Consider the following 72,089-nt stretch of genomic DNA (forward strand, 5'->3'; position numbering starts at 1 on the left):
GTTAATATCCAAAATATATAAGGAATTCATACAACTCAATAACAAAACAAAACAAAAACCCTAATAATCCTATTTTTTTAGTGGGCAAAGGAGCTGAAGGGATATTTCTCAAAAAGACATCCAAATGGCAACAGGGACAAGAAGATGTTCAATATCGCTAACCATCAGAGAAATGAACATCAAAACCACAATGAGATATCACCTCAGACCTGATAGAATGGCTATTATCGAAGAGACAAGAGATAAGTGTTAGCAAGAAAGTGGAGAAGAGAGAGCCCTTTTACACTGTTGGTGGTTACGTGAACTGGAATGGCCACTGTGGGAAACAGTATGGAGATTCCTGTAGAAATTAAAAATAGAACTATCACGATCCAGTAATCCCACTTCTGGGAATATATAGAAAAGAAACAAAACTCACGATCTCGAAGAGATTATCTACACTCTCATGTTCATCACAGCATCATTTACAATAGCCAAGATGTGGAAACAACCTAAGTGTCTATCAGCAGAGGAATGGATAAAGGAGATATGAGATATACACATACACACACCTACACACACATCTAGCGATAGATAATGTACATAGAGATGTATAGGTTTATAGATGGACATAGATACGCATACAACTGTAGATGTATGTATGTAGAGAGATAGATGTGTATATGACACATGTGGACGTGTGTATGCACGCATATCTATGCAGTATGTATATATGTGGTATATATGTGGTATCTATGTGTCAGGATACATATGCACATATAATGGAATGCTATTCATTCATTAATAAAAAAGGAAATCCTACCATTTGTGACAATGTGGATGTTACTTGAGGGCATTATGCTAAGTGAGATAAGTCAGACATAGAAAGACAAATACTGTATGACCTCACTTATATATAGAATCAGAAAGTAGAATTGTAAACACCAGGGGCTGGGGGATGTGGGAAATGACAAGTAAGTTCTGAGGACCTAATATACACCATGGTGACTAGAGGTAACAACACTGTATGGCATACTTGAAATTTACTGCGTATTAAGTTTGGTGAGTATTAGTTCTCACCACACACACCACACACACACACGCACACACACACACACACAAATCGTAACTACCCAAGATGATGGACGCATTAACTAACTTTACCATGGTAATCATTTTACAACATATACACATATCAAATTTTTTAAAAGCATGACACATTTACTATTCAGCTGATATTTCACTTTAAGGAAAACCACTGAATTTGTTGGTGAAAGGAAAGTACAGGGAAAAAAGTGAAATGCCAAACCTGCATTGTAAGTATTGGAGATAAATATGAAGTCATTAATATTTTAAAAAATAAACATGTGTGTATCTGCATATATCACTCATTCTGCCTAAAAAATGTTTCATCAGTTCATGCCTTTCCCTTCAGAAATTGTGCCTTCACATAATATATAATCCAGTTTCCCAACCTGCTTTAAGAGATGCCAAATATTTAATGACACCCCACCTAGAAACAATAAATACATTTGAGTCAGTCTTAGACTCCTGGGGAAAGAATGCTGAAAATTTGATGAAAGGGATTAATAAATTATAACCAGGCTATTAAGATGTGAATCACTAAAGACTCCTGACACTCTTTTCCTTTCTCTAATTAGAATTAGAAAAACAAACAGACTCACCTCCCTGTGCTCAGAATTCCACTCCCTCCATTCTGAGGTCACTCGGTTGATCTAGTTCACAGACTTTCATTTAGACATTAAGATGGCTTTAACCCATGGGCAGTAAGCTTCTGACTGTTGGGAGTCAGTGCGCTGGTTCTCCAAACCAGATGCTGCTACCACACTGGTAAGACGCCAGTCACACAGCTGGGAAGGGGGAAGACCCAATTTGTGGGCTGTGGGGTATCTTCCCAATCAAAGTGCTCCTGCTGATGGATTTCAGAACCTGCTTCAAGCTGTCATAGATCCAAGCTTTCTGAAAGGAACCTTAGAGATTATCTCATCCCACTCTTTTTTGTGTATAAGCAGAAACTCAACAAAAGTTTGGAAGCTCTCTCTCAAAGGAGAGGGAGCAAGTTGCCCGAGGTCATGCAACCTTTGATGGCGAACTTCACACAAGAACCTGGTCTCTTGCTTCCTGGACGGCTCCTGCTCTGTCTACATCTATTTCTACACCGACTGTGGGGGCCCCAAATCCAATAGCGCAAGCTTCCTTATCGGACCACTAGACCAGCTGTTTATAATACCAGCATCAGAGGACAGCTACAGGTAGGTGTCAGGTATGAGAAGACAATCCCAGCACCCCACAGTCCCCATGAAACATCCGCGTCTTCACCCTCTGAACACCTGATGTAGAGATCTGACAGCAGATCCAGTTGGTGTGGGGGCTGAAACTGACTCTCTTCCTCACCTTTGTATCCCAGAGCCTGGAACAATGCCAGATAGAGGAGTCCTCAAGGGAAAAAAATGTTTAAATTAATGAATCATGAGGGTTTATCTAATTTTAGAACTTCTCTCTCTCTCTCATATGCAATAACTCAATGCCAAGTGGTTAAAAAATGCTTTTTCCTCCAATATTTTATGGATGCTACTTCAAGCAATCTTTCAACAAACATTTAGTCAGGATTACTATGTAACTAGGGGCTAGGTAATGAGAAATAAAACAACTCCTGTCTGCAAGGGCTCATAGTCTGTCAAGGAAGACAGATGTCCAGATGGTTGTAATCTGGGTTGAAGGTACACCAGGAGAGAGGGGTGTCATAGGAGGGACACGCAGACCAGAGGCAGGGGCAGAGGTGACAACCGAGCTGAGTGTTGAAGAATAAGTCAGTTGGAGAAATAACAAGAAAGAATGTTTCAGACTGAAGGAACGTGTGCAAAACCTTGGAATGAGATGGCATGAGAAAGAATGAAATTGGCGAATTTCAAGATGTTCTACAAGTGAAGTGTAAATCTGTGTCCTTCTCTGCTTGTTTGCTTTTCCACAAGAGACCATTGTTGACTAGGGGAAGAAGTGTTGGATTTGGAACAGAAATCAGTCTGAAAAATAATGACTGCCTTTAAACTTGCAAAGCGTATACTGTATGTGGCAGACTCGGTTACACAGACAAGAATGATGGAGGGATTATTACATGTCTCTGGATACGGGTGGTGAAACTGAGGCTCAGTGAGTATCAGTACTAGTGTGACTTCTGCTTCTCAGGCCTGTTTGTGGAGACCAGGGAAGTCCTATCATCAATGTGCTACCTTGGATACAAGCACAAAGCCATGCCATGCCTCTCTCAGTAAGGAGTTTCTTCCACCATTAAGAGCAGCAATCTTCCTCTTCTCTGAACCACCTCCATGGAGATCCCTGCCAGAGCACACAGGAAAACTGTAGAACCTTCCAAAGTCCTGCCCACTCTCCTGCTCAGGCACCTCAGGAACCTCTCAGCAAACTTTCCTACAGACCTGGAAGTGTGCCCCCTAGAGGTGTGTGGGACTGTAGGTCTTTTGCCCAGTCTCTTCCATTCTCCCAGGATTTCCTCTCACTGCTCCATGAGCTCTTCTCCTCCTCATATACTTCCCTTCATTCAGAACTGCCTTTCCCTTCGATTAACAATGACTTCATCAGCCCTAAAGTCTAGGTCAATGTCACCTTTCCCAAGGAGGCCCCTTCCTGGGTCACACACAGACTTCCCCCCTTCTCTGCCTGTAGGAACTCTCCTGCCATTTGTCACAGCTCAGTTTACTCTGCATCCCACAAAAGATTGTGACTCGTGGAAGATAGGGACCTACTGAATTCATCTCACTGTCCTGAGCACCCATTGGGCAAACAGCGTTCCAAGTTGTCAATGCACTGAATCCCAAAGAAGATTCAAGCTTTCACTCTGCCACTTCCTGGGGCCAGAAGCTGGTGAAAAATAGGATCCTCCCCTTGCCAGGTCACCACAGAGTTCGAGCGAGACAGGGTAGCCTTCTTACTCGTAACAGGCACTCTATACCCACTGCCCTCCTGCGTATAGGAAAAACGTACTATAGTCTCTGCGTATACCTTTCCTTCTGTGCTTACCTTTCTAACTCTCTGGAAAAGAAAAGGATGGTCGAAACCCTGCATACCCCAGAAATAAGTCAAGTAAACTAATATTTAAAAGTGTCTATTGGATTGGAAACTGGGCCTCTTCTTTTTTTTTTTTTTAACCTTAGTAAGACATACTTCACTCCAAAGATTGGACAAGTAGCAACACGTTGAGATGTGAACTTGGCACAGCTCATACTTCTTCTCTATCTTCTCTGCTACCATGTCCACATCAAATCTCCAAACTCAAGTATCAATCAGTGGTTTCCAGGCAAAGATGCCAGGCAGAACTCCTATCTCCCGAGTCCCAACCACCACCAGGCCAGAAATGAGAATCACTTAAGAATGTTAATTGAATGCTATAATTATAGTCTATGCATAAATAGGCATTTTGCACTGATGTTGTACACTGCCAAGAAAATATTTACTTGGCTAACTCAAGTCCACGACCAAGTCTATTTTTTTCACAACAGAAATAATACTTTAATTTGGCATCACCAGACACACCAGAGTGAATAATCTTGGATATTTCCAACAGAAGATGTCTCTTATGCTTTTGCCTTTCTTATTAGTCATATGTCTTCTTTCTTTGCAGGATCTATATGTAAGTTATCTGCGATTCTTTTGCGTTCCTTTCTGAATTTTATTGAGATTGGCTGTTTACTGGAATTTCCTTCCGGGAAGGGCCAGAGAAGTGAGCAGGGGAGGTCTGAAACCTGGTTTGGTTTCTTGTCTTAAAAGCCCCCCTTCAACAAATCTATGATTCTCTTTACACTTGGAATCTTCTTTCCCTTCGGATTTTTGGTCCATGCTGTTCCCAGCAAAGCCCTTTAAGTCCTAGGCTCTCCGGCAAATAGCAAACACGGTCTCCTCAACCTCTTCCCCACCCCGGCACATCGGCGAGTTGCCCCAGACCCGCACTGGATCTCAGACCATGGATATAATGGAGCCTGTGATTTCTGCCTTCGGCCCCTATTTCGCTGTTGTTCTCAGGGAGGCAGATGGTCCTTGACAGAGACGTTCCTATTAATCTGGTGACCCACCCAGCCTAGGCCATGCCGTTCTAATCAAAGCCTCCTTTCAGGATGGGAATCCTCCCATTTAGGAAGTCTCTTTCTTGGTCAAGCCCTGAAGTGGTCTCTAATCCTTTCTCGTTTTTCCTCCAGATTTCACAGTATTTGGTAGTTAGACTTCACAATTTGTGGCTCTTTCTTTGTTTTTTGTATAAGATGATGGGTTTTTTTCCTCCCCTCCTTTAAAAAAAACAAAAACAAAACTTATTTTCTGTAGGTGTCTAGTCAGGGAGGGGAACTAAAAATGCTAAAGGGGCTTCTACCTTTAACTAGAATTTCAAAAGGTCTTTTTAAGCCCAAAGCCCTTCATTGAGTCCTTATCCTTCTGTATTGTGTGTATTGCAAATGGCTTCAAGCCTGCTGTGGGGTAAGGGGAGGAATACATACGTCAATTTTAAAATGCCACCTTCTACCACTTGCCTCCCTCTCACCTTTGATGTCTGGTCCTCTCTTTGGAAGTATCTTCATTTTTTACTTTCTTTTCTGTCATTTTTCTCAGACAACCTGGAAACTCTTCGGTTCTCTAAAAGAGGTCAAAGAAATATTCTTTGAGGCCTCTCCGCTTTCCCTCTAGCCGGGCGAGCAAATGGCGCTCATCAGAGACATAATTAGTTCTCTTCCTTCACGGCCAAGCCTTGTGCCCCAAATCTCTAAACAAACCTCCAGAGTGATGTGGTTCCCCCTCAAAACTCTGGCAACCACTGCCATGGAAACCACCTCTTCCTGGTCTTGAGGGAAAGGGCTTCTGGGAGAACCACTCTGGGGCACCCCACACCAGGCCCCTTCTGTGCAGATCCGCTATGTATTACAGAGGCGAACCCCTCATCAGCCGAAGAGCCTGGTCACTCCTTCCACCCACATCCCCGTGGGGCTGCTGAGTAGCGTAAGCATGGCAGAAGCAGCCTGCTCACCAGAGTTCCCACCTGCTTCCTGCACCTGTTCTCCCGGAGTCCTGATCCAAGGCTAAAGAAAAGAGGATTCAAGCTTGCCTGGGTGTTTATCCTGCTGGTGGAATGTCATTCAATATGGAAAATCCGGCAAGTTGCGTTCCAAAGAAATGGATCACTAGGTTGACAATTTCCCTGGATTCACTGTGTTCACAGCTGGGAAATCGGGTTCCCCAAAATTATGCTTTCAAGATCCTTGCAGAGCAATAGGAGCGAGAATGGAGTCCTGACCTCTCACTGGTGTAAACAAAACAAAAGCAGTTGTAGGGTCCCAGAGAGAAGACCAATAGCTTCTATTAAGACCACCACTGACTGTATTCAAGAACCTCTATTCACAGCAAGGGCGAGGGGCACCATTTACACCTTGTCTTGATTAATCACACAAGCAAATACCTGTATTTGATGCAGAAAGACACTGAGGATCCCAGTAGAAAATGGAAGGGACCAAAGGAGTATTTTAGAGTGATTACGTTGTTGATAATTACTTCTTAAGTCAAAATGTTTTAATGTTTGGCTTTGAATAAATCTTCCAAGAAGGGGCAAATTGAGAGGTAAGGGGTAACCTTGAACTTATGTCTTAAAGCACTTTGAGGTTAGAAACCAACCTCTCCAGAGGTGCTTCTGAGTATGAGAGTGGAGCCTGTGTCTCTCCCAGGCTAACACGCCCTCTTCCCCACAGTCAGTGTTGACGTGGGAATGGCAGACATGCAAATGGAAAAACCCCGATATATCACAGCTGTTCTGTTTTTGTCACTGTGACCGTGAATATGACCAAAGAGAACTCCCCAACTCAAAGAATTCAGGACTTTTGAACGAGAAAGAATCTTACAGCTTCTGACCCCAGCATTTCAAAAAGACAGCAGGCAAAGTGCTTTACTCAGTATACTTTTTTAAACGATGTAAGGATAAACGGTTGGTATTATAACCAAAACATTTCCTACCTGATGCTTTCCTAACCCTCTCTAATATTGAGAACACAGCGGGGAAAATAGTGCACAAATGTAGCCCCAAGGTCGACGCCTGCAGTCGTGTTCTGAGAGACCCCAGCCTGAGTGGAGAAGGCATGGAGGACGTGGGAAAGTGCCAGGGAGAAGCAGGGATGATCCACTCACTAGGGACGCAAGGAAGGGCACATTTATTTATTCTGCCGATTAAATTAGATCTGTTTCATGGCCCATTCCACCAAAAGCAGAAGAAGGTCCAGGATCTTACCTTCATGGATACCTCCCTCCCCTAGATTGTATGAAATCTCCAGGGCTTATACATTTAGATACTCTTTTTGAACCGATAAGACCCACTCTAGGCTCTCTTGCTTGGACACTGGAACTAATCCCCCACCATCCACCCAGTGTCCCCCACCACCCACCCAGGGTCCCCCACCATCCACCCAGTGTCCCCCACCATCCACCCAGTGTCATCCACCCAGTGTCCCCCACCCTCTGTCTAGTGCAGCTATTTCCTGCAGAAAATCTTACTTGCTCAGTGCCCTGCAGGCCAGAATGGTCCTTCAAAAGGAGGTCATGATGCTTCAGACATCCACCCAGGGTGTGAAATCGGTGAAATCTGCAAGCTCCTTTTGAGAACTCCACTAGGGGCCAAACTCCTTACCTCTTCAGCCCCCACTAACCTTTGGGAATCATCCACTCATTTCTCCCACAGGTGCTTGTGAGTTCATCAAAAAAGGCCCAGATCTCGGAAAAAGCCCCGCCCAGGGGACACGATGTTGTTTATGCAGCTGTTTAGGGGGTTGGGGCTTTTTTTGTTTTTTTAAGACTTTATTTATTTGAGAGAGGTAGAGAGAGGGCACAAGTAGGCAGAGCAGCAGGCAGAGGGAGAGGGAGAAGCAGGCTCCCTGCTGAGCAAAGAGCCCGATGCGAGGCTCGATCCCAGGACCCTGAGCTCATGACCAGAGCTGAAGGCAGGCCGTTAACAGACTGAGCCACCCAGGTGCCTCTGGGCTTTTTTTTTTTTTTAACTGGGCATTTTACAGAGTGCCTGGTATATGCCAAGCATTATTCATACACTGTTCATCTCGCCATGCTTTGCAGTCAACAGAGATTCTAAGCAGCTTACTGCTGCTTACTTACTTACCAGGGTCCCTTAGCTCGAGTTAAGATTCCGATTCAGGTAGGATTCCGCAATGTACAGATCTGAAATAGCACATTCTGGCTTCATTATTACTAACTTTTGTGAATCCCAGAATCATGGAGTCGATAAGACGACATTCATCAAGACGTCCTGCTAACATTTCATACTAGTGCAGAGAAGTTTTCATCATTGGAAGGTCTTTAACAGCAAAGATAAAAATCTACCTTCCCCCAGCTTCTCACAAGTCTCCTGGCTGTGGCCTCCAGGGCCACACGCAGCCAACCTAATCCCTTCTTCCTCTTGATTGCATTTTAGAGCTTGGACAGAATCTCCCTTGTCTTCTGTCTTTTGCAACCTAGTCACCCCCAGATTCTTCAACTCTTTCCTCAATGACTGATTTCAATTCTTCTGCCTTTTATTTCTGGTGAGCAGCTGGGTCATGAGGAAGTTATGAAAGAAAAATCAACTATTGTCTGTGACATTACTGGGCATTTGTGTTGATCCTCATCCTACCTCTTTGGTAGACTCTACCAGGTGCCAGAAACATTCGAACACAACTCCTAGGTGATTTAGGAAATCCTTGAAAAACCCACCTACTGGGTAACAAGATGTTTACCTGTAATTACCTCAGAGCAAAGGTTAAGCACTTTGGAATATTGAAGACATTTTAAAAGATTATTTTCAAAATTTGCAAGAGGGGAAAATACGAGAACATCTGTTCTTTAAAATCACTATAAAATATTCATGTACAAATGACTTAAAAATACGGAGTAGCAAATCTATTTGGAGTTATTTGGGTATGTGAGTTCAGAAAGTCTCTGCTGGAAAGAGAGAATTTTCCCTAAGAGTTCCTTCCTAAATCTTTTTATCTTATAATTTTCTTTATAATACTACACCTTTCCTCAGGGATTATTGCCATGATATTTAAATAGGGGGTTTTTTATAATAAGGGTTTTTAAAAATAGATCTTTCTTGGCAAGTGAGAGAAGTTCTTTTGGAACTGTTCTAGTCTCTGAGATAAACATTATGTAAAGGAGTGTTTATGCCGTGAACCCAGTGATTCACCTGGAGCACTATCATGCCCTCCATAGAGCAGCATCACGTCTCTGAATTTCATTCTGGCATCGCGTGTAGGAAGGCCCTCGGAAGACCCCTGGTTCTTGGACGTTTTGCTTCATCTCTAATGCTTGTGCTACTCTCCATTTAAGGACTCTTGTTAGAGTTTGCTAATCTTGACATAATCTTGGTGACTTTTTGGTAAGGTCAGAACAGAATTCTCTTAGATACTAAAGGATCTCCAACCCTTTCTTTCTTTTTTTTTTTAAAGATTTTATTTATTTATTTGACAGAGAGATGACAAGTAGGCAGAGAGGCAGGCAGAGAGAGAGGAGGAAGCAGGCTCCCCGCTGGGCAGAGAGCCCGATGCGGGGCTCGATCCCGGAACCCCCGGATCATGACCTGAGCCGAAGGCAGAGGCTTTAACCCACTGAGCCACCCAGGCGCCCCTCTCCAACCCTTTCTTAAGTGCAATTCTACTTGACCGTGTTTGGACTGGATTATACTGAAAGTCGAACTATGGAGCTGACTCGCTTTATTAAAATTATGATGCCCAAATAAGATAGCCAGATTTAGAGAAAAAAAACTTCCCAGTTAAATGTAAATTTCAAATAAGCAACACATTTTTAATAAACATGTCCCAGGGGCACCTGGGTGGCTCAGTGGGTTAAAGCCTCTGCCCTCGGCTCAGGTCATCCCAGGGTCCTGGGATGGAGCCCCACGTCGGGCTCCCTGCTCAGCGGGGAGCCTGCTTCCCTCCTCCCCACCCCTGCCTGCCTCTCTGCCTACTTGTGATCTCTGTCTGTCAGATAAATGAATAAAATTTGTGGAACATAACAAATGACATGGAGGACATTGAGAGATGGAGAGGAGAAGGGAGTTGAGGGAAATTGGAAGGGGAGGTGAACCATGAGAGACTATGGACTCTGAAAAACAACCTGAGGGTTTTGAAGGGGCGGGGGGTGGGAGGTTGAGGAACCAGGTGGTGGGTAATAGGGAGGGCACGTATTGCATGGAGCACTGGGTGTGGTGCAAAAACAATGAATACTGTTACACTGAAAAGTAATAAAAAAAAGTGAAAAAAATGAATAAAATCTTTAAATAAATAAATAAATAGGTAAAATAAACATGTCCCAAATACTATATTTCATCTGACGTCCCTATGCCCGTACTCAGTGTCAAATGGCCTATGTTAATTTTCCCTAATGAACTGTAGAAGTATTTCCATTGTGTGATAGAATAAAAACTGCATCTATTTTTTAAATCTTTATTAAAGACATAACAAATCCTTTCTTGAAAAAAGAAAAAAGAGGGGTAGCATGTGCCAATTGAGGCATATGGCTAGTCTCACCCAATGTATGTGCTTTGCACAGAGTTGGAATCTGGGCCACTACTCATTTGTTAAGAGCTGATAATTGGGGGAAACTACAAATGAGCTGAAAACAAAACAAAACACAAAAGGATGAAAGGGAAGGAAATGTTCTCAGCACCTGAAGGATGGTGAAGAGGTCAGAGGTCTTATGTCCTACCACCGTTTCCCCCACATCTAGCACTATGTCTGATACACAATAAATACTTATATATTTTATATATATATATAAGTATTTATATATATATAATAAATACTTGTATATTTTATATTATATATATAATATCAATATATTATATATTGACGTATAGATGAATGAAGGAAAGAACATCATGCTCAAGGCCTCTTTCTCAAGCCACTGCTATAAGATACCAGAGACGTCTCAGATCTCAGAATTGTATGTTTCTAAAATAAAAGACTAACCTTTAAAATGTGTGGCTGTGAGAGTGAATGAGTTTTGACAAGAAAAAAATGCGTCTTCCCTAAATGAGACTCTCCTTCTTACCTGAGATGAAATAGATAAAATAGACCGAAGTCTGAATGAAAAGCCATATAACTGTTTCCAGTAGAAGGAACACCACTTATGATGAAATAGCGTCAGAAACATTGGCTGCCACCACAGCCACCACCCTGACTATAACTCCCTATCAAAAAAGGACATTCCGGGGGTGCCTGGGTGGCTCAGTGGGTTAAGTCTCTGCCTTTGGCTCGGGTCATGATCTCAGGTCCTGGGATTGAGCCCCACATCCTGCTCTCTGCTCGGTGGGGAGCCTGCTTCCTCCTCTCTCTCTGCCTGCTTGTGATCTCTCTCTCTCATTCTGATAAATAAATAAATAAAATCTTTAAAAAAAAAAAAAAAAAGGACACTCCGTGCTGAAATGTTGACATTCGAGGTAGAAGGCCGGGGATCATTAATGCAACAAACCGAACAAAGTGGAGGGGGCTGGGATGGGATGAGATGGAATGGGACAGACAGGGTGGAACCGGGACATCTGTATTGAATAATGATAAAAATGTCAAATGCCAAAATTTTATTTATGTTCAGATGACGTCTTAAAGGCATTGTGTGTCTTCCTTCTCTCCAACGTAAGAATTTTCTAAATAAGGGTTATGGGTATTTTAGAGTGATCTACTAAAGTACTGATCAGAAATTCTGCCTCAAATAATTGGGCATCAGGGTGGATGATATTTAAGTAGCTAAATGGAGACCCATGTAACGTTCTCGTGCAAAGCCTGTGAAGCAAACAACGTTTTAAGCTTTAATCACTTCAACTGAGCATGCGTCAAAGTTGGTACCACTCCTAGTATTCTTGGATCCTTGAATATGTGCTCACTCGGAGAATTTGATCTATACCCAATCAATTTCATGAGCGAAAACAGTAGCCAGAAACATGCAAGTAGCCAATATACATCTCTTTCTGTAAAAGGAAGATTATTTCCATACAAAAGAACCATAATCGTTTTTCCACGATTCAGATAGATAAAGGTTTTATTTTTATTATATAAATGCACATTTTCATGGGCTTTTATTGTTATTTTGTTTATCCCAATGCACTCTGCAACTTCATCCAAAAAAAAAAAAAAATTCAGTGTCGGTATTTTATTTTCCAAAGTTGATTGAAGCAAATACAAACAGTAAATGGTCTCCAGGTCTATATATTAAATTTTAAGGATGTGTTTTCTATGCTGTGCTGGGCAGAAGACAGATATTATGGAAAGTCATTTAAAGAAGCAAACAAGCTTTTGTAATCTGTTCTTCGGCAATACACGTATAGTCACCTTCATAAAATGAGCGTCTGCTTTTATTTGATTTGAAATTTTATTTGAAAATGAAAAATACATATTTTTAACTTAAAGGAGTATGTTGAACAGGTCAATCTAATCAACATTAAGAACTGAATTGTATTTGCTCAGAAATGTATTACCATCCAACCTTACACAAAAATGAGATAATATAACCTAAAACACATGTGCAAGTGTAATTAAAAATATTGAGACGGGGAAACCTTTTAGATACTTGAAGTCAACGGATATGTTCTCCTGAGGTTTTGGATTGTGTTGGGTTTGGGTTGTTTGTTTGTTTGTTTATTTTGCTAAAATACACAGCTTTTTCAACCATACCCCCCACATTGTGGTGTCAACACCTGTCATCGACTGAAAGTTTGTGTCCCACAAAAATTCATAGGTTGAAATCATAACTTCCAATGTGATGGTATTTGGAAGTGTGGTCTAGGAGGTGATTAGGTCATGAGAATGGGGGCTCATGAGTGGGATTGCTGTCACAATTAAAGAGACCCCAGAGAGCTCCCTGCCCCTTCCACCGTATGAGAAGATGGCCATGTACAAAGCAGGAAACTGGTCCTCACCAGACGCCAAATCTGCGAGGATCTTCATCTTGGACTTCCCAGCTTCCAGAACTATGGGAAATAAATATTTGTTGTTTAAGTCTCCCAGGCAATGGTATTTTTGTTATAGCAGCCTGAACAGACTATCATAGTAACCATCTATTCTGTGTCTGTACCTGAACGTGCTCAGGATTACAAATGACTCATTTAAAGTGTGAGCCCAAAATCTGTCCACAGAGCAACAGCAAACTAGAGGATAATCCTCCTTGTTCTGGACTCCATACTCCTCAATGTCACCATTGATGTTCCTTGTTGGCATTCCAATCTAACTCTTTAAAAGATTTCTTTTTTATTTTATTTTATCATTGCTTATTATTGAATGAAAATGAAAGTGAATGCGCCAGCACACACTTTTATTTTATTTTATTTTACTTATTTGACAGAGGGAGAGATATCACAAGTAGGCAGAGAGAGAGGAGGAACCAGGCTCTCCACCAAGCAGAGAGCCCAATGCAGGGCTCAATCCCAGGACCCTGAAACCATAACCTGATCCGAAGGCAGAGGCTTAACCCACTGAGCCACCCAGGTGCCCCCCAACACAATATTTTAAAGCATCTTAATGTGCTTTGATTTCCCCCACATCCTTGTCCATCAGATTTGTCCTTTTCAACCAGAGGGTCATTACCCTGAGAAGAATAAGGATTGTTGGAACTGGAGTACGAACAGAGAAGGTGTTGGTTTAAATGTTAACTTCCAAGTTAGGGTCTTGAAACTGTGAGAATCAGAAATATCATTTTCAAAAGCAAAGTTTTGGGTGAAGATGAAAAATGTATGGGTTCAAAAGCATCAAAACCTAAGAGTATTCAATTTTGTTGTTGCTGTTGTTGCTGTCGTTTTTAGAGTTCTCAGTTTTTAGTGTCTGCCATGAGCAGGTAGAACGCATGACATGAGTAAGATTAGGAAATAACATAGCCCTTCAGGGAGCTCTGAGTCCCCCACTGGAACCCGGAAACATGGTCCTTCCCTCCAAAGGAAATACAGGTATTGGGAGCTGGAATGGGCAGTGAACTGCTTCCTCCAGTCCTCTCTGCCTAAACACGCCACACCTTCACATCGACTCTACTGCAGTGGACCTGTGGGGCTCAGGATACATACAGGACCGTTTTCTCCCAGAGTCCCTGACAACGACTGCAGCATCCCTCCCCACCCCACTGTTCTGGGGTTACAGACTTATCAAGGCTCTCTGCAGCCCTGATTTGTAATTAAATAATAGTACTTAACTAATTTAAACATGTACACATTTTTTAAATGCCACAAAGCATAAGTGTGTATACAGTTGGATGAATTTTCACAACTACATAGGTCAGGAAGTGGACCATGACCAGCATCTCAGAACCCCTCCCTGTTCCCCCACCCAGTCATTAATGCCCCTGTCCCAAAGGTAACCACTATTCTGTCTTCCATCACCATAGATTAGTTTTGCCTGTTTTTGAACTTTATACAATATGCATTCGTTTGTGTCTGGTTTCTTTCACTCACTATTATGTATGTTTTCTTCATCTCTGTTGTCACCCATACCTACACTTTATTCATTTTCATTGTTGAAGAGTGGTCCAGTGAATCAACATCACAATTCCTCTGTTTTGTTGCTGCTGTTGTTGTTGTTGTTGTTATTCAACTGACAATGGATATTAGAGTGGTTTACAGATTTTGGCTACTACAGACAATGCTGCTGTGAGCATTCCTGATTGTGTTTTCTGATACCTGCATATACACATTTCCACTGGATTTACACCTAAGAGGGAAACTGCCACGGAGTCACAAGCTGTGTGTATACTCGGTTTTAGTAATTGCTGATAAGCAGTTTTCTGAAATGGTTATCTTTGCTTGAACTGTCAGAAATTATGGTTTTTGCAGGTCAGAGCTGAATGTTAGTAATTTCAATGGCTCAGCCTCTAATTTACACCTCTACCAGCCGTGTGTGAGTTCCAGTTCCTCCACATCCTCTCCAACATGTGATATTATCAGCCTTTTAGATTTAGCCATTCTACCGAGTGTGTAGCGTTAGCTCTCTTCAATTTTAATTTCCGCTTTCATGATGACTAACAATGCTGAGCCCTTCTTCATATTCTTTTTGGGCCATTTGCCTATCTTTGTTTTTGAAGTTCTGTTCAAGGTTCTGTTCAAATGCAAGGTTTCTTGCATTTTTAAAACATTGGGTTGTCTGTTTTTCTGACCGCCTGTGCGTGTTGCTTTTTATGTCATGGACACGAGTTTCTTGTCGATACATGGATTGCAAATGTCTTCTCCCATTGGGTGGTTTGCTTTGCACTTTCTTAATAGTATATTTGATGAACAGAAGTTCTTATTTTTCATATAGTCCAGTTTTCTAATGTTTCCCTTTTTTGTTTATTGCTGCTTCCACCCTAATGTCTAAGAACTCTGGGTGGCTCAGTTGGTTAAGAGGATGCCTTTGGCTCAGGTCATGATCCCAGGGTCCTGGGATGGAGTCCCACTTCCACATCAGGCTCCCTACTCAGCAGGGAGTCTGCTCCTGCCTTTGCCCCTCCCCCCACTCTGTTGTTCTCTGATGCTCTCTCTCAAATAAATAAAAATCTTTTTTTTTAAAAGAACTCTTTGTCTACTCCAAAGTCATTAATATAATCTTCTATGTCATACTTCTAGAACCTTTATAATTTTAACTATCACATTTGTAGCTATAATCCACTTGGAGGTGATTTTTGCATAAGGTGTGAAGTGGTGACAAGATTCAAATTTTTTCTGTGTGAATATCCTGTTGACCCAGAGCCATTTATTGAAGATAATTTTTTTTATTGTACCCAGTGTCCCCTTTGTCACCAATCAGGTGACAAAGTGTTCATCTGTATCTGGACTTCCTACTCTATACCCCTGGTTTGTTTATAGATCTTTTACCAATATTACACTCTTGTAATTGCTGTAGCTTTAGCTGGAAATGTAAATCTTTCCATTTCATTTTTCAAGATTGCCTTAGGTATTCTTAGGTATTTTCTGTGCTCTGTATCACCATATAAATTTTGGAAGCAGCTTGTTAATTTCCATACACACACACACACACACACACATCTGCTGACATTTTGATTAGGCTTATAATAATCTATAAACTAATTTGGGGGAGAAGTGATAATACTGAGTCTTCTAATCCATGAATGTGGACTAGGCATCCGCTAGCCTACTTCCTCTGATGAAACAGCAAATGCTTCAAGAGAAAAAGCACTGCAGAATAGCAGGCTCGTCTCAATGAGTCTTCCTGCTTTCAAGGATCTTGACACTTTAAATCCTGGTTTCTTGGTAGTTCATCGACAACTTTAAACAAATATTTTCCCCTAGCTTTTCTTGGATGGGGATTGTTCTGATACAATCCTGTTCACCAAAGTGGAATGAGCATCAGATGGGAAGTAAACGTGGCATAAAGCAGGAGTCAGCTATTCAACAAAGATGAGTTCAAGTCCAGGTTTTGATGCTTAACTGTATTTGGGATCCTAATAAGCCTGAGTTTCCTTTAAAAACATCAGATTAAAGACAAGGGCAGGAGATGATGGGGTGTATTCAGGAAACGGCTCTTCTTCCAGAAGAAGGATACAGGAAGAGGGGCACCTGGGTGGCTAAGTCAGTTGAGTGTCTGACTCTTGATTTTGGCTCAGATCATGATCTCACGGTTGTGGGATTGAGCCCCGTGTCTGGCTCTGTGCTCAGCGTGGAGTCTCCTTGAGATTCTCACCCTCCCCCTGCCCCCCATTCTCTCAAATAAATAAATAAAACCTTTAAAAAAAATAAAAGAAGGGCGCAAGAGGAGAAGACTGAACATGGAGGGAGAGGACCGGGTGATAAATGCGGTTGGTCTCTGCACTCGCCATGCACCAGGCACTGTGCGATCGCACAAGATGGTCCTCATGTCAGAGATGAAATCAACTAAGGATTAAAGAGTAGCTTTTTCCAGTTCTCACAGCTAGCACCCATCAGTGGTAGAGCCTAATTTCAATCCAGCAAGCCTGATTCAGGGCATCTGCTCTTAACCAGAGAAGAGCAGTGAACTTCGGACTTTAAAATTTTCTCCGCATTCACTGGACAACTTTCATATTTCAGATGGAAAGGTGAATAAATCTCTCAACATAGATTTTAGGGGAATCTCTCAACATAGATTTTATATTGAGATTTCCACATCATTGTCTTATAGTCTTCAAAACAAAACAACCAAAAAACAAAATGTTTGCAATATATTAAGTCATGTATCTAAAGAGACCATCACCCAACTTCGTGCAAATGTTATGCATTTTCTTGGTTTCATATTTCTGTCTTGAATTCCTGGATTCATAATTCGTACAAAACCAAAGTACCTCTTAGGAAATGGCCACATGTAAAAAAACAAAATAGAAAAAGAAATGGGTATGTGTGCTGTACTATATCTGCTCTCTGTATATCTGTGTTCCTTTCTGACCTATTTCCATATGTTCAAGATTGCTGTTTTCATTGGCTATATTGTTTTCGTGTTTATGACTACTACTTTTTAATTGCTTTAAAACAAATCTTTCCATAGTAAAATCTAGTAAATCTAGTAAAGACTTCCGCGCATGTCTTCTACCGGCATGGGGGATTTTTAGATGCTATCAATATTTTTAATAAATTATTTTAATTTCTCTGGTTGTGAAAATAGTGTGCATTTTTAAACTTATTTTTATGTGAACATCATCTTTTTTGAGATTAATTCTTAATCTATTATTAGCTTTTTCTTTTTCCTTGTTGTCATCTTATCCCACTTGTTCTTTTCATTAAAACCTCATCGTTGCCTGCCTTTTGGCAGAGACATTCTAGCTTTGCATATTCTAAGTAGGTGATATTATCTAGTGCTGTTTCTTACATACTTAAATACTGCATAAATTTATCACCTCTAAGCAACTGGGCCAGTATTGTTGTCTTCTTATTTTTTTAGACTCCTCCTGTGTTAGTGTCTTAGTCAGTTCAGGCTACTATAAGAAATTACCACAGCCCTGGTGGCTTCAACAGCATTTACTTCTCACAGTTCTGGAGGCTGGGAAGTCCAAGATCAGGGTGCCGGCAGATCTGGCGTCTGGTGAGGACCCGCTTCCTGGTAGATGGCTGTCTTCTCATTGTAGCCTCACCTGGCACGGAGCAGAGAGAGAGGCAAGCTGTGCCCCATCTCTTCTTGTTAGGGCACTATTCCCATTCATGAGGGAGGAACTTCTCCCAATACTATCACATTGAGGGTTAAGATTTCAACATAAGCACGGGGCGGGGGGGTGGACAAAAACTTTCAGTCCGTAACACTTTGGCTTCATGTTGACATCGTTTCTCGGCTTACAAAGGTGATTTGACTAGATGAGACTTCATTGGCTGGCTTCTGGAGATATTTACCAGGCCTGTAAATTTAATGGCCTGGTTGCCTGTTGGGTCTATTATTTTTTTTTTTTTTAAGATTTTGTTTATTTTGGGGCGCCTGGGTGGCTCAGTGGTTAAAGCCACTGCCTTCGGCTCAGGTCATGATCTCAGGGTCCTGGGATCGAGTCCCGCATCAGGCTCTCTGCTCAGCAGCAAGCCTGCTTCCCTCTCTCTCTGCCTGCCTCTCTGCCTACTTGTGATCTCTCTCTGTCAAATAAGTAAATAAAAAATCTTTAAAAAAAAAATATTAAAAAAAAAAAGATTTTGTTTATTTTATTTATTTGACAGAGAGAAATCACAAGAGAGGCAGGCAGAGAGAGAGGAAGGGAAGCAGGCTCTCCGCTGAGCAGAGAGCCCGATGCGGGACTCGATCCCAGGACCCTGAGATCATGACCTGAGCTGAAGGCAGCGGCTTAACCCACTGAGCCACCCAGGCGCCCTGTTGTGTCTATTATTAAAGTGATTTTTTTAATCAGTTGATAGTGAGGATTCTCAACATGATTTCATGCATCCTAAAATTATAGCAATAATAATAATAAATTTGAGTATTTGTTATATGCTTGACCTTATGCTAAATGTTTTGCTTTCATCATCTCATTTAATCCTCCTCAAATAACTATCGGCAACCCCTTTATCATATGACAACCCCAGCCCAGACACTAAGGGACAGCATGTGATTCAAACTCAGGTCTTTCTAACTCCAAAGACTGTGTGGTCTGCTCTATTTCGTGTTAGCACCATGTGACCCGCACTGCTTTTCAATAATGCTGACAATTTGCCTGAACTCACCCTCTCTGATCTTTGACTTCATTAGTGGCTTTCTGTTTACTCTGTCTTGCCATATAAAACTTTTCGGCGTTTCTTCCAAGCGTGTGAAACAAAAAACCCAGTGGGAATTTTATGGCAAGGGCTGGGATAAAAATTCAGAGCTTCAGGTCACATCACCATTGAAAGTCCAAACCATGTGTTAACTTCGTCGGGCTTAAAATCATTTCTAAATTTTTCTGTTAGGAACTCGCATTTCCTTTCAATGTTTCCCTGTGCTGCTTGGCATGCACGCGCCCAAAGATTCGGTTGATCATAGGAAGAAAGCTTCTCATCATTGTTCTATGGAACCTTGTAGGCACCTTCTACAAGCAAAAGGGAACAGTACAGGCCCCCCGCACAGCGCATGCGCCGCCGCCCTGGACCTGAACTAGCAGGGAGCGTTCTCCCGAGCCCCGCGGAGAGGGACGGTTGCTGGAGGACTGCGCGGAGGAAGTCTCCCAGGCTGAGGCCAGGCCGCCCTCTGCGCCCATCCCTAGGTGCCCCTCTAGACCAGGGCCGCCCCCACCCGCCAGCCCCAGCCTGGACTCTTGCACAGGGAAGCTTTTTCGGGCCCCTCTTCCGTCGCGCTGGCTTCTCCTATCATCGCTGAATCCCATCCTTCTGGTAGGTCATCCTCCCAGCCTGTCAGTGTGATCATGAATTTCTGGAATCCAGGATTTCAGACAGGACGCCCATTTTTGTTTCATCTTCAAAACTGTAAAACACATTTCAATATTTTCACAGGGATTTTACTTAGAACCTTCAATAGGTCCAAAGATGGAGTTTAGAAGCATAGAAAAATCCTCCTTACAGGTTTATCCTGAGCAATTAACAGGTTAGAGATTCATTTATGCTTTAAAAAAAAAATTGTCAAAGAATAAACTGCTTTCCTCTGTCACAGTCCCTCAGGTGTCTCTCCTTTGGGGGCCTCTTAAGGTGACCGTGAAGCAATATTAGGTATTTCTGGGTCTTCTTGGCATGAGACCATCTGCTAGCCAAAATGTTGCTCATATTTTAAGACCCCCCTTCTTCTGGCGCTTAGCATAGCTAAAAACGACCTTTGTATTTTTTTTTCTCCTCGTTTTTTGCAAATCTCAGATTAAGTAGGGTTTTATCCTCCACGACTCATCCTCCTAAGTCTCTGTCATTCCTTATTTTCAGCTCTGTTTCAGAGCTTCTTGCATCTGTGTCCCAAAGCTTTTTATACTGTGTGTTCATCAGAGAGACCCCGGGGCAGTTATATTGATTTCTTTAGATGTAATAAGAAAGAGTTCGGGCAAAAAGAGTCACTATCTACTGATCTTTAGCCTTTGTTTCTTGGATCTCTCCCCCTAACTCTTCTCTCTGTCTCTGTTTCTGTCTCTCTCTCTCTCTCACCAACTCTGCTAGACCACTCTGACCACCATCACTCCAGGTACTCCTGGCTCTTCCAGTTGAAGGGTAAAGCATTTCTCTCTTCTCTTAATGGAAGAGAGACATTAGCCTTCTCTCAAGTCCTTCAACCCACCAGGCTCTTTCCTGCCTCAGGACCTTTGCACATTCTGCCTCTGCCTGGAACATCCTGTCCTCCATCTCCACACACTCATTCCCCCCGCCCCCTGCACCTCCTTTGGTTCCTCCCTTCTCCCATCCTGCATGTCTGTGCTTTCAGACCATTTCCTCAGACAGGCTTTTCTGATTTGAACTCCCCTCCTTTGGTGGAAATGACATGTTCTATGGCATTCTCAAGCATATCACCCTGTTGGTCTCCTTCAGACCACCTATCACATTTCCAATTATATACACAGTTGTGTTTGTTTCTCTCATACCCTGCCCTCCACTCTGCCTCTGAGCCCCATGAAGGCAGGGGCGTGTTTGTCATTGTAACTACACACCCATCCCAAGGCATGAAAAAGCACACAGTCAGTATTTAACCAGATGAATGAATGAACCACCAAATGCTGAATATTTTAGGAACATTTTCCTAGAAGGCAGGAGAAAACAACAAATTTGTAACTGCAGTACTAGAAGAGCTTAGAGAATTCTCTGTGTTAGTTTTACTGACCATGTGAACCCAACCAGCTTCCCTGTGTGGTCACGTGGAAGAAACTAGTTCTGGGGTAACCCACCGTCCCGGTTTGCTCCTGGCCACCTGCCTGGAGGACACCAAGTCCCACATCTCAAGAAACTTTCCCATCCCAGCCAACCCAGGATGGTTGATGACCCTACCTAGCACAGTCCTCGTCTTAACCCCACCTGGAATAAGAGAATAACGAGTTTTTCTGAGCTCTGAAAATTTTCTTTCAGCACCAAGACTGATTATTTTTTGTGGACTTTCTGGCTGTGTGAAAATCTCTAAATGCGACAATGTATTTTGGCTGGAAACCTGCCCTGGGGCTGGGTTCTTATTTGGGTTGGTGTATTACCAGTGTGTACCTACTCAGGAACCATACGTTTTGCTTTCTCCAGGAGTGGCTTTTGCTAACTATGGCGTATTTTGTCTCTATTGAGCTGTACAGGATGGCATTTTTCTTCTTCCGTATGTTGTTAAGATCTTTTCTCTCCACGCGGACTTCAGGAATTTTCAGCCGCTAATTATCTAGGGTTACTTTTTGTGGATGTTCTTGAGTTGTTTCTATGGTAGTTCTTTGGGAACCGCATTACAAGAATTTTTCTTTGTGTTCTTCCTATTTCCTCGTTCACTTCCTTCAAGTTTACCTGTAGCCTGGGGAACATCCCTCCTCTGCCAGTCCTCAGGGCTCTCTCTTGTGTTAAAGCCCAGCTTATGGAATTCCTTGGCTCTAGCTGCCTTTTCCCTCTTTTCTGTGAACCTAATTTTTCTTCCTGTTGGCTGGTAATAATTTCCAGTTTGCTGGTTATTGTTTCTAATGTCCTTTTTATAATTCCTTGAAGTTTGTGATTATAAAAAGGGGTTGATCCAAAATCTTCCTGTTTCTAAATTTCTGAGACACTCTTTGGAAACCATTTCTTTTCTCTAGCCTTCCTGTCCGCTTCTTATTTTATTCCATCTTATCACAGTGATTACTAATAATACCATCTGGAGGTGTCTTCTCTCATTTAGTTACCTTTTTTTTAATTTCCTGAATTAATTTATTAACTAGTCTACTATTTTCTTTCCTAAGGGGTTTGCTTGCCTTGTAACTCAGCGACCCTCATGACTTCTCCTCAGCTTTGAATTTTAATAGCGTTCTATTTTTGGAAAGGGGAAAAAAAAAAAACGACAAATGTGAACGCAGAGGCTTGTAATTCATTCTAACCATTTCTTTCCATTTTTACCATAGAGAGCTGATAACTGAGGCTGAGGCCATGGCAATGCCACCATCCAGGAGGTCCTATGTTCTCTGGATTTTAGATCAGGGCTTTCAGGACTATCCTCACCCCGTGAATCAAGACCAGTAAAGTGACATGACATGATATGATATGATGATATGATACAGAGTATCCAGGACTTGGAAGAAAAAAATTCTATGGGTGATTCTCTGAAAGTCAGTAAATTAGAGCTACCTGTGATAAGGGATAAAAGAGAAGCACTTGGCTCCCCAAAGGACTGTCTTTAATTCACAAATAATCAAATCAATTTGGAAATCATAATAACCAAAATAACCTGCAGGCACAACAGGCTCAGTGGTTTGGTGAGGCCGCAGGTTTCCTCCCTGAAACAGGCCAAACACTATATTCATTGACCTCAAGACACAGATACATGCTCAGGAAATCTTCAATAACGGAAGCATATTGGAAGGACACAGCAAGAGCAGCTCTCAGCCTCCCTCCCTCCCCTACCCCCTACCTCTCTCCCCTACAGTGTCTGCTTTCTTTGGGTCTCTCCTGTTTGACTTTCCAAAGCAGGCGCCATCCAATGGGGCTGGCAATCAGGATCCAAGGAGGAGTTTCTCTGCTAGGCAGCCTTCAGCTCCAGCTGGTCCAATCAAAACAGCAGAACTTGTTCTGCTCAAAGCATAAAGCTTTGCAAGCCATAAAAAAAATTGCGAAGAGGTTACTTTTCTCGGAAGGGAACTACATAACTGACGCCTTGGAAACTGTGTAAAGAAAAATAAGAGTGTGAACAGCTGATAAAACAAACAAGCAAACTGGAAATTTCTGACCAAGGTAGTGAGAAAGGAGGTAGGAGAGGCCTTCCAAGTTTTTCCTATGACACTTACTGCCACCTTTTGCCTCTGTGCCTTTTGTTTTGATGCATGAGGTTGAATTAGAAAGTCAATACTTGGGGTGCCTAGGTGGCTCAGTGGGTTAAAGCCTCTGCCTTCAGCTCAGGTGTGATCCCAGGATCCTGGGACCGAGCCCCACATCAAGCCCCACATCGGGCTCTCTGCTCAGCAGGGAGCCTGCTTCCCTCTCTCTCTCTACCTGCCTTCCTACCTACTTGTGATCTCTGTCTGTCAAATAAATAAATAATATCTTTAAAAAAAAAAAAAGAAAGAAAGAAAGTCAATACTTGACTGTTTCCCCTACGAAAATGGCTATTTCATTGGTTTTGATTTAATATCTATTACTCGAAATAACACTGGCTTTTTTTGCCGCCTTTTTGTACCCAAATCTTACTTATCCTCCAAAGCCCAGTCCCAAGCCTAATGCCAGTCCATCACGAGCCTCCCTCGGGACCCCAGCTGACCATGCTGCCCTCCCAACTGTCTGCGTTCTAGTTTACCAATGACCCTCATCTCTGCCCGCGCCGGATTGTGGGTCTTCCCCTACACGGCTCCTCTCAACTCCTAACCATGAACCTCATTTTCAGACCCTTTCCTCGCTTCCCCAGTATCCACTAGCGCCTCCTCTAGAACTAAGGAGGACCTTATAGCAGGCAGAAAAACAATTCATAGGTTACCTCACTTGGCAAAAGAGAATTGAGGTTTCAGAGACAATTTGGGTTCTAATCAGCTGGCCTGGAGACAGGGGGATTATCGTGGTGGGCCCAGACTAACCACATGAGTGCTTCAAAGTAAAAGAAGCAGCAGAGGAGAGGGTGGGCGTAATGGAATGTGACTCAGCCGGCCATCGGCCATCGCAGGCTTTGAAAATGGAGGAAGGGCCTACGAGCCGAGAAATGCAGGCAGCCCCTCGACACTGGAAAAGGCAAGAAAACAGATTCTCCCCTGGAGAGTCCGGAAGGAACACAGCTCTGCCAACACCTCGATCTTAGCCCAGTGAGACCTGTGTCTGACTCTTGAATTCCAGCACCATAAAACAATACACAGGTGTTGTTTTAAACCACCCAGTTTGTAGTGATTTCTTACCGAGGCCATAGAAAGCAAATATAAAGCCCAAGAAATATTTGTGTAATTAACCAATTATAGTCATTGTTTAATCATTTTTTAATTTCTAAAGCAGAATTACATCAACTCAAATTGCACAGGATCTCACACTTAGAAGACTTCTCTTTATTTATGGAGACAAGCAGAAATATAAATCTTCTTTCTTTTCATTAAAACACGCATTCAGGGGCACCTGACTGACCCAGTCAGTTAAGCGGCTGCCTTTGGCTCAGGTCATGATCCCAGGGTCCTGGGATGGAGCCCCACATCAGGCTCCCCACTTGGTGGAGAGCCTGCTTCTTCCTCTCACTCTGCCTGCCACTCCCCCTGCTCATGCATGCTCGCTCGCGCTCTCTCTCTCTCTCTGTCAAATAAACAAATAAAATCTTTAACAAAAAATGAATAAAATAAAAATAAAACACACATTCAAAACAATATATATTTTTTATATGTTTAAGCAAAGATGAAGGTCATATGTGACCTCACCAAGATGCAGCTGCTTTCATTCTCTCTTCTCTTCCATCCCCGATCGTAGGCACGTGTGATTTTACACTGAAATCACAGCAGTCATAGCAGAAATAGGGTGGCATATTCTCTTACATTTGGTATTTTATAATAAATCTATCTCATAATTCGATGTGGTCCTCATAATTGTGAGTATAATCATTACCTTGTGTTCCCTTAAGTTGGAATGCCAGAGTTTCCTTCCTTTCCTTTTTCATTGACCATTGGGTTTTCTTCAGGTCTTTTTTCCTTACACTCAGAGAAAATACTGGAATTAGTTTTTGTCTTCCTTTAGCCTTTGATTCTGTTGAGTTATCTGCACAGCCCACTTCCCCAGTGGAGACAACCAAAAGAAAGGGTCTTCTTTGTAGGATTTCTCTTGAGGGCTCTCTCTAGGGAGATTCCAGGAAGGCCGTCAGAGGTTGACCATCTTCACAACTGTTCTTGTCAGCATTTGGGGCATCTCATAGCTGTGTGTGTTGTAACTGCTTCGCGCGCCAGTCAGGGTTAGTCTCCATTTGTTATTTCATTCCTTATATTTTTATTGAGCAAAAGACACTTCTGGCCTTTGTTCATTTACCTGTAGTAAGAACTTGATTGTTTTTTTATAAATAACACTTTAGAAAACGTAATTCTTAACTTTCTGTCAAAAGCATCTGCCTGTGTTTGGTCATCTGGTTTGCTCCTTAATTTTTTCTGTGGAGGGTTGGCTTTGTTTGTTTGTACAATTTCTTAAGAAAACCCAACCAAATCAAAACCCCAACAATGACAACATGAAACTGCTTCTATGTTATCTGAACTCTACAAAGCAAGCTAGGTGATTCCAAATAAATGGGAACATTTGAAGTGGGGTATTATATGAAAAACCTGTTATGCTGGCTTTCAGTTTTAATCTGATAACTTATTACATAATTTATACCATTAACAGCAATTTATTATTTTGACAAAATTTCTGTGGCTTATTTGATTTTCTTTTATTTCCCAACAAAGCTATAATTTGAAAATGAGCAAAAAGCTCAAAATTAAATCAATTCAGGAAAAACCAACCTCTACTTCTGTCTCACAGCATTTTTTTTTCCTGACTGTAAAAACAGTGAATGTTTACTTTACAAAAATTAAAAATGACAGAAAGGAATTTAAAAATAAATTTATCTCAACTTTGATCTCTCATCATCCAGAAATAACTCGTGCTACACTGAGGTGCCTTCTTTTTCGATCTTTTTTGCCAAGTCTGTGTGCGGCTGTATCAAATTTTAATAAATTCTTGATTAGACCATTCTGCATCATATTATTTCGTGACCTGATTTTTTTTTTTTTCCTGGCGAGCATTTTCCTGTATGATTAAATACTTCTGAACCAGCCATATAACTGACTAACAGTATTTCCCGGCTAATTAGGCTCTACCTTAGAAGTCGTCCGAACTCCTGAAGGAAGTCTTCACATTCCTGAGTGGAAGGATGAGTCCAGCTCTTCTGCCCCCGGTCCTGAGATCCAGTTCATGGAGGCTCCTGGGAGCAGCAGCCAACAGAAACAGTCACCTTGTGTGTGAGAACCAGAACTCTCCTTGTGGCCGCCCCATCCACCTCCTACAAGGCCTGGCACACTGTGTTCTAAGGCGCTACTTATTTTTAGAAGATGTTTTCCTCTTGTTTCTGCAGCTGTTTCTAATCACAAGCTTTGGGCGCTCCATCCCAAAGAAACGCTGGCAGAGACAAAGGTGTAAAGAAGGAAAGGACAAGGCACTCATCGGAACCATCTTACACACCATATTTGCCGAAAGGGAACTTTTCCCCCGGAGAACAGCACGTTTAATACCTCTTTGTGACAAAAGAGGAGAGGATGCCCGGCCGGAAAGATGAGGCTGGAGTCCCCACACTGCCCCTGAGCTATCAGGAAAACCCCTTAACTGGACTTCGATCTCCTCCTGGTTTAATAACAAATACACCGCTAACTGGGTTAGAGAATGAGGTAAAACTGCTTTGTAAATTGTAAGGACTATTTCCCGACCCTCAGTAGACAGTGAGAAGGAACTTCTGGGGCGTCCTTCTTCGGCCTCCACTTTTTATTATTTATGCTTTCACAGGTTATCAACAACAAGACAAACTCACCTGTAAAAACTCTCTGAGGAGATTCGATCATTCAGAAGGAATCAGAGGTTTGAGTAAAATTATGTTCAGAGCTGTACTACATGCCCAAATTTCAGTGGTTTAACACAATAAATGTCATATGGCTCATGGGAACATCCAACGCGGGTGTTGCTGGTTGGCAAGGAGGCTTCCGACGACCTGGGCCCCTTCTACATTGTGGCTCTGTCCTCGCCCTTTGGGGCTTCCGGATGTCCCACCTGCAATCAGCAGATGAGGAAAATGGAAGGAAGGAGAAGGTACATGCCTGCCTCTCAATCGCCACAGCCAGAAAGTGTTACCCGTCATTCCAGTCCTATCCCATTGGCAAGAATCCTTGTCATCGCACACTTCGATGGGAAAGAATTTGGGAAACATAGCCTTGGTTTGCTGAGCAGCTAGCCAGCCGACCACATGGGTTAGTAGAATTAATAGGAGGAAACCTATGCCAAGAAGAGATGCTAAGAGTGATCATTCCCTAGAGTTCCAGGCTGAAAGTGAATGGCATGGTTCTCTTGGGGGTCCCTTGTAGTCTTGTTCATGGCACACTCCTACACTTCTACAAGTGTATGGTCTCACAGCATACTCGTATGGTCTTGTTTATGGGGATCTTCCGAGGAGGACTACCTTTGTTTATGCATTTATTCATTGATTCTTCATTCATTCAAAAAAGCATTCGTCAAGCCTATCTCGTGAGCAAGTAACCTATACCCATGAAAAGCAGCACACTGGAGGCTTAGTTTTCTTCCATTGTCGTAGAAAATTCTGAAGTCAGGCTGCTGACTCAATTCTGGCTTCTAACTCTGAAGGTATGTGGCCTTGGGCAAGTTACCTAGCCTCTCTGGGCTTCTGCTTTCTTATCTGTAAGCTGAGGCTGAATGAGGGCAGGCCTGGAACGCAGCGAGTGCCGCACCCAAGCTCTCTGACCACCATCAATCACCCTTTCTTCCATTCACCCCATGCTGCCCACCTCCACTAACCTCTGCTCCAATGCGCAGGTTGGGGAATGGGCAAAGAATTTGTTACTCAAATAAATAACTTTTCCTGAATGCACTAGCTGTGAAATCTGCCAGTGAGGATGTGAGAAGTGTGATTATTTCGATGATGGAAAATTGGAAAGAGAATGTTCTAAATCATGGCTTGCCAATCTTTTTCATACAAATATAATATTAATAGGTATCATTTATTAAATACCCACTTCTGTGAAAAATGCTAAACTGGGTCTTTATGTGTTCCTTTTCATTTAATCTCCACGGTAACCCTGTGAAACCGGTGTTATTATCACTTTGCAGAAGGAACAGTAATAACAACGAAGATGGGGATCAGAGGGGTTTGTGATCTGCCGAAAGTCACACAGCTGGTAAACACCATGAGCCAAGGGTGGTCCAGCTCCAAGTCTATTCTCTGCCCACAGGACACACTGCTTTCCAGCTTCTTTTCACTGAAGGGGCTCTTTCTTGGGCATGGCTGAAATAACCACAATATTCTCATGACATGTCACTGTTTTCAAATTCCATGCTATCTTTTGATCCCACATCACCCCGTGATTCCGCAGGACAGGGATGCCTGTCTGCCTCAGACACTGAGGAGAAACTGAGACTCAGGGAGGCCCCTCCACGTTTCATGAGGGACTAACAAGACAGTAAGCATTTCCTGGACATGGGCTACCTACACGTATCCCACGGTGAGAAATACTTGGTATACATTTTTCATTTCGTGCACTTAAAAACACCACGACCTGAGCACTTTCATTGTCTTCACTTTGCACACGCAGGGGCTGGCACTTCAATATTAGAATCCTGAGCCAACCCACTCGCATGCAATGAAGACAACAAAATTCAACATGTTCCCAAGCTAAAGAGACGGAGAGATACTGTCTCCCACGCCCCTTGTCTGGAAAAAACAAAATGAAAACCAAAACGCGTCTCTGTTCCCTAAGTATGCCATGAGCATCTATTCTGTGACATAAGGCAGTGTCCAGGCAGAGAGGGACCTGTTCTTCCAGGGTGACAGCTTAGTGGGAAAAAAAAAAATAGGTAATAAATGAGGAAAACACACTGGGAGATAATACGCTTTCTGATACCCACCTAAAAAAAATTCCAAGGGTACCAACAGAAAACTACCAGAACTAATAAGAAAAAAAGTTCAAAACTATGGAGAGACACATCTATATGCTTAATCAAATAGCATCTCAATATACTGGTATTAGTGGAATAATAATTTTTTTAAAAACTCAATTTATACAAAAACCATAAAATTCCTGGAAAACAAATATAATTTTTAAGTGTGCAATATCTATTTGGAGATAAAAATTACACAAGAACCTAGACGAATGAAGTTGTAAACCTATTTGGGGAGACTTGGTATTAAAATACCCTGATTTCCCCTACATTTATCTCTCGATGCCATTCCAGTCTAAATTCAACAACATTTCTTATTTGGGTCTTATCCTACCAGATGTCAAAATGCATGGTAAGCTATAGTAGTTAAAACGGTCTAGCATTGGTGCAGATATTAACAAATAGATCAGTGGATCAGAATACCAATGCCAGCAACAAACTCAAGTATACATGAAAATTTAGTATACCATTGAGGTAGTAGTTCAAGTTAATAGAGAAACGATGGACTAATCCACAAGTGAGCATGGACTGATTAGCTGTTCATGTGGGGAAAAAATTAAATTACACACTCAGATAAAGGATTACTATCCAGAACATATAGAGTTTCTAACAAAGCAAAAAAAGAAAAAGACAACTCAATTATCAAAATTGGCAAAGGAAATAAACGGGCAATTCACAGAAAATTAATAATTCACTCACAATTAATAATCATATAGAGCTGCATTAGTCAGGGAAAAAAGAATTTTTTTAACCCAAAGTAGAAAGATAGATTAGTTGGCAAAAATGTGGAGAAACAGACATTCTCATACACACTATGCATGTAAACGAAGACCTTTGGAGAACATCCACCAAAATTTCAAATGCACATATCAATTGATGTGGCCAATCCCCACCTAGAGCTCTTTCCAAAAAAACGTAGTCGCTCCTGGGCCCCACACAACTCATTGTTCAAATTCAATGTACATGGGTCCAAGAATGCCCACCATGGGATTGTGTGCAGTAGCAAAAAACTAAAAACCTGATTTACTCTGAATAAGGGAGGGGCATAGGTGAGTAAATTATGGTAGAAAACCCATTGGTCAGAAAGCAGAATGCGTTAGAAATATGGCAACAGGAAGGTCTCCAAAATATATTACTTAGTGGAAAAAGCAAGCAGCAAAATGATATGTGATTAACATGCATACGAGTGTAAATGCATCAAGAGGGGAGAAGAGTGTACATCACACTTCCTCCGGGGCTGGGGAGAAGTAGGGAAAGGAGAGCTCCACTCTTCTTATATATCACATCTGTCATCTGGTTCTTCTACCAAAAAAAAAAAAAAATTGAATTATTATATCGTTTGAGTAACGTCTGGAAACGTGCATTAGGCATCATCACTATTACTGTGGGGTGGGAGGACGGGACAAAAAGGAAGAGGGGCAATGAATTGCTGATTCTCATCTCTCAGGGTTTAGGGTCCCTGACCTTGAAATTCAGACCTGGGGAGGGGAAGAATGGGAGGAAGTACAAATACTGTGGAGAGGGCTCAGATGGAAGGTGCCCACCTTCTTGGGTCACTGTGTGTCCCCCCCCGCCCTGGTGCTGGGGGGTTCTGCTTCCATGTCACTGGTCAACGGGGAACCCTTTGCATGGTCAGTTCCCCATCTGAGCAACTTGGACACCTCTGTTATCCATCACTCTCACAAGGGACTTCAAGATGCCTTCCTATCATTATGACATTGGCCTGTTTATCCTCTTTATAGATAACTCAAGGATTTTGAATAAGTGAAGACTAAGGATAAGCAAAGGCTACGGTGTCTAGTCTGGCTTTCTCGGGGCAGGCTCCTTCCTCAGATATTTTGACCGCCTGGTTTACCACCCTCTCCTGCAGCCCCAGCCGCACGAGCACAGAAGGAAAAGAAATTTAATTTCTACCATAACCTCAGTACATGGCAGCTCATAAATCAGCCCTTAAATCATCACGAGCCTGTGGGGATCGATACTCAAGACCCCAAAGTAAAATTCAGAATTGCGATGTCACAGTAGCCGTTTTACTTATTAAAATAATTAGCAGGCATAATATTTTACAGTTACCAAGTATTTCCAATTTATTATGTAAAGGATCTTTACACTAACTCTATGAGTTGTACAAGGCAGAGATTATTTTTCCATTTCATGAGTTAGGAAACTGAGGCCCAGAAAGGCAATGTGATTGCTCAAGATCTCATTGCTAAGAAAAGACAGCAAAGACTGGATACAGGCTTTTCTGACTCCAAAATGTGTGCTCTTTCTACGTCAGTCCAGCTCATTCCAAAATAACCAGTACTACCCCATTTATTCAGGATCAAACCTGGTCAATTTAATCCTCAGGGGCAGGGTTCCTACCATGGAAATAGAGTGAACCCAAGGCCCCTGGACCAGCCCCCAGAACTGCTCTCCTGCGCTCCTGGCCCTGGGGTTCATCTTTTATTGCAGAGGCCCTCACCTCAGTAAGTTGTTCCCCATTGGACTTGTTGGGCTTCTGGGCCCCTAGCAGACTAGAACTAGAGAATGTGAGCTGTGGGAGTGGGGAGGGGGCAGGAGGAACCTTTGAGACACAGGCTGTGCTAGTCTCCTTGTTTTTACTCAAACATGAATCTTGGTTCTCCGATGCAAATTTTGAGACGTTGGTGCCAATCTGTTCTGAACAAAAGAATTTTGCTCTGAAAAAAACAAAATTTGAGATGGGAAGTCTGGCTTTCCTAGTTGCTCTTTTGAGCATCTGCCTCTCCCCACACCCCCCCCCCAATGTTGGATCTCTCCCAAAGGTAGACTCGAACTTTGAGGAAAACTTCTTGGGCGGCTTACCAGTTGCTGAAGTCAAGGAGGATACAGAACGTCATTTGTCAAGGTTACTAAAATAACCATCCTTACAAAGGTTGGCAAGTTGAACCAGCAGACCCCAAAGGCCCTTCCCCAACACCTCAAAGACGGTAGAGTCCTTGGTTTCAATGGCTATTTATCAAGGTCTTACCCTCTTCTTCTTCTAAATGGAGTTGTCCGTTGGCTTTATTATCACAATATTATATTTATGACACCATCTTTTTTTTAAAGATTTATTTATTTATTTTAGAGAGAGTGAGAGAGACAGCAGGGGGAAGGGACAGAGGTAGAGGGAGAGAGAGTCCCAAGCAGACTCTGTGCTAGGTGCGGAGCCCAACACGGGACCAGATCTCACAACTCTGAGATCGTGACCCAAGCTGAAACCAAGAGTCAGTGGCTTAACTGACTGGGTCACCCAGGCATCCCAATGACACTAGTTTAAATATAAATTTATTTAGCAAATAATTATTTAACTGAAGTGTTTTTCCCATGTCCTCTTCTAATACTCGGCCATAGACCAAAAAAAGTATAAGTGGACTAAATTCTCATTCTGCTAACCTACATTGAATGTCATAAGCATACAGATGCATGATGATATACAGATTTTCTAATCGCTTCAATAGCTGTATAACATTTCTTTCATGGTTATATCTCAATTTGCTTAATACTCTGTTGTTGGACATTGAATTTGTTCCTAATTTTATCAGAATTATAAATAACACTTCAATGAGCACCTTGGTCCATAAGGCTCCTTTATCTTCTATTGAATGATTTTCTTTAAAATTCTAGGAAGGAAAGTGCTGCATTGCAGTACATGGGCATTTTGTAGTACTTTTTAGGTCTGACAAAAAAAGTGAATCAACTAACCTGAATATTGGACATTGACTTCAATTTTGCGATTACTAACCACAACTACAATAGTGGGTTATTTTTATATTTTAGTATTTTCTTTGTCAATCCTTTGTTCAGTTTTATCTGCCTTCTAACAGCGTCATGTATCTCTCTCACAATCACAGAGAAAGAGGAATTTTAAAACATTTAGAAGAAATATATATATATATGTATACACATATATATCTATGTATATATACATACATATACATATGTATATATACATAGATATATATGTATCTCATATTTAAGTTCAGATGAAAACAACGTATCACCTACCAGCTCATATGATAACTATCAAATAAAGAAATCAGCCTATATGTGCCACTTTCAGTAGTGGATTTTTCTCCTCGCATCAAAGGAATGAGTTTTTGTACCCAAATGCCTCCCTCATTGATTTCATATGCCTAAAGGAAGGGAAGTATGGCTATGGAAACAAAAAAATTTCCCAGCCCCATCAAATCAGAATCCCCAGGAAGGGCCTGGGAATCTGTTTTGTGTGGGTTGGAGTGGGGTTGAATTTTAAATAAGCTTCCCAAGTGATATTTGTCATCGGGGTGTTTGAAAACACCTGCATTAGACCTTGGGTCAAAGGGTGAAGGCCACAGAGAGTCAGCTTTCTGCTCACCTGAGAGAATTCATGAACAATCAGACCCACCTAGTGGTGAAAAGCCTGCCTGGAGTCATCCCCTGTCCCTGGAGGTGTCTTCAGTCCAGACAACCAGGGCCAGCTCCCCCTGGAGCTCCGGAGAGTATCACAGAAGCTCTGGTCCCCTTGGAACCTGGGAGCCCCTTCCCGCCAGAGCCCCAGGGCTCCTACAGAGCACCTCAGGGCAGCAATGGGACTACGGGTCTTTAAGCAACCTTCCCAACCTAGCACTGCTTGATTCTGCAATTTTGAATAATAAAACAAATAGTTCACATACGTAGCTTCAATATTTTCTTATCCATCTTCCCAAGAAGACGTAATACAGACTTTACTTGAAATGGAACTGGAAAGTGAAAGCCGGGTGAGACTCGCTGCAGTCAGGAAAGTCCAGGTCTCTCTACCGCCCTCCCCTCTATGACACTCTTTATGACACCCCAGTAAGTGGCCCTCAAGCCTCTGGTGAGGACTCAGTGACTGAGCATTCCCTAACTTCATGACACCCCTTTTACAGGATCATGCAAATTATTCTTTACCAACACTTCATACTGAACTGGGGGAAACTGAGTCCCTGGCACAGCTGGGGCTGAAGTCCTGGCCTCTCGATTTTTATCTAGGTCCCTTTCTATGAGCTCACCATGCTGTATCTGCTTGGCGAGCAAGAGAGCTCAAATCTGAGAACCTGACCTCTAAAGGACTAACCTCCAAAGTGTAGATCCCAACTTTCTTGGAAACTTCTTACCGGACCATCATTCATTAATGTGAAGACCTGTAAAACATGCGGGGCGGGGGGCAATGAAAAGCAAGGAGATGGGTCACAGCTCTGTCACTCTGTTCTTCAGAGTGAGGTGTGGATCAGCAGCACCCCCTAGAGATGCAACATCCCCCCACCCCCTCCCAACCCCACCGCACCCCTAATGAATCACAACGTGCATGAACAATCTCCCAGGTGATTTCTAGGCAAAGCACGTTAGCATCTGAGAAACACCACTCTGGAGCACTCACAGAGATAAAGAACATTGTTTAATCATTTTTACAATAAAAGTAATAAAAACCCATTGTAGAAAATTTGGAAAGCCCCCCCCCCCACCCTACTCCCATTGTTTTAGGGAGGAAGATGGGGGCAGAAGGCAGCTCGAATGGGAATGGAATCAGGCTCTCGCACGTGATGATGGTAAAGTCTCTCCCAGCTCCTTGTGTAATCAAGGGGGTAGCCATCCTAAATCCAAAACTGGCCTGAGGTAGGGCAGGCAGCCTAGTGGTGAGAGAGGTGGAGAATGTTGCTAATAACACACGGCACTCATAACTTCATGGGCAGGAGTAGTGTTATAAACACTGGGCAGGGAGGAAAACGTGTCCCTTGTTCCCCATGCCTTGCATCTGGACTCAGTCTGAGTGTCCTCTGGGAGCTACCCAGACCAGATGGCTCACAGGGTTCGAGCCCCGCTGGGGAAGGGAAGTGACCCTGGGCGGGAGGACAGGCCCGCTGCCCGGAAGTTCCCAAGACTGTGGAGATTCTGGGGAGCTGCTGAGAGATGAGGGGGCTTTGCAAGACGAGAAAAAGGAAGAGCAAGGTGAGGAAATGAGATCTGTTCACCTGCCCTCGAATATGGGGTGAGCAGATGCTGAGCAGAAGGGGATTCACCCCACACTCGGCCTCTCCCACTCCCCTCTGTCCTCCAGAGCTGAGAAGCTTTCCAGTCATAACCCAGACTCCAATTCTGCCCCCAGGGATCATAGCACTCCACTCCATTAACAGCGTAACTTCAGAATTCCCCCACAGGGTTAAAAATTCTTTGAAAACACCATTTTTTTATTTTATTTATTTGAGAGACAGAGATCACAAGTAGGCAGAGAAGCAGGCAGAGAGAGAGGAGGAAGCAGGCTCCCCACAGAGCAGAGAGCCTGATGCAGGACTCGATCCCAGGACCCTGGGATCATGACCTGAGCTGAAGGCAGAGGCTTTAACCCACTGAGCCACCCAGGTGCCCAGAAAACACCATTTTAAAGACAGTATCATTACCATGTTGTTTAAGAAGAATTCCCCATTTGGACTGCTATATTATTTCTGTTCTCACCATTAGATGTGGTGCTGCAAGCAAACTCTTTATTCACACATCTTTACGCACCCAATTATTTCCTTTTTTAATTACCTAAACTTTTTCCTCATTAAAGTGAACCATACATGTGGAAAAATGCGTAAATCAAAAGTGTACAGTTTAATGACGTTTCTCAAAGTGAGTACCCCATAGAACCAGCACCTACATCAAGACAGGGAAGATTACCAGAACCCCCACTACTCTTGTACCCCACATCCCACCACGACACCCCCCTCGGGTAATGTTATTCTAACCTGCAACACCAAGAGATTGAATTTACAAAAATACAAATACTTATATAATACTGTATTTATATATTGCATTTCTTTAGTATAGAAAACATGGTATATTTATGTATAATTGTAAGTGTATATTATATTTGTATGTTTACTTATATTTTTGTACTCATACGTCTGATGTGTATTTATAACTTAGACATAGCTTTATATAGCATCTCTACATAAATTTATATTTGAATTACATATTTCATATATAATACATATAATTTTATATATATATTTTACATATAAAGTAAATTTTCTATAAAATTCAAATATAAAATTGTACAGACCTTGCATCCCGTTCCTTTTGCCTAGCATTATGTCTGTGAGATTCATGCGTCTCTGCTCCTTGCAGTCCCTCATTCATTTCCATTGCTACATATTATTCCATTCAGTGAGTGAATATCCACAACTTTGCTTCTGTATCCCATTCAGCGTTTCTAGTCCTGAACAGGAGCAGAAGGCTGCTTCCTGCTCGGCATCAGAGCCAGAAGCCGAAGTCGAAGCCTACTTCGTTCTTTTTGTATAACTTCTAAGAAGTAGAATTCCTGGACAAAAAGAAACAGGCATTTTCTTTTTTTTAGGCCAGTGCATACTGCATACTGCTAATTACTTTCCCTAAGAGCTGTGATAACTTACACTCAAGGGAAAATATCCAATTTGTTTGAGGGGTGGGTGTCGGAGGCCTTCTAGGGAGAAAAGCCATTTGTAAAACCCAGTACTATTTCATAGTATAAGTATAACTAATACGTAAATCATAAATGTTAAAAGGCTGATATCACATTTTATAAATCCTATGTGCTATGTGTTTCATTCTTGAAGTCCTCTGAGAGGTAAATGTCATTACTGTTCCATTTTAAAGACGAGGGAACTGTGGCTCAGAAAGATTAAAGCCAAGGGCCGAGTCACATGGTTAATGAATAGGAAAGCATGGGTTTGGGCCTAGTTTCTCTGCCTCCACCGACAGTGCTCCTGATCTAAACCAGGCTGTATCTTGCCTAAGTTGCTGGAGAAGCATATTCCAGACTCACAGGATAGAACTGGAAGCCATGAGGAAGGGCATGTCACCCCCTGGTTTGGAAATGAGTGTCTTTGAAAGACCAGTTCAAATGCCACCCCCTTCCAACTGGGACCCTCCCCGAGTCACACAAGTGGAGCCACACCCCGTACCAGGAAGAAGCTTTTTTTCTTTTTTTAAAAGATTTTATTTATTTATTTGACAGACAGAGATCACAAGTAGGCAGAGAGGCAGGCAGAGAGAGGAGGAAGCAGGCTCCCCCCGGAGCAGAGAGCCCGATGTGGGGCTTGATCCCAAGACCCTGGGACCATGACCTGGGCCAAAGACAGAGGCTTTTACCCACTGAGCCACCCAGGTGCCCCAGGAAGAAGCTTTTGCTAGCAGATTCCTGAAATATCATTGCTGGGATCATTTAGACCACGGATTGCAAGCAGGGAGCACACATTAGCAACACTCTCCCCTCCCACGCAGAAATAACTAATCAATCACCATCCAGCTACTGTCTCCGGCTCTGAGCCCACCTCCATCTCACCAGCCACCCTGGCCCTGTCTCTGTTTCTTGAACTTGACCCGTCCCATCTTGCCTGTGCCCTGAGCATTTGCTGCAACCAGATCTCCCCTTGACTGGACCTCTTTTGTCATTCAAGTCTCCGCTCAAAGATTACTTTCTCACAGAGGTTCCCGCTGACCCCTCCCACCCTCAACCTAAAGTAGCATCACTTTCTCTGATTTATCTCCTATAATATCATCATTCTTAAAATTTAATTTATTTAGTTGTTTGTTTTTATGGTTGTTACTATTGCTGTTTCCTAAAAAACGGAAGCCTCCTCTGGTGTGTTCACCTATCCCTAGCAACTAGAAGAGTCCCTGGTACTTAGTAGTTGCTCAATTAATAGTTGCTGAGTGAGTCAGTTAATCAAATGCATTTTTCAGCTGAGTCCAGGTATGACATTAAAACCCTTCCCATCACAGCATTATGGCCACTCACTACCAGTAGTCAGAATTGAGACAAGGGATAAAAAATTTTTCTAAGCCGAACTCCCTAAATTCCCCCATTGTATAGATGGGGAAACTGAGACCCAAAGCAAGAGATATGCCTTTCCCAAAGCCACAGCATGAACAAGGGGCAGAGCTGGGACTGATACCAGCTCCTCTCGCCCCTCCATCCTACCCACCCAGCGCCACCCCTGCCCCACTCCCACACAGCCATGCCAGAAAGACTTGTCATAAACCGTCAGCCACAAAGCAGAAGAGCAGACCCATTGTGCTCCAGGAGCTTGACTATGAGTTACGCACCTAATTACCAGCTGCCTTTTTTTTTTTCCTCATTCTACGGGTAAAAGTCTGATCACATATAAGATTCTCCCTGTGTTTCCGTGGATACAAAGTGATCCTAATTTCAAACTCCTTTGCAAATGGCAAATGAGTGAACTTAATTTTAATAAAAACAAGGAAAATCATACGTGTGAGCTTAATAAAATCTAATTTGGGCAATTTGGAGCTCATAAAATAAAACCTTTATGTAAAAACTAGCAATTAGCTTCATAAAACAATACAATAAAACCTTGGCCTTGGGAGGAGTTGGGGGCCAGAGGACTCCAGGGATAAGGAAATATGGCAATAATGCAGGAAGGCGAAAGAGGCAGGGGTGCATGGTTCTTGGTGTCAGAGGATTTGGGTTCAAGTCCCCAAGCTCCCACTTAGTTCTACGACCTTGAGCAAGTCACTTTCCCTCTCTAGACCCCAGTGTCCTCATTTTTAAAATGAGGTTAATAAAACCTACTTTACCTCATAGGCCGGCTGTACAGACACATAGGAAATGAATAGGCAAAAGCTTTATAAAAACATCCAACAGTTATCATTCTACCATCTCACTCGTCTTCATTCTTCCCAGCAAGGAGGCACAGGCACTGCATAAGCCAGGTCACAGGCTGTGGACTGGAGTGGAGCTGGAGGCCAAGTGTGTGAAGATCCACGGTCACCTCGCACTGAGCCGTCAAGGACCGGTAGCAGCCGGCCAGAGACAACACCCAGAGGCGGTTCCCAGGAACCAGAAGCAAATCTGCAAGTCAGATTGAGCCTGAGGACGTCTGGGGTCTCTCAGCAAGCCACCACTTCGGTCTTGCCACTCTGCTCCACGGATAGACAGCCTTTCCTCACAGACCTTTGCAGGTAGGCTGTGTCATTCCCATTTTACAGGTGAGAAAAATGAACCTCTGGGAGGTGCTGGGAGTAAACTCATGTTCCAAAGCCAGGTGACGAGTCAAGACTCAAGCCAGGTGATCTGATCCGATTCACTGCACCCCTTACGCCTCCACCACCCCACCCCACTACCCCACCACCCCACCCCCGCCAATCAGCTCATCACTACCTCCCACAGCTACAAAAGCCCCTGACCCTGAGACTGAGAATGTGGTCTCTGCCTTGTCTCTTCCTCCCCAAGGGCACTGGCAGCTTCTATCAGAACCACTGGGACCCACATGCCCAAAGAGCATGGTCTTCATCACAGAAGTTCTGTCAAGCAGGGGCTTTTCCCAGCCTCTCTCCCAAGCAACCACTACTCCAGGCAGAAAGCAATTCTTCCTAGTGCCTTCCCAGAAGCAAAGTGGGTAATTAATTGCACTGAATAACACATTAAATGTACTAATAATTGGGTAGTCACAGCAAAATGATTACTTTGAAGAAATATTACCAATTCCCTGTTGTACTTAACATTTCTCCTTATTTATCATTACCATTTTCATCAATAATAGTCACAATACTAATAAATCCATCTTAATTTTAATTGTGTTCAATTGGATCTCCCAGCACTTGAGTATTCTGAGCATACTTCATTATTTATATTAATTTAAGATCACTTAAAGGCAAATTACGTAGTTTGTACTTTCAAGGAGGGAGGTAATTATGACAAAGTTTCTCCAGATTCAGCATTTTCAGGCACAGAGGCCCGTGAGGTGTCAGGCACCTGCCCTTTTCTGCTAGGCAAAGGGGTCACGGATGGAGAAGAGGAAGGAAGACTCTCAAAGACCCCACTCGAATTAGCATAGCTTGGCCTTTTTTAGAAGGCCCCAGCCTTCTTACTTCTGAAAGTATGATTAATAGCTCAGTGGCTTTGTCGTTACGTAGTCTGCCCCACCATGAACGCAGCGTCCATCCGTTCATGCAGCAGCACCAAGGGCCAGACGCCATGCTTGGGACCAGGAGTCATGGAGACAAAGGGGTGAGATGAGGTAGAAAGCATCCAGAGGCCCCGAAAGAGGTTCGGGTAAAGAGTGTCAATGGTCAATAGGCAGCGGAGGTCAGAGGTGTGGGACTGAAGGACACGGAGATACTCCTAGAGGCAGAGATATTTTCCATGGCCTTGAGGGTTGGGGGAAAGTTGGCAGGGAGCCAGCCAGGAGGATTCCCAAGAGATTTGGGAGGATCCCAAGAGACTGAGGGTTTCCCAGGGCGATGGCAGAAGTGGTAGTGGCCAAGGACTGGAAGGAAGAACACGGCAAGGGTGAAGTTGACCCTCAGGTATGGCCTTGATGGAATGACTGGGGATCAGTGATGCCTCAATGAGGGAGGAGGGAAACTAAGAAGAAAAGGAAGTAAGCTTAGGAAGTAAGAAAACGGGTTTTCTTTGGGACACACTGAGTTTGAGGGGCCATGGAGCAGCAAATCAAGTGGAGAAGCTGGCTGAAGCCCAGAGCAGTGGTCAGCACTGGAGACAGAGGTCTGGGAACCTTAGGAAGTTAGTTCCATGGGAGCAATGGATGACAGAGTCCTTGCCTCTGTGGGCTTCAGCATCACAGGTATGGACACGGCCATGTCCGTGAGTCCCTCAGAGGGCCCAGCCTAGGAAGCTCGTTCTCTCCTTCTCTGCCCAGGGCCTGGCATACAAGGCATATCTTTTAAATCAAGTCATGTCGAATGGAAAGTACACAACAGCTATGTTGTCCCTGGCTGCCTTTTGTCAGGGCGTCCATGTGCCTGAGGGCGTAGGTACAGGAGTGAACTGCCCAGAGCAGTGGTTCCGGGAGCCCAGGCGGGGCTCTGTCTCCAAGCCGCTCTGCCTGGCTGGCGTGTTGAGTTCCTGTAACTGCAGTGATTTGCTGGGGTGACTGCAACGATGCTAATGATTTCTAGAAACCTACGAGTTGTAGGAGGAGAGGAATTTAATGTGAAAGAGGCTCCACCTCCTGGTAATATTCAAAACCAACATTTCTTGAGCACTTTACAGTTTATAAGCTTCTGGCAGCTTTTAATGTCTCAGTTATCTCAATATCTTGATCTGGGGGTGCTTACCAGAGTCCATACAAATGTAAAGACAATGTTCAAGCTTATAGTTAAGTGTCGGGCACCTCACTGTATGGCAGTAAAAACCTCTGAATAACCTCTCGTTTCATTCCCCAAAACCATCCTAAGAAGCTGGCATCCTTGTTAGCCACAAGTGAGGGGACTGAGGCTGGGGACACACCCTAGATGCAGGGCTGGGGAGTGGGAGTACAGCTCGGCACAAGTCCCCCGGGTCCGATCTAGATACCACGGATGATAATGACATTTGTAGGGCTTGGAAGGATGAAGGAGGGGGCTGTTGTGGTGTCCAAAGGCCCATGGAGATCTTTGGGGCTGAGATCTACTGTCTCCAATCAGTCTTCTCCTTCCCTGGGACCCAGGTTTGGCCAGGGAAGACATTTTGGGTGGGAGGTAGCCATTTCTGCTTGGTTAGAAGCTCAGGATAGTCAAAATCCCAGGAGCCTCTGCCTCTCAGGAGTCCCCCAGGTCGCTCCCCACTCATCTCTCAAAGCTCTCTAGGGAATTTGTACAAAATAAATAGTACAAAAGAGATTATCAACAGGTTAGCTGTCGTGGCTTACTGTTCATTCAAAAAGGAACAGCAAGCAAATTTCAGAATCTACCAGGTCCTTGGGCCTCTTGGGAGGGAATAGGGCTGGCTACTCCTTTCTCTGTTCAGTGTCGAAAGCAGACCCTTAAGAAAAAAGAAAAGAAGAAAAAAAGCAATAGAATGTGAGCAGTAGAAGAATACGGAAAGCACTGTGGCAAGCTTGAGCAGAAATTAACCAGCTCTGCCAGGAGAAGTCCAAAACACGGGGCTTGGGGCTTGAGCTGGGCTTCTAAGTATGAGTAAAAAGCTTAGTGAATGGAAAAGAATGTGCACCCCAGGCATGGTCTATGCAAATACCCAGAGGTGAAAGGGTATCAGAAGAGGTTGAGGAGAGAGGATGTGGGAGGAGGCTGGAGAGGTAGGAGAGGCTGGAGAGGTAGGTCAACCAAAAAGCGCTCAGGAACCTGGTTCCTCTTTATGGGTCTAATGGGTCTATGAGCAAGGACCCATTGAGGGTACCCCCATGTCTCTCAGGTGGAGAAGAAGTACCTGTGGTCTCAGTGGACCTTTGAAAATGTTTGCAATGCCGGTGTGGCAGGCCTCCATTCCTGTCCTCACTCTAGCAGCCAAGCCATGAGTTGGCACACCCTGGCGGCGAGCTAGGTAGTGGTGCCATTTGTGTGGTTTACGAGGCTGCCTTTGATACCTGGGAACTGTTCCCTCTGGAGTTTGAGAAAATTAGTCCCCTCCATTTATCTCCAAGTTTCCAGCCTCGAGATGAGATTGAATCTCTGTCAGGTATCAGCTTTCACTGTGATGAATGGGCTCTTGGTCTCTGTCTCCATGTCTGCAAGGGCCGGATTCCCAGCCAGGATGACTGATCCACCTGGGGAAACAGCATTTGATAGACACAAGGAACACGGCTCCCCGGGGATCAGGCTGCAGACAGGACTCTGACAACAAGAAAAAAAATTCCATCTTTTTGCTCAAGCGAGATGCTCTTGCAACAACATCCTCCCAGCTCTCCAGACCAGGGATTTATTAAGATATCAGCAACTGACTCAGAAGTAAACCGCCCTCATGGTGTTATAGTCTCACTCGTCCTTCCACCTGCCCCCCAACCCCGCCAGCCTGCCCCTCACCCTACTTAATCTGAGGCACTTCCGGTAAGTCACAGACAGGTCGAGCGAGTCCTGTGGTTTGCAAACCAGAGCTCCAGTCTCTACTCTGGCAAGTTCTTAAGGCAAGACTCTCTAAGGACCCTGCTTTCCTACCTGCAAAATGGGTATCTAAGTAGACCTCCTAAGGGTCGACCGTATTTGTGTATTATTCATCTAATCCACTTTATGCCTCCAGGCCCAAGGCTGTGCCAAGGACCAGAAGCTGCCACTCCCAGCTGCCCCTTCACCCTGGACCACCAAGGAGAGAACCAACTCCTGCGGCTGTCAAGGGCACCCCCCAGCGTCTGCATTAACATTCGTCCCATGGTCTGACGCTCAATGCTCCCGGCAGGAAACCACCTCACCGTTTAAGAGGACAGGATTTTGAATTCGACTGGGCCACTTACTCGCTGTGCTTCAGCGCGGTATCCCTACGTTCCCCAGCCTCAGTGTTCTCATCTATAAAACGGGACCAAGAGCTCTCTCCGCAGAGGGCTCTGAAGGAGTAACTGGATTAACCCCTGAGAGTCATTCAGGACCAGCCCGCGCGTAGGAAGTGCTCAACAATGTCATGATGAGGGTCCTCATCAGGATCTGGATCCTGCTTGAGAGTGTAAGAGCCCAGCAGCCCAACCGCTTTCCTGGCGGGGAAGGGGAAGGAGAAGAGTCAGCGAGCCCCGCGCCGCGGGCCCCACGGAGAGCCACGGATTTCTCTGTTTATCCCTCGAGGCTTCCTTTCAGCGTCTTCTTCCCCGGCAGCTGCTCTGTCAACAGTCCATATGCCACCTCCGCTACGGAGCAGCTTTCGAGAAGGGGCTGCCAACCCTGCAGGGGAACTTTGACGAGGAGTTCAGGGGCGCGCACACATCCATCTCTCCGCCCCCCGCGAGCCTCTGGTTCCTTCCTGCTCCTCCAGCCTCCCCCGAACCCCTCCGGGGAGCGCAAGTGGGCCCCGGAGCTGGAGCTGGAGCCGGAGCCGCAGGCAGCCGGGGCTCAGTTCCCAGCAGAGTGTGCACGTGGCAAGGAGGCCAGCTGGAGGAACAGGAGGGGACAGATGCCACGGGGGCCCAGATTTGTTCCTGCAGGAAGAATGCAAGGAGCTAATTGTCTCATTACCGGGGATCCGTCTCTCCGTGGCCCGGCCACGCCTCATGGAAAGAACTCCCGGGTTTGTGCGTGTCAAAGAGCAGGTGGGCAGCTCTGGCTCTGAAGAGGGAGGCGATCCCTCTCCGCCCGCGCTGCGGCCTGGGTTCTTACCCTGAGCCCCCAGACCTCAGAAACACCGCTTCAGAAACTCCCCCGAGGCCCCACATCCTTTCAGCTTGGTGGACTCGGAGAAATTTCCACCTAGGTGCCCCTCTTTTCCCTGTCTTTCTCTCTTCCTCTCTTGCAACAGGAGCACTTGTGTGCACACTCGCGTGGACACACACACACACACATTCCTTATATCCTGTGACTGGTCATTTACACTGGTTTCCAATTCATTCTTTAACACATGGAAGGATGTGGGTCCTGGCCTGGCTCTTTTCTGCTCTGGTTCTGGGCCCTTCCTGCTGCCTTGTCTTGGCCATGCTGCCGCCCAACCCCCAGCTGCCTGTCCTGTGTCTGACCCAGGATGGTCAGCACCATCCCTCTAGGGCCAATTCAAGATCCTTCTCTTCCTTAGGCTTTTACTCCATGTATTTCCTGCGTTGCTAGATTTAATTACAGACTGCCTGGTATTAGAAGAAAGGTAACAGACCTTGGTGTGTCTCCTTAGCTTTTACAGGATTCCACTCACAGTCTCCCATCACCTCTTCATAGGCGAGGCCCTGTGAGGTAGGCACGATGGCACCGCACCATGGAAGGGAAGATGGGAGGAATAGTGACAGCCCACTCCTGCATGCTGCCTCCCCCGGGAGCCCTTGAAACACGAAACCCTACTTGCCTGGCCAGCCCTTGCAGACATAATTCTGGAGCCCTGGAGTGGGTGGACCATTGCTGGGTGGACCATCACCCTTTCCAGGCTCCTAGCTCCCATTTGGAGAATTCTGGCCTCACAATCTCACATGGAAGATAAGGGTGAGCTTATCAGTAGGGACTGTATTTACGAGAAAGTCAGTTACTGTGTGTTGAACCAAAGAAAAGTGGCTTACTTCTTCTCACTTAACAATGCTTCCTGGTCACGCGGGAGCTGCAAGATGGCAGCTCACTCCCAGCCGCACATTCGCATCCCAAAGGGAAAGGAAAAGGAAAGGGAGCCCCAAGATGGAAGGAACAGGACCCACATCAGGAAAGCAAAACCTTTCTGCGATACCCAACGGCCTTCTACTTGGGTTCCAGTAGCCAGAATGTGTCACGTGGCCACCCTCGGTGGCAAGGAAGACCGGGAGGTGAAGTTGTTCAGCTGGGCGTATTGCCATCCCAAACAATATCAGGATTCTATTACTAAGAAAGGAAAGGGAAAGGACACTCATGTGTGACAGTGACTTAAGATGTGTCTCCCTCACTAGAGAATAGGCTCCGTGAGGTCAAGGAACACGTGTGTTTCTGCACACAATTGTGTCCCCAGAATCAAGCCAAGTGTCTGGTCCACCTTGGTTGCTCCATCAATGGGCAGAATGAATGAATGAATGAATGAATGAATGAAATGACTGCTAAAGTCATCGTTTTTTTTTTGTTGTTGTTTTTTTTTTTAATTTTATTTATTTGACAGAGAGAGATCACAAGTAGGCAGAGAGGCAGGCAGAGAGAGAGAGAGAGAGGAGGAAGCAGGCTCCCTGCCAAGCAGAGAGCCTGATGCGGGACTCGATCCCAGGACCCTGAGATCATGACCTGAGCTGAAGGCAGAGGCTTAACCCACTGAGCCACCCAGGCGCCCCTAAAGTCATCGTTTTAAAGCCTTTTTAAGATCTACATGGGTTCAAATGTCAGGCACTAGACACTGTCAATCTTTCCACACAGGTGCTATTTGCCAGAGTTCAAAGTCTTCCTCCTCCAGAGGCTGGTGGCACCCCCCTGTGTCCCCGGTGTGCTACTGGGCTGACCTCTATCGCACGTTCTCAGATCCCAATCAATCAAATCTGCAGCAGCCCATCCTGGGTTACCTGGGATAGAGACCTCCATATTTCAGTTCATAAATTACTAGCTGATTATGGAGCACAGGATAAAAGATATCCAACATTCCTACAGATCGTCTGTAATTACAAAGCCAGGATCGGGTGTGTCTATGCATAACAATTGACTAGAATTCAGGTTTTTAATGCAAATATTTATTGCGAGATACATATCACCTTGAGGAAAAACATCTGCATAGATTTTTTAAAAAAGAAGAAACCATCTTCATAAAATGCTGCAAATTTGATAAATGAACAGAAGCATAAAATTTACTCAGAAGTACTTTCAAATGAACATGTTTTAAAATAGCTTAAATGGGGTTTATTAATGACAAAAAAAAAATAATGGGGCACCAAATCAGAGGCAGAAATCCTTTTTAAAATATCACGTCTTGGATGAACTGTCTTTAGAAAAAAATGACATTAGTTGAATTAACCAGAACCTCCAGGAATGGGATGTGTGGGCTCTGGGAAGGCTAGGACAGCCCCCGCCCCAAAGACGTCAGGGGTTTTATGGCCTCTTCTCTTCCCAGTAGACTGCAATGTCTCAGGTCAGGGTCACAGCGGGGGCTGTTCTACGGACTCTTCATGACGCCAGCAATGTTTGCTGCCTGTACACACCAACAGCACTTCATTTCAATGCATTTGGGATTTCGCTGATTCCTTGCACTCTTGCTCCTTTGAGAAAATAAAAGCGCAGCCTTATTAGCCTAACTTAGGAGTCTCAGCTTCTTCATCTGTACAGTGACTAAAAGCAACCATCCTATCGCCCTCCTCAGTGTGGTTGAAACCATGGTGGAGCTGGTCACATGCTATGCAGTGGGGGGTTGGGGGAGGTGGTTTCAGGGTCAGTAATGATTCATGGGGAGCATCTTAATGGGATTCTTTGGGGATGACCTCCCCAGCACTGAACATGGAACATCTACTTATTAGTTATCTGTGGTGTTGGGGGTTTGCAATGATTCAGGCTCACAGAAGGAAGGACTGTTGTCACACTAACAGAAGCTAGCTACATCATGGTCAGGAGTCTGGAAATCTGAGCTCTCGTTCTGCATCAGACACTCTTGCCTCATGACTTTGAGCTGGTTATTTCCATCCTGTAAACCTTAGTCTTCTCGTCTGAAATGTGGAACTAACTGATCTCTGGGCACACTTCTGGCTCTAACCTAGTAATTCTGATGGGGCAGAATCCAGAATCCCAGCATGGGACAGGGATGGAATTGGGAATGGTTCAGAGGTACACCCACTGTGCAACCCTCCAGTACCCTTTCTGGCTGCCCCTGCGTGGCAGGTGTCGGTATCTCACAGATGATTCTCTCCAGCCTCGCAACAGTACTCCTCTGACCCAGAACCTTCCAGGGCCCCCGGGAGCACCTAAGTTAAGTGTCTCAGGAGAGGACAGAAATGCCACCTCTGCTTCACGTTTTGTGGGAAGGGGGCTGCCCACCAAGGGTGTGACTGAGGGATATGAAGGCAACATTCTGAGGCTTCATCAAAGTAGTTCCAAGAGTCTGCAAACAGGTGCTAGCTTGTTAAGAGAAATAATTTCTGTGGCTCCCCATTCTGACCACATTAGTCATTCAAGTGCTGAGGAACAATATAAATTCCTGTCATCCCAGTTTATGTGGCCACTAAGATTTATTCCAAGCGACAGGTCATTAAGGTTTCTTCTCTTTTTTTTTCCCTCAGATTCACTGAGAACTCATATTTCTGGTCCATGTTATGGACTGCTAACAGCTATGCTTTTGGTCAGGAAGTCAGCAATAAATCTGAATTTAATAAACTGACAAAAGATCACTATCCCAGAGACGATCTGAGCCCCTATTCTTCATCTCCTTGTATAAAAATGCTTTTGTATTGAGACATTTTCCACATAAAAGTCACATTTGCCATCTAACCATTTGCCTCTCCCAGGAGATGACTTGCTGTACCGAGGCTGACCGAATAATTGTGGGTTGTTCGAGTCGGAAAATCTGGTCGCAACAGTGGTGGGCAGAGAAAGATCAGAACTCCAGGATCTGCCCATTCCTGAGGATGAGACCTTGGCATGTTATCCAGTCTGAGCCTCAGTTTCTCCATCCATAGAATGGAAAGTGTAATCTTCGTCCGGTCTACTTCCCAGGGGTGCTGGGAAGGTTCAAGTTAAGTAAAGGCGGATGAAGCTCTATGCGGTTGGAGAGGATTGTGACCGCTTTGTTTGTTTTAAATTTTCAGCATGTTAGAGTTCACTTTCTGTGGAAAAACTGAGCCAGCAGCAAACAGACATCAACCCCTAGAGCACCACTTCCCCTCTCTGGTGTCCCTTCGGTGAAACCACGTCACTCCCCCAAGGCTCACCTGCTTGCTCTTGGTGCGAGGTTTACGGGCGCAGTTCCCCAGAGTTTTCTGGGAGGCTTCAACCCACTGCAGACAGCTTGGTCCTGGGGGGCTTGAATAGGACTAGAGTTAGCACCAACCTGTCTTTGTCCACTCTCCATGGAACCTGTTGTTCTGGCTAGACTCCGCAGAGCATTCTGGGTGTCTGGGAAGCATCTCCTAAGATCCTAGCACTCCTTCCAGAAGACAACAAAACTCTGAAGAGCAGAAGGTCAAATCCTTTTCTTCCTGGGTCTTTCAAACGCACCCTCAAAACTTAACTCTGCTCCCACAACTCTGGAGCAGAAAAAGAACTTTGAGAAGATTAGCATGCAAACAAATGTTTCCAACTGCCTATAAACTGCTGTCTTCAAACCTTCTATAAACCCCTGTCTGGATTTGTAAATAACAACCATATAAGGATTTTCCCAGTAAACACCGCGGGCAGAAATGTATAGACATTTCCGAGAGCTTGTTTCTGACGAGTTGAGCAGAGCTTATTAAAGTTATATTGTGTGCTTTGTCACTCTTTTTACTGTTGTGTAACCTCAACCATAAATCCTGAACAACTCTTATTTCCCAGCTTCTCTCTTCATGTCTCTGCAGTCTCCAACCAAAACCTGGTGCAGATGGTGGAAAATTTCATCCTATTGACTAAATTAGGAAATTCTAAAAATGGAACTGTTTTAAAAAGAAACATGTGCTGCTCTGAACGATAGTGAGTCTCTCACCACTGGAGGTATGTAAGCAGAGACTGGAAAAATATGTGCTTCATGGTCCAAAGAGGAATTCCAGAAATTGGGTAGGCAATCAGGTGAGACCACCTACGAGTTCCTGCAAGTCAGAAATTCTGGGAGTCGAAGACGTTCATTCCCCTCAAGCTGTTCTGAAGGCTTAGTCGCATCTGCGCCAGGATGTGTGCTGGGAGCAAGGAAGTAAACCCAGCCTCAGGACCCCTCAGCAGGGTAGCGGCTTCGTGAGAAGACAGACAAGCCAGCAGCTAACCCAGATGCAATGCAAACCGATGCAGTGTTGGCAAGAGGCGACCAACAGCCAGCTGTGAGATTACAATGGTGGCTGAGAGGAAGAGCCACACAGGATTGGGGAAAGTTCCCAGTACCTGCTTCCATGGGTTGGAGGGCTCTGGCTAGATGCAATAACGTATTTTATTGAGTACTTACTTAGTGCCAGGCACTTAACAACTTGTCATTTGATCTGTATTATAGTCCATTGATGTGGGTACTATTGTTTCCCCCTCATTTTTTAATATTTTGTTTTATTTTATTTTATTTTATTAAGTAGGCTCCATGCCCAGCATGGAGCCCAATGCACAGCTTGAACTCATGATCCTGAGATCAAATACCTCCTAAATAAATATCTCACTTTTTAAATTGACACAGTTGATCTTTTCTCTAGAATTTCAAAGATAGAGCCAATGACAGTCAAGGACCCTCATGTAGAACAGAAATTTTTACTCACATTTAATTTTTCTGCAAAGCCAAGAAAACAATCTGATGCTTCTACCCAATTTTTCAAATAAAAAATTACTCTCTTGACAACAAGATTTAAAATCCTTTCATAAATTGATTATCAGTAATGTCAACATGTATCCAAAAAGCAGATAAAAACCTAAAAATGTTTTTCCATTTAAAAAATCTGATTTCAGACTCACCGTTGCTGGATCGCCATCAGGCACACTGTTAAGTGTTTATTTCCCCAATTTTATTCATTTACCTCAACTAATTTGGGCCCAGCCTGCAGGACATCATCACCTTCAATGACAAGCTTCAACACTCTAAAAAAATAGCACTTTTGATTCAAGTGTATCTCTAAGCATATATCACGCATAAGGAAATAGCTATACTCAATCCTCATCCTCTGTCCATTCATCACAACTAAAAACAAAATGACTTGTGTTTGACTTTTTTGTAAAACTTGAAGTTTGATATCTTCAACAAATACCATATGTCACGCTTGACTCTAGAACTGAATAGGGGGAAAATATCCCAGTATTTCATCTCCAAATAGCTTTTGGCCATATTCCAAATAGAACATTGAGGAGAGTGTCTCCATTGGATGAATATATTTAATATCATTCTTTGTCATTAGATAAGTTACTTCACGTCACAATTTCAGTTTTGGACATGCCTAGTCCAATATGTGTTGCAGGAAAATCCAGTTTGCGGGAAATAAACTGTCTCTTTAATGACATCAGTATGATTTATTTTAATGTTATTCAATTCGAGAGACTCTCGAGTCATACTTGTTCTTCATTTCTAAACCACTGGTACTATAAGGAGGCTGGGCTTTTCCTTTGCAATATGTAAAAATACGTATGTAGTACTTACCTATTACTGCATCATAGAGAATCTCAGCTTTGATTCTCTTATTCGTATACATCTTTTGATCTTTTTGGCTTGGTGGCCTTAAGGACTTATTCTATGTCTAAAGTCTAACAGTTATACTACAATATATCACAGAGTTGATGTTTTATGAGTAAATTTTCCCAGGTACCCAGTGGGCCCTTTTGATATGTAGATCCTGATCTTTTATTTCTAGAAAGTCTTCTGGAATTTTCCTCTCCACTAACTCCAGTTATATGTATGTTGTTTCTACTTTACCTTTCTGTCTGTTTGACCCTGTTTGACCCTTTTTGCTTCTTACTTTATCTTGCCTTTTTCTTCTTAATTAATATATACTGGAATTACTAGTTCCAGAGGTAGAATTTAGTGGTTCATCAGTTACATACAACAACCAGTGCTCATTACTTCAAGTGCCCTCCTTAATGCCCATCACTCAATTACCTCAACTTCATCTTACTTTCATTCTCTTTTTATTTTCATGAAGATAGAAGTGTTTTTATTTTTTTAATTTAAATTAATTAGCCAACACATAGTATGTCATTAGTTTTTAATGTGGTATTCAAAGATTCATTAGTTGTATATCATCACCTCATTCCCATGATCATTTCTCTGCTTTTCTTCAATTTCCCTAATTAAAACTTCATTTTAGTCCATTCTTTGGTAGGCACCTTGTAAAAGGGCACTTCATCTTGATTTCTGGTATGATTTTGTCTTCTGCTTACATTTCTTTCTTGAAGTCAACCAGTTCTCTTAGATTTCTAATTTAAGAGTTCCCTTTTGTGTCCATGAATCAGTGCCTATAATATCTTTAAAGGTCGCTTTTATCCTTTGAGGTTGGGGAAGAAATTTTGTGTTTTCCAATTTGGGGCTTCTCTTTTGTTTGTGAGACTCTAAAATCTCTCCTTTGCTTCTTTTCACCATCACCACCAAATTTCCAAAAACCATCTCTCCCTACCCTTTCACATTCTAGCATACAGTTATACATTCCTTTCTTATAGCATATCTTCTGACACACCAGGACTCTTAGGGTAGACTGTGTCTCCCTGGCAGTATCTACCCTCTTCACTCTTCTGTGGAGCATTTTTCCCTACTGTCCTTGTTCTTTGTGCATGCCAAAGCATGAAGCTTAATTTGCTTCAAGTTGGTGTTTCTTTAATCTAAATGTAGGTGCATTCTCTTTTTCCCAGTTATGCTGAAGACATGGGTTTTGTGTGGTTTTACTTACCCTTCTTGCTCTGTGTTATTTTTGAGATATTCAGATTTTTTGGCCATCATCCTGGCTACCCTTAGGGCTAATTTTGAATGCTTTAATTTAGAACACCATATCTTTTGTGTGACCCTATCAACCATGAAGATTTCATTGAGCTTTACTCCCTGGAGTTTTCACTAAGAATCTGTTAGCTATTTTGTGTTTTCTAGACGAAATTATGTGATGATATTGAATATGCTTTTTCAAACTGCATGCTCCTAACTCACAGATTCTAATATTTCCCTTCCCCACCCCAGGAAACATCTTCCACACAGTTACGGATCTGAACTTAAGGTCCTCGGGTATGAGGGTGAACAAATAAAACATCCACTGGGACTTTGTCCCCACATTGTCTCCAGTCTCCTTGTTTGTGACTCAGACAAATAGCTCTTGTCTTTTGACACCCTAGCCCAGAGCAGTACTGAAGCAACCTTCTTACTTGAGAGGTATAATTTATCATCTGACAGGGTCTGGTGCAAACTGTTACTCACAAACCTTAAATGAGACAGAGGGGACTGATGAGGGCCAATAGGGGATAATGAGAAGACAAAGCATTGGAAAGCAAAAGGCCGAGTCCTAGTCCCCGCTCTGCTACGGGCTCACTGTTTAACCTGGTGTAAGTCCCTATCCTGCTCTCTAACCCTCACCTTTCTCATCTGAACTGGATAGTGCCTGGGAACCTTAGCAGCTCTAAGGAAGTCAGGCATCTCCTAAAAGGGACTTTGGTTAGAATTTGGCCTCATGGCCTCCAAGAGCTCTATAGGCCTCATGGAGTAATGGCTACACAAGTAGGAGAAAGAGGAGTCCAAGAGAATGAAGGGCTGAACTCTTACCCTATGTTTAAGTGAGAGAAGATGAATAAAACAGTCACAGTCACCTAGCATCTAGCCCCTATTATATCACTCATGGCAAGTGACCAACCAGTCTCTGCTTGCAACCACCAACAATGGTAAGTTCACTCCCTTTAAAAAGTAATCCCTTTCACTTTATACCTTTAATGTAGTAGAGAAGGAAAGAAGAGAGTACTTAAAGAGATATTCACAGAAAAAAAAGTGATAAGAGGGAGATGTCAAGGATGAAGGCTAGGTTTCTGACTTGTGAAAACACATGGATCAGTGGTGCATTCACTTAGAAAGGAAGAGATTAGGAGTGGGTAGAGGAAGATCATGAGTTCAGGCTTGGACACAAGACTTTGAGGAACCATTAAGAAATCCAAGCCACAGCAAGTAGCTAGCTGGATATTCAGATCCAGAGCTCCAAGCAGACATTCAGACTGGGGATGACTAAGTCAGAGCTGCTTTTCTAAAGATTGATAAATGTGATCACTGAGGAAAATAGTATGAAATGAAAAGGAGGCACAGGGCGTCGGATGGGAAGTTGAGGGCTACCAACTTCGAAAGCGTGGGGAGATGAAGAATTATTCACCAGTCTGAGAGATGAGGGAAGAACCAGGAGAGTGTCACTTCAGAAATCACGGGAGGAGATGTTCAGGAAAGGTGAGGTTGTCAGTATGTCAAGTAAGGTAAGGAGTCAGGTAAGGACTGAAAATGTCTACTGGATGCAATGCAGTGGAGATGCTTGGTGACTTTATTAAGGATGGTTTTGGTAAATCGATGAGGCCAGAAGTTAGAGTGGAGGGGTTGAGGGCCAGGTGGGAAGTGAGGAAATGGGGCAACGAGTGTAGACAACTCCACGGAAGCATTTAGCTGTAAAAGGAGAGGAAAGAGATGGGCAGGACAGGTGTGGAATGTGACACATTAGATAATTTCTTAAGTAGGAAAAGGTTTATCCTGGCTACGCATCAAGATGATGATCAAGTTGAGACAGAATCATTGAATATACAGGTGAGAAAAGGAGGCTACCGATAGTTCCTTTGAACGCAGGAGGAGATGGGCTCAAAAGAATAGAAAGAAGGGTTGTTTCATCAGTGTTTCAAAATTCCTAGTACTGGGGCGCCTGGGTGGCTCAGTGGGTTAAAACCTCTGCCTTCAGTTCAGGTCATGATCTCAGAATTCTGGGATCAAGCCCCGCATCAGGCTCTCTGCTCAGTGGGGAGCCTGCTTCTTCCTCTCTCTCTCTCTCTCTCTCTCTCTCTCTCTCTCTGCCTGCCTCTCTGCCTACTTGTGACCTCTGTCTGTCAAATAAATAAATAAAATCTTTAAAAAAAATTCTTAGTACTGTATTTCTACTAAGGCTGTACAAGTAAATAACTGGGGTTTTTTGTTTGAAATACCAGGTCAACTTATAAAATTATAAGTTTACAAAATTCTTTACATATATATTGTCTTTTTTTGTTCTCTTCACATCTCAAAATTATCCAGTTACTATGAAACATGTTTAAAAGTGTAACCAGGGTCTACAAACATTATGATATCTGAAGAAAAGTATCATTTATTCAGGAAGATGGAATTTAAGTAGTTTAGAGAAAGAATCAGAAAACTGTGTTTTGGCATACTCTTCTAGAATATTCTTTATCTTCTGAGTAACTGAAGGAAATCCAAATGGAAAATAAAACCAACATTTGTATGATGATGTGCCATCTTTTTTCTCAAAGCAAAACCACTGAGCTAACAGAGAAGCAGACTGCTATGGTCCTGGGTCATCACCTGGTTCCTTACAAAGTCCTTGCCCAGTGTTTTTTTACCCCTCATTCACTGGCAGTTTAAACTCATTTAAATTCAGAGCCATTTTCATTCCAACTCAAAAAAGGGAAAGGTCTCTCCATGAGGATCATCACTCAGACAATCTTGTGTGGAGGCCCACAAGATTGCAGAGTTCAGAGTCTCCTTTACAGAAAGGGGAGCCGATGTCACTTAAAGTCCTGCAACCTGCTTTTGAAGTAATGATTATGGATATTATTGGGTTTTTGTATTATCAAGCACATCTTTCCATATCTGTACATATAGATCGACCTCATTCATTTTGTAAGCTGAGTAGTATTCCGTTCAGTGGATGTACATTATTTATTTACATTATCTGCTCTTCTTAGACATCTGGGATACTTCCAAGTCCTTCCAAAACTATAGTGACAATTTTCATGCATACACTTGTGGGCACTTCCATTAGCATTCTCTGCCATCTGGGAATCCCTTTCCCTTCACCTTTTTTTCCACAATAAGCAATTAGCACCTTTTTGCACACATCTCTGTGCACACGTATAGTAGTTCTCTTGAAGCTAAACTTGCTACACCAGAAAGGATGAATGTTTTTAAAATTTACCTCCAAATTGCCCTCCTAAAGGCCATACTGATTTATCTGATCTCAGCGTGGGAACATAAGAATGAGTGCTTCCCTCATATCGACTACAACTCTGGCCATTTCTAACTTTTAATTTTTGACAATTGGTTAGGTGGGAAAGGGACTTTTTTTTTTCCTAAGAATTGCATTTGCCTGGTTATTGGTGAGATTGAGCATCCGTTTACATCTTTGTTGGTCATTTTTATTTCTATCTTGGTGGTGTGCCTGTTCACAGCCTTTGCTGTTTCTCTTCTGAGTTGTCTATTTTCATACTGAAAGGAGCGCTTGGTACGATGAATACTTCATTAATATTCAATCTGTTTTATACACTACAGACTTCTTTTCACAGGTCTGTCACTTAACTTTCAACTTTTCTTGTCATTGTCCATTTTTCTGTTGACATCGTCATATTTTCCGCTGATTTATAAGGACTTTCTCTATCTTAAGGGTATCTATCTTCGTCATCAGTCTCGCAAATATGTTTGTGTTCGCCATTTTGTTTTGGGCTTTGTTGAGTCCGAAAAGATTTTTTGTTTATTTAGACACAGACGTATGCCTGTGGATATCTTAAGACTTTACAAAGTTTTTCCCCAGCCCGTCCTGAGGTATTCCCCAATATCTTCTTCAGCTTTCTCTAGCCATGACTCTTCAACGCATCTGGAATTTATTTGTTGTGGAGGTATGCCGGAGGAATCTCATTTTTTGTTTCCAAAATAGTTGGTTACATTTCTCAATATCTTTCATCAAATTAGTCATCCTTTCCTCTGTGGTTCGTAATCCCAACTTACTCATATAGTCTTTATTTGGACTTAAAAGAGATTGAAATGATTAATATCAACAATCTTGACTTCATTTACAAGGGAGAGAAGAATCATTATTTGCTTTGGCTAGGAAAGGAGAGTGTGGTGTGGGATAAAATCGGGGGCAGGCAGTTAGGAGAGTCATGGAATTTGCTGTGAAAAAGGAAAGTCTGAGGAGGGAATGGCAAGAGAAAAACTACTGAGTCACAGCAGGAACGCTGTTATCGCAGAAAGGACGGCTGTGGGGAAGGAGTCCTGGAGAGAGCCTTACAAAGCAGATGATGAAAGCAGGACTGAGGAAGGGGCCCTGGGCTCCCCGCTGAAGGGGAAAGCGTCCCAGTGGGTCCCCTGGCCACAGAGCCCAAATGGCGGTCACAAAGCCTGGGAGTAGAGTGCATGGGAAGTCACGGTTTGCTAATTAATTAACAAATACAAAGAACTGATGTTGAGGCCATATTAAATAGCTTTAAGGTAATACACGTACATTATTAAAAAGAGAGAAAAATAGTATAATGCCAGCTGCCTCTTATGGAGCACCTACTACGGCCCAGCACTTTATCGGCTGCTTTACATATATTTTATTTTACAAAGAAGAAAATGAAAACTCCCATGATCCCACCACCCGGGATTACCTACTATTAACACTCTGCTGTGTTTCCTTCCGGTCTTGCTCTTCTGACAGGTTCCATGACACCTGCTAACATTTATTGAGCCCTTACTCCCATGCCCAGACTAATAAAATATTTTGGACTTAACAAAAATACTTTTGTTAAGCCTTGTAACAATCCTAAGAGACAGGGGCCCTTATTGTTTTAACTTTACAGATAAGGGGCTTGGGACCAAAGAGTTTAAGTAAAGTGCCCATTCTGTGTATTCAGTTTTGTAGATGACTTTGTATCATTTAAGCTAGTATCAGAATGGTTCCCCCCATCAGTGACTCTCCCAAAGAAGAGATCATTTACAGCTGCCTGATATTCCATCTCACGGGTATGCCGTTTACTTAACCATTTCAGTATTTCCGTTCAATCGCCCACAAGTTTTTAATAGAATAAACACTGCTGTTATGAAACGAACATCCTTGCACTGAAAACTTTGTGCATATCTAAACATGCAAAATCTTTTAAAAAAATGACAGTGGAATTACTGAGTCAAGCTTTTTTCAGGCTTCTTCTCCATACCGTCAAATTGCCCCCCAGAAAGGTACTATCATTTTACACCCCACCAGAAACAAACAAAAGCACCCATTCTATGCCCTTGCCAACACTATTATTGATTTTAAATCTTAACCAATTCATATTTTAAAAAATAAAAAAATAAAAATAAATCCTAACCTATTTAAATGGGCAAACAATTATGTCACATTTTTGTTCATTTTTACCATGAGGGAGAAACAAAAGAGATGGTGGTTTCTTCCAAAATTCCCGATTAAGCCTCTCTCTTACGCCAAGCACTCTTCTGGAGGCTAAGGATGGGACAGTGAACAAAATCGAGTAAACCCCTGACTTCCTGGGACTCTCAACCTAACATCAAAGGTACTGACCCAGTAAATTCCAGTTGTAATTTCTCTGTATTTAGTGTTTATCAGCCCCTTTTAAAATAAAGCACTAAGGACTCATTTAATCCTCACAACAACCCTTTTGGGTAGTGACTATTTTTAACCCCCATTTTACAGATGAGGAAACTGAATCATCAAAGATCAAGTAAGCTGTGCCAGGTCAGACAGGAAGGTACCAAAGCCAAGAATCAGACCCAGGCAGGCTGGCTCCTGGACGTCTAACCACCGCACCACACTACCTCCCCTCTGCCCGAGGTGTGCTAAAGGGCCGCTGAGTCCCTGAAGGGATGGAAAGAAGACATAGGAAAACCAAAATAAAATGTGTATGAGGGACTCCTGGGTGGCTCAGATGGTTAAGCTTCTGTCCTCAGTTCAGGTCATGATTTCAGAGTCCCGGGATCCAGTTCGGTGTCAGGATCCTTGCTCAGCAAGAAAGCCTTTTTCTCCCTCAGCCTGCCGCTCTCCCTGCTTCTGCTCTCTCTCCCCCCTCTCTCTGACAAATTAATAAAATCTTTTAAAATTTCAAAAGAAGAAGCAGCAGCAAAGAAAATGTATTTGAACAAATAGGAAGGGGATCAGACATATGCGTTCCTTTGGTCCAGAAAAATATTTTTTTTAAAGACTTTTTATTTATTTATTTGACAGAGATCACAAGTAGGCAGACAGGCAGGCAGAGAGAGGAGGAAGCAGGATCTACGCTGAGCAGAGAGCCTAATGCAGGGAATCGATTCCAGGACCCTGGGACCATGACCTGAGCTGAAGGCAGAGGCTTTAACCCACTGAGCCACCCAGGTGCCCCTGGTCCAGAAATATTATCACGGAATGCTGAACTTCATCTTTCCTCTCCCTGTGTCAGAGGAGTGGGTAAGGACAACTTGCAGCAAAAAGGAGCAGAGCATACATACATACACTGGATAATAAACCTGGAACAGTCCGAAGACAGAGGAAAGGAATGGTTTAAATTCCCCTGCTATGAGGCAGCGGAGGGAAGAAGGGAGCGTCTTCGGACATCCGAGCCCTCAGGGAATGGCAACTACAGAGGGTTCAATCCTAGTAGCTTTCCGAACTCAGCAGACAGGGCGGGAGAGGGGAGGAGAGGAGGGCGGGGAATGGAAACTTGTACTTTTCCTGGGCTTCTGGCCAAGAGATCTCCCAGTTTGGCCTGAGGCTACTTACTGCCTTCTCTGGCGGGACCTGCAGTTCTGCGGGAGCCCGCGGGGCACGTTCCCCTGGGCTGCAGCGCCACCTAGCAGATGTGCCCTTGAAATAGCACCAGAACCGCCTGGGCCATCCTGGAGTCCGTCAAACACCACCTAGCCTCCGTGCTCGGTGCAAAGGTCACCGGGAGCAAACAAGTCATTGTCCTTGAGAAGTTCGACGTCCATCTGTGGAGACCATCCCAGGTTCTAGAGCAGAGACTTAGGCAAGCGCCTAGGGAACAGGGAGGAACAGGGAGGAGGGGGGCTGACCTTCAATGCGGTTCCCATTCCGGAAAGGCCACGCAGAGGAAGCCATATTCAAACCACTTCTTAACAAACAGAAGATGCGTTACTATTAGTCTAGCAGTAGAAGATGAAAGGGAAGGAGACCCGAGGTTCAAAAGCCCGGGAGTGTGACAGGTTAGTGCATTCAGGGAAGGTTGGAAAGTTCAAATCGCAAGCCAATAGCAACCTTAACAGAGGATCAAGTTTAACTTCCTGATTTGCAGACGCCATTCCTGACATTCAGGCAAGGAGGGGACTTCATGCAGATTCACACCATCCTGGAACCCGTATCTCCTGACACTCTGTCCCAGGCTCTTCCTCTGAACCACGGAAGAACAAGGCCAGCAGCCAGCTCTAGAAAAGGTCACTATTGCCTGCCAGGACCCAGTAGTAAGGCTGTGCCCATGGAACTTACACCTTGAACTCGAGAAGACACGCTTGAGTTCGGAGCCCATGTCCATCAGCAGCTATGAGGCTTGCATCAGGGTGCGAAGTCTTGCTGAGTCTCCCTTTCCTATCTGTCGGGTGGGGATCATAGCAGTCCTCACCCTGTTGGAGAGAGTTAATCTCAGGGGCACAATGCCCAGCATAAGCTCTATGCTCAGTCATCAGGTAGTAAAGATCACAATTGTAATGTTGTCACTTTTTATTGAAATATTACTAGTATTTTTCTTACTTGAAAGTATGCATTAATATTAATTGATTGTTTATGATGTATTATTTCTACCGTTTTAGTACTGAATGCTTCCTGGAGGAACTGGAGCTATTCTATCTGGGGAAGAACAAACACAGAAGCCACAGTCCTATTTTAAAACTTGAAGGGCTGAGCTGGAACAGAAGGAGTGGAGGTGGTCTGAGGGGCCCCAGGGGGCTGGGCCAACGATGGTTGAGAGCTGCAGGATGGAAGATTTTACGTCCAAGTAAAGAAAACCTTCCTAACCCTCTGGGTGGCCTTGGGAGGAATGTATGCTCTTGCTTGTGGAAATATTCTTCCGAGACCAGATGACCATGGGTCGGGCCCTCACCCCACCTTGCACAGGACAGGAGATCATCTAGTCCATTTCACTTTCTGATCCCTTAAACATCTAATTTAGCTCTGCTTTCTAGGGGAATATGATTTGGTGGGTCATCTGGGAAGACAGATGTCTATGTTTATAAATTTCAAAGTCATGAGCAATGCTCAAAGAAGTCAGAATCCAAAATGCATAACCCTGTTTTCCAGAGTAATTCATTAGATTTTTGCTGGAAATGTGAGGAAGAGGCTGAGATGTCCATGTCAGATTGGAGACACGGGGAATGGGACGGAGGAACAGAGGGCAGCTCAGCCTTATTCACCAGGTGCTATGTGGAAAATATGTCTTCATTCTGAGAAGATGGGAAGGGCTTTCACCATCCTGATAGTCACACAGGATGTAGAGGTATCATCTTAAAATCATTAAATAACAGAAGACATTGACTGCTCCCTGTTCAAACATTTATGTAGAGTCTGCTATGTGCAAAGCACTTGGAATATTAAAATAAATCTAGGGATGCCTGAGTGGCTCAGTCAGTTAAATGTCTGCTTTCGGCTCAGGTCATGATCCTGGGGTCCTGAGATGGAGTCCATATCAGGCTCCCTGCTCAGCAACAAGCCTGCTTCTCCCTCTTCCTGCGGCTCCTCCTGCTTATGCTCTCTCTTTCTGTCTCTGACAAATAAAGAAAGAAAGAAAATCTTTTAAAGTAAATCTAAAACCAGAGTCTATATGAAGCTAGGAGGTATATACTCTAGGAAAGTAATAAGACCCAGGCACAAAATAACTGTGATCCAAAGCCAAAAATCCTAATGTTATAATCAACATGTGATGTTGCATGACTCTCTGTAAGAGACATTAGAGGAAGGTTTTGTGGAGGAACTGATAGTTGGGCTAAGCCTTTAATAACACATAGGATTTGGATTCCAAATGATAGATGGGAAGAGCTTCTCAGGAGAGACAGGCAGTATGGGCAGAGGGTCAGGGGACTCAAGTATGGGCTAAGGGTGGGAGAGTAGAACCCCATTGTGGTCCGAGCATAGGGTGGGACAGGATATAAGATCAGAGAAGTCGTCCTTCCACAATCCCACTCCCAGGTATATACCCAAGAACACTGAAAATATGCCTCCACATAAAAACCTGTATACCAGTGTTCACAGCAGCGTTACTCATAATAGCCAAAAAGTGGAAACAACCCAAATGTCCATCAACTGATGAATGGGTAAATAAAATGTAGTATATCTACCTATGCAATATTACTTAGCGTTGGCAATAAAAAGGAATGGTGGGCTGATAAATGTTACAACATGGATGGACCTTAGAAACATGTGCTCAATGAAAGAAGTCAGACAGACACACACACAAAAGCCACACATGATATGATTCCATGTATATGAAAGGCCTGAAACTGGCAAATCTATAGAGACAGAAAGACTGATGGTTGCCCAAGGCTGGAGGGGATAAATGATGGCATGTTTTGAAAGTTACACTTCAGATTTTCTGGCTCTTCCCACTGTTAGAGAATTCCTCCGCTCGCAGCTCCCTCCAGGACTCTCCAGCCAAACTTGCCCTCCAGGTGAGCCTGGGAGGCAATTCGGAGTGTCCCCAGACATCCCAACTGAATGTTCCCCATCATCGCAGATGTCCAAGACCGACTCATTGTGCCTTCACCAAGAGCAGCACCCTCCCCAGACTTTCCTGCCTCTTATTCCTACCAAATATGGCAGGGAAATACTCTGGTAAGTTAACAAGTACATCTTCACTCTCGTTTTTCTTTTTTTAAAGCGCTCCCTTCACCCATTAAAGCAAAATCAGGAGGCTAAGACATTCAGGACTTAACTGCCTCCAAGCAAAGCTGGCATAGCTGAGATGTAAAGAGAAAGCAAAGAATCAGATTCTTGGCTTTTGGAGTGGGCTTTGGAAAGTCATAGCAAAAACAGTCTTGAAAGCCAAGAATGTGGTTTGGAAGAGCCAAGCATTTTAAGATTGAATAAGGCTCTGAGTTCTAGAGGCATGGTTTGCAGCCTGGGAAGCAGAGTCAAAGGAGTGGGGACCTTAATTCCAGCCATCCATGCCTTCTCCTTCCCTCTTTAAACATATCCTCATCACATGGGCTCAGCCATTCCCACATCTTCATTCCTTCCCTCCTGCCCTGCTCCAGGCTGAACCCCTCCCTGCCCTCCAGGCCTGGGCTTCACCTCATTCTCCCCTTCGCCCATCCTACACAGCCGACCACAGTGATCTTTCTGAAATCCTACCTCAGCCCCAGGCGGTGTTTCCTGGTCGCTCTCTGGAAACACCTATTGAATACTTGGTAGATGCTACACATGGTGCTCGATGGGGTCAGCCAACTCTGGCCCCTGAGCCGGATCAGGTCTGCCACCTGTTTTTGTGAATAAAGTTTTATTGGAACACAGCCCCACTCTCATTTATATATCGTTTATAGAAGTTGTCATGCTATGAGGGCAGAGTCAAGTAGTTGTGACAGAGGCAATACGGCCCAAAAAAGCTCGAATATTGAATACCAGGCCCTTTACAGAAAACAACCTTGCTTCCCCATGTGCTCCATGCTGAGCTAACCGCCGTGAGCAAAACAGACACAGTCACCTGCTGCCTGTAGACCAAGGCCTTCCAGTTCCCACACTTTCTTCCATTTCCCTCTAATCATGAATCCTCTGAGAATACACTGGTTCCGAGACTTCTGGAATTCATCTATCAGTAAAAATAATTTTCTTAATGACAGAGGACTGACGTAGGTTGTCAGGTGGGTATGTTTTTAGAAACCAACTACCATCTAGTATCGTTAACATTTCATAAGGAGAAAAACATTTTAACATTCAAGGGTAGCAAGGATGTCATTTAAAATGAAGAAAAATTCCTCAAGCCACAGGAGTTTTAAAAATTCATTCTGTTGGCTCTCTTTGCCCCCATTTTGCTGTGGCTGGTAAACATGCTTCACAAATCCTCACAGGTGTGTGATCGGGTGCTGAGGAACCTTTGATCGAGTCTAGGCGGATGGGTCTCCTTGGTATCGCTCCAATGTGTTATGAATCTCCCCATGCAATTTTGCTTCCTCTCGCTCTCCTGCTCACTGTGTGGAGCTGAGCTCATAAGCGGCCCGCGTGTAGGGTTCCCTCTGGCCACAGGCTATAGGCCCAGCTGCTCAACCAGATCCAGGCCATTGGCAGCAGGGATGAGAGATACGGCTGTGGGTGTCTGTCAGCCACAGAGCAGGGTGACGGGATGGCCAGGAGGGCCACCTGGAGCGTGGCCCTGCCCCTAAGAACCCATTTGACACAGGCATGCTGACAGCTCCATGGCAAAGGTCCCCGCCGGAATGCTTGAGAGATGAGCACTGGCCTCCTGATAAGTCTCTCACATGACCTGGGATGCCATGAGGGGCCCAGGCGGCTGCCACCAGCGCCCAGTCAGCAGGTGGTGGCAGGTGACACGGGGAGCTCGCCTTACTGGCCAGTGGCCCCAGGATACCAGCTCCTCACTGTTCACATGAAGCTTCTGGAATCCCCTTAAACAATCTCGAAGTTCAGGGAAAAATAAATTATCGCTCCTCCAGGAAGATAATCCCAGCAGGGCCTGATGCCAAGGGCACTTATCTGCCTGACTTTCATTCCGGGACAAACATTGTCCTTCCCCGGCATCTCCCCACTGGTGTGTGTGTGTGTGTGTGTGTGTGTGTGTGTGTGTGTGTGTGCGCGAGAAAGACCTCTTGTGAAAACCCTCCACCATGGGGCAGTATGAACACGAAACATCCTATCTTTTTTGCAAACAGGGTGGGGACAGCAATTTTCGATCTGCCCTCCACATTAAAGGTTAGAGCAGGTCTCCAGCCAAAATGCACCATTTCTTAGACATTCCCATTTAATCCATTGGTGAGACAAAGCGGGGGGGGGCGGGGGACAAAGTTAAATTTCCAAAAGGAAATTAGAAACCTTGAGACAAAATTGGAAAGAAACACCTCACACACTACAAAGAAGGAAACTGAGGCCGGAAGGGGTGGAGAATTGCTCAAGATGCCACCAGTAGAGCCGGAACTAGAAATAAGACTTTCTTGGTCGGTCCAAGTCTCTTCAACTGTGCAGTGAAATGTCCAGGTTGTCCTTCCCATAATCCAGAATGAAGTTTTCCTTCTAGAAAATGAGAGAAGTACCAGCTTGGATATAGGCCACGGTGAGGAAAGGTGAGCCTGTGGTGAAGAGGGAGAACTCCCACAGCAGCAGATAGTGACACAGCACACCCTTACCCTTCATAGTCACGTTTCCATTAAAGGCTGAAGGAAGAGTGTCCCCAAATTTTAAGCGAAGACACCACAAAATTTGCTCTCTTAACACCTTCGTATTCACCCCGCAGGGGAAGCCGGGTCCTGAAGAAGCACAGGAACCAAGTGAAGGTCACGCACAGTCAGGCGGAGGGTGGTATTAGAGGCCTGGACTCAGAGGGTCCGTCCAGCTCTCTCCTTGGCAGTGCTTCAGATCATCAGCAATCCCTGTCCTGAGGCTACCAGCCAGTCTTGAACTTGGGACTTCATCTCAGCTTTCCTGCAGAGAGTCAGCTGTTGTTTTAGGCCAGTCTGTGCCAGGCTGATATTGCATTCCTCTCCTTGGCTCTAGGGCTGGGGACACGCTTTCCTGCAGCCTGATGCCATCCCCCCACGGTGTGATTTCTGTGTGGTGGCCCAGGGAACAGCTGGTTCGGGGGCTGGCAGACTGAGCTCTGAGTCAGGCCTGGCTAACTTCATGAGGGTCACCTGCCCGCCAGGAGGGCTTGAGTTTTACTGCCCTCTGGCCATGTGTCATAGCAGGACATACTGAACTCTCCCTGTGACTTGACATGAGCTGGGCTGTCCAGGGCAGGGGGAGGGCAAGAGCCCTGAAGGGAATCCAGACAGCACCCCTTCCCTGGGAGGTGTCTTCGGTACATTTGGCAGGGAGGCACCAATCTCAGTTCCCACCCTCATGCAAGGGGAACGGACAGTCTTGGCCTCAGAACCCCCAGTTCCAGACCCATCTCCAGCACACCATCTTACGGGGCCTGTCTAGGGAACCAGCAGATTTCTTGGCAAAGGGTGGAGTGGACGGGGTACCCTTCCCTGAAGAAAGAGTCAAGAGCATCAGGAAGTGACGCCCTGCCCATGGCCCGGATCCCTGGCTTCTATAGGCCCAAGGATCTCAAAGATCTAGTTCAAGGCCTTCATGGTCCAGGAGAGAAAGTGGAGGCTCAGAGAGGGGAAGAAGCTTCCCTTGGTCATACAGGCATTGAGAGCCAGGACTGAAATCCTGTCCTCTGTCCTGTCCAGTTCTCAGCCCACAAATGCTTTCAGAGCATGGAAGTGAGAGACATCACCCAGCTCCCCCAATGAGAAATGGAGAAACATCTCTAGGAAACAGCTGCCTTCACAGGACAAGTACCAGGTACAGCTGCAGACCTTGTGCTGTCTGGCACCAGGCATTGCACAGAGCACTCATGGGCATTGATTTTTTAAGCATATTCAGCAGTTCTATAAGGTAAGAGCGAATATTATCATTGTGTACAAGAAAACAAACCTGAAAGTCCTCATCAGACCCTCTCTAGTTATCCCTTGTCCCTGTTTTCCCCTCACTGTCAAGGCCAGTCAATGGACCAATAAAGCTAGCCATCTCTAGAGGACCCCTGGAACAGGGAAGGGAGCCATAAACAGAATTCCCAGTCACCAAAATCCCAAGGGTCACACTATGGACTCCGTCAAACAACATCCAAAACCCCTCTCCAACCACCAAAGAGGGGCAGTCTAGGAATGTCCAGCACTCCCAAGGCCGTTCATCCTGCAACCAGCACAAGGCCAGGAGGGCTCTTCTGAACTGGAGTCCACGCTGGGAAGCAGCTTGGCCCACAGTAGCCCTGACCCCTCTACTTCTGTTTCAGCACACATACCAGGGCTCTGATTTCTCCTCCTCCTTCTCTTCCTCCTGCTCCCCACCCAACAGCCAGACACCCATCCACTCGAGGAAACCACAACTAGAGCCCTCCAAAGTCTTTCTCCCTGCCAGCCCAGTGATGCCCTGTTAGGGGTGTGCCTTTCCAGCCAGTAAATCCCAGCAGATGGATTACCCAGAGCACACCTGAAGGAAGTGGCCCAGAGAGAAAGGAACTGAACTTCAGGTTCCTCAAGAAGCTGTGGAGGAGCTTGAAGGCATGGGTGCCATTCAGCCTCAGGAAGGAGAATCTCGGGGGGACACAGTCCCTGTCACCACATCTCTGGAAGGGCGTCAGGAGCAGGCAGAGCATGTTCATGCTGCAGGACTCTAGAGGACAGAGGGAGAGGGTAGTTGTAAGGAGCAGATTTTCTTTCAAAGTAAGAAAAAGCTCCTGACTCTTCCAAGATGGCCTGGGATACTTTAGATCAAATGACAAGCACATTATACTTTGAGTCAAAGAAGCCCAGATTGGAGCCCCAGCTCCTCCCTGAGCCACAGTGAGCAAGGTACTCAGTATTCCTCACTTCTAAAATGGATCTAGTGCGGTGTATCTCACAGACTTGCTTGGAACTTCTTATAATACATCCGAAGGCAAACCAGGATTTTTTCCAAGAAATGAAAGGCTCAGCCCCCACGTGAGCTGAGCTTACCCTCATCCACACGCAGAGACTGTGATCCCAGCCAAGGCAGCCAGGAGGAGTGGAGCCTACCAGGGCAGTGGGTACAGGGAAAGGATCCCTGGTCAGGAGCCAGACTAACCTGAGTTCAAGTCCCAGATCTGCCCCATGCCATCTCGACCTCTAGCAAGACTTTCAATCTGTCCAAGTCTCTGATTCCCAGTTTTCTGACATAAAATGGTGTTTAAACTCTTCCCTACCTCCCCTGTAGGGTGATGGTATGGATCAACTGAGAGAAAAGAGCAAGTACTTTGGAGGCTTAAAGTTAATTATATAAGAAGCAATGATGTTGTTGAGAACCTCTGACATGAAGTATTTTTATCCCAGGAAGAACAGAGGTGACACAACAATTATATTCAATAACGAATGTCCACTCAGCAAACATTTACTGGGCACCAGCAGAGCCAGACGCTGGAGATACAAACATAAATACAACAAAACTCTTTGTCCTCCAAGACAAACTAATCAGGGAAGACAGACATAGAAATGATTCATTAAAGCAGAATGTGGTACACATTTAACTCGTGTACAACTAGTTGTATACTAATTACAGGGAACACACAGGTAATAGTTACTCTGTCTGGACTGGGGAGAAGGCAGAGGCAAGGGTGCTGGGGGAGGTTAAATGCTGGAGCATTTAAATAGAATCTTTAAGAATGAGGAGAAACATTTATGTACCTAATAACAGATCACCAAAATATATAAAGCAAAAATGGACAGACTTGAAGGAAGAAGTAGCTAATTCTACAAAAAGGCAGTAGTTGGAGACTTCAAGTCTCCATTCTCAATAATGGGTAGAACAACCAGACAGAAGATGAGTAAGGAACTAGAGGGCTTGAACAACAGGAGTAACACAGAACACTATCCAACAACAGCAGCACACCCATTCTCCTCAAGCACACATAGGACCTTCCTCTGGGCAGGCCACAGAGTAAGTCACGATAGCCAAAAAGTAGAATCAACCCAAGTGTCCATCAATGGATGAACGGATAAACAAAATCTCATATATATGTATATACACACACACACACACACACACACACACACCCCATTGGATACTCTTCAGCCTTAAAAAGGAGGGAAATTCTTTTTTTTTTTTTTTAATTTATTTGACAGACAGAGATCATAAGTAGGCAGAGAGACAGGCAGAGAGAGGAAGGGAAGCAGGCTCCCCACTGAGCAGAGAGCCCAATGTGGGGCTCAATCCCAGGACCCTGGGATCATGACCCGAGCTGAAGGCAGAGGCTTAACCCACTGAGCCACCCAGGCGCCCCAAGGAGGGAAATTCTGACACATACTACAGGATGGATGAAACTTGAAGGCATTATGCTAAGTGAAATGTCAGTCTCAAAAGGATAATTACTGTATGTTCCACCCTTATAAGGTGCCTACAGTGGGCAAATGCATGGAGACAGAAATAGAATGGTGGCTGCCAGGGACTATGGCAGGAGAGGGGCCGGGAGCCATTGTCTGAGGAGGACAGAGTTTCGGTTTTGCAAGATGACGCGTTCTGGAGATGGATGACAGTGATGGCTGCACAGCAATGTGAATGTGGCTTAATGCCACTGAATTGTACACTCAAAAAACGGCTAAAATGGTAAATTTTAGGTTATGTACATTTTATCACAATTTATAAAAATAAGTCATTTTTTAAAATGAAAGAATGAGGAGGGAATGTTCCAAGCAGTCCAGATTGGGGAGAAAAGTCTAGACATTAGAAACAGTTTGTACAAAAGCACAGAGGTCTGAAAGGCATCTCTATGTGTAAGACTCACAGAGGCAAGGGCAGCCATGTGGGCGGGAGAAGGTCTCAGAATGCCCCACTGGGGAGCCTGCATACACCCTGTGGGCTCTAGGGAGGACGTGCTCACCAGCTGCAGTTCAGAACAATCAGACAGAGAGGTGCGAGGGGAGGGCAGACGGGACCTGGGACATGTGTGAAGAGTAACCTCTAGTCAGACAGTCAAAGGGAAACTGCTTTCTAAACAGCCCCAGCTGCCCAGCCCTGTGGTCACCGTCTGTGGTCTCCATCCCAGGGCTGTGGAGACAGTGACTCAAGCCATTTGCCTCAGGAGGCCCCTGGCTGAAGGCAGGAGGGATTCCCCAAAAAATGAAACCAGGAGTAGACGTGTTGGTGGGAGAAGAAGGGTGTGCCCGAAGCTCTTCTCCGCCGTGTCACTCTCCCTGCAGTGTGGGTGACGCCTGAGCTGTGATGTCGGGCTGGTCTCCCTGCAGGCCCACTCTGTGGTGTCTGTCAGCTCACAGGGAGGCGAGTTCAGCAGCTCCCATGTGAATATGGGCGTGAGGAGTGGGAGGGGGCCTCTGCGAAGTCTTTGAATCAAGTAAATGTGGGAAAACCCAACTCTGCAACTTTTACTTGGTGACATTGGGCAGCCCCATGTCTCTGTATAGGTCTCAGTTTGCCCATCCATGAAATGAAGGAGTCAGACCCATAACTCCATCACTAGGCCCCCAACATGAGGAAGGACATGGCGTTACTGGACACATTTCAGTATGCGTACACATGGGTCAAAGCATGGGGGGGGGGATAGATTACCCCGTGTGGAAGATACACCTCGCCACCACTCAACTTCTATGGCCTGGCCCGAAGTCACATGTTGACCAAGTACCTGAGCAGGCAACCTCTCCCCGGTGACAACTCTGAGAGCCGTCAAAGGAAGCTCTTATCTTCAGTGGGGAGTCAGCCATCTTGGCCACGTAGGTGTTTCAGACACAAAGCTCCTCTCAAATGCTCAAATCCTACACAAACACGTGTGGGTCTTTTCTTGTCCATGGCTGTTCCTCTGTTTGCCAAACTTATATTCTGTACCCGCCTCTGCCCCAGATGTGGAACACGTGAACGAGTGGAATTTCCTTAAACGTGGTTCTCGTGTGGTGGTGCGTCCGGCCCCAGCTGTGACTTCTTCATCTGGGTGACGTCAGCCTCTGCCTCCGCCTCACCCCTGGGATTGCCCTGGCATCTCCCTCAGCCCTCCGTTTCACAAATGAACTCGCTTTTTAATATAGACTACTGTTTTCACTACTTCTAAAAACCTGTGCCACCCACCTCGGAAAGTAGAGCTCTAAGAAGCACAGATAAGAAGCAGAGAGCTTAGCTCTGGAGAGTAAGTGTCTGCACAGAGAAGCTGCTTTTTGAGTTCTTTGGGGTAACAAAAAAAGAGGGAGCCCTTGCACTTTGAAACTGTCCTGGGCCCTCAGAAATCTCCCTAAAAAGACAGCAACAACAAAAAAAATCAGTGGCAAGGGGAAGTATAACCTTCCCCCAGAGAGGGACAACTAATACTTGGGAATAATAATCAAGCTAGGAATTGACAAGCTTTTCCAATACAGAGTCAGAGAGTAACTGTTTTAAGCTTTGCAGACCTCACAGTCTCGGTCCCAAGTATTCACCTTCTCTCCTATAGCAAGAAAGCAGCCATAGACAATATGTCAATGAATGAGCATGCCTGGGTTCCAAAAAAAACTTCATTTACAAAAATGGCCCGTGGCTGCTCAACCAAAGTTGGTCAGCCCCTGACCTAAACAACCACATTTGCTGGTCCTAACTTGAGAGGAAATGGAAAACCCTATTCATTTTGTAACAAAGTAAGAACTTGACTGGATGGTTTTTTAAATTTTCCCACAAAGAAACTATAGTTTGCAGACGGTTTCCCAGGGGATCCCCTAAACTTTCAGAGCAACAGTTCAACGTACAAAGGATGAAATGACAAAATCCATGAGTTCAGATTATAGCGAGGAACAGAAGCCTTTGGAAGCGCAGACGTCAAGGAGCGAGCGGGACCCAGTGTGCCCATCGGCTGAAAACCAGAATGTACACCTGCTACCAGAAGATGAAGATTACTTCCCCAGTTCTGCCCGGTCTTCCTGCCTCCTGATCAACTCATTTTCCTCTTGGTCATTCTGGGCTGTCATGCTAGTTTCGGTTCTTCCCTGCTCCAAAGACTATCACCGCGGCACCCGACTTTAAACAGAAAACTACTGACGGACCTCATCTTCAGAGGAGAAGGTAAAGGCAACTATGGCATTCATATTGACCCGGAGGAAGAGACGGAACCTGACTTTGTGACTTTCCTGCTCGTGACCTTGAGAATCTCACATTTTTCATTCTCCAGTTATTTCCTTGGTACAACAGGGATTCAAATTATTTCCCTAATTCACTGGGAGGCGATTAGGATCTAGTCACTCACCATGAGAGAACATGCTTGTAAAGGACCATTCCAGCAGACACACAGGTCATCACAGAATAAACAGAACACCTTTAGAGAGGGCTGGGGAGGGGCAATCTGGTCTGTCTGCTAGGGCAGGCTGAGGTCTAAATCATTTTTTTTAACTTGAATAATGAAGTGAATCTGCTCTTTTATTTATTTATTCAAGAGTGAGAGCTTGCATAAGAGAGAGCATGACTGGGGAGGCGAGGGGTAGAGGGAGAAGAAATAGGCTTCCCACTGAGCAGGGAGCCCAATGTGAGGCTCAGTCACAGGACCCCAAGATCATGACCTGAACGGAAGGCAGAGGCTTAACCCACTGAGCCACCCAGGCGGTTAGACCGCAAGCGCTGACTTCCGTGACTCTTATTATAATGCTTGATACATGACAAAACATAAAACTAGGTTGTGATTTCTAATCCTTCATTTTTTTTTTTAATTTGTCAGAGAGAGAGAGAGAGAGCACAGGCAGGCAGAGTGGCAGGCAGAGGCAAACGGAGAAGCAGGCTCCCCGCCAAGCAAGGAGCCCAATGAGGGACTCGATCCCAGGACGCCAGGATCATGACCTGAGCCGAAAGCAATTGCCCACCCAACTGAGCCACCCAGGCATCCCTCTTATCCTTCTTATGTAATGTATAGTGAGAGCATCTTTTAAAGAAGCCCGTGTCTAATGGCATCGCGGTGCAGTGAGCCACATGGAGCGAAGGCCTGAGGAAGAGAGTGGAAGGGGGGGACCCGCCTTTTGAAAAAGATCCTCCAACTTTGTCCTGCCTTTTCTTTCTTATTCAGATCAACACGACTATGGGGGGCTACTTTGTTCCCTTCCCCCCAAATCCATATCTCAAAGTCCTAACCCCAGTACCATGAGAGAGAATGGGGCTGTATTTGGAAACGGGGCCTTTAAAGAGGGGATTAAGGTAAAATGAGGCCATTAGTGTGGGCTCTAACCCAGTGTGACTGGGGAATTTATAGAAGAGCAGCGCAGAGAGGGTGACAGTGAGGAGATGGAGGGACGACCTCGTGAGGACAGAAGGCAGCCATCTGCAAGCCAAGGAGAGAAACTGCCAGAGAAACCAAACCTGCCAACACCTTGATCTTGGACGTCCAGCCTCCAGAGCTA

The 72,089-nt window shown here is 44.3% G+C and overlaps 1 long non-coding RNA gene across 1 annotated transcript; it reads right to left on the reverse strand.

Moving 5' to 3' along the window:
* Positions 1 to 46,230: 46,230 nt before the first annotated feature.
* On the reverse strand, positions 46,231 to 59,627 carry LOC123952507. Its single transcript, XR_006820675.1, has 3 exons — positions 59,500 to 59,627; positions 48,379 to 48,469; positions 46,231 to 46,719 (listed from the first exon to the last, which is right to left on the reverse strand). It is a non-coding gene; the product is annotated as an uncharacterized LOC123952507 (long non-coding RNA).
* Positions 59,628 to 72,089: the final 12,462 nt, after the last annotated feature.

Source organism: Meles meles, chromosome 11 (assembly GCF_922984935.1).
Source record: "Meles meles chromosome 11, mMelMel3.1 paternal haplotype, whole genome shotgun sequence".
NCBI lineage: Eukaryota > Metazoa > Chordata > Mammalia > Carnivora > Mustelidae > Meles > Meles meles.